General features: G+C 34.6%; 7 protein-coding genes across 14 annotated transcripts in view; 5 read left to right on the plus strand and 2 right to left on the minus strand.

Annotated features, from left to right (window-relative positions):
• Positions 1–1,908: 1,908 nt before the first annotated feature.
• On the plus strand, positions 1,909–2,898 carry LOC114378960. Its single transcript, XM_028337540.1, has one exon. The coding sequence runs from the start codon at positions 1,909–1,911 to the stop codon at positions 2,896–2,898; it is 990 nt and encodes a 329-aa protein (XP_028193341.1).
• Positions 2,899–7,955: 5,057 nt separating this feature from the next.
• On the plus strand, positions 7,956–14,503 carry LOC114380038 (shaggy-related protein kinase kappa). Of its 2 annotated transcripts, none has more exons than XM_028338941.1 (13): positions 7,956–8,114; positions 8,228–8,390; positions 8,594–8,686; positions 8,803–8,862; positions 8,956–9,228; positions 9,645–9,719; positions 10,953–11,009; positions 11,098–11,238; positions 11,341–11,391; positions 11,802–11,897; positions 13,497–13,580; positions 13,667–13,769; positions 14,040–14,503. In XM_028338941.1, the coding sequence occupies exons 2-13, from the start codon at positions 8,250–8,252 to the stop codon at positions 14,126–14,128; spliced, it is 1,263 nt and encodes a 420-aa protein (XP_028194742.1). In that variant the 5' UTR covers positions 7,956–8,114; positions 8,228–8,249; the 3' UTR covers positions 14,129–14,503. The 2 variants fall into 2 exon arrangements, with proteins under 2 accessions (XP_028194742.1, XP_028194743.1); XM_028338942.1 differs by having other exon boundaries at positions 7,958–8,114; positions 8,196–8,390.
• Positions 14,504–25,321: 10,818 nt separating this feature from the next.
• LOC114377985 (stromal 70 kDa heat shock-related protein, chloroplastic-like) lies at positions 25,322–28,463 on the plus strand. The gene is made up of 7 exons (XM_028336477.1): positions 25,322–25,926; positions 26,015–26,347; positions 26,441–26,583; positions 26,668–26,766; positions 26,859–27,048; positions 27,172–27,570; positions 27,776–28,463. Exons 1-7 carry the CDS (start codon positions 25,432–25,434, stop codon positions 28,178–28,180), a joined length of 2,064 nt encoding a protein of 687 aa, XP_028192278.1. The 5' UTR covers positions 25,322–25,431; the 3' UTR covers positions 28,181–28,463.
• Positions 28,464–29,309: 846 nt separating this feature from the next.
• Positions 29,310–30,708, minus strand: LOC114379555. 2 transcript variants are annotated; one of them, XM_028338232.1, is made up of 2 exons: positions 30,161–30,708; positions 29,310–30,031 (listed from the first exon to the last, which is right to left on the minus strand). In XM_028338232.1, exons 1-2 carry the CDS (start codon positions 30,171–30,173, stop codon positions 29,388–29,390), a joined length of 657 nt encoding a protein of 218 aa, XP_028194033.1. In that variant the 5' UTR covers positions 30,174–30,708; the 3' UTR covers positions 29,310–29,387. The 2 variants fall into 2 exon arrangements, with proteins under 2 accessions (XP_028194033.1, XP_028194032.1); XM_028338231.1 differs by having other exon boundaries at positions 30,105–30,705.
• Positions 30,709–33,822: 3,114 nt separating this feature from the next.
• LOC114378961 lies at positions 33,823–34,134 on the minus strand. The gene has a single exon (XM_028337541.1). It carries the CDS (start codon positions 34,132–34,134, stop codon positions 33,823–33,825), a length of 312 nt encoding a protein of 103 aa, XP_028193342.1.
• Positions 34,135–37,885: 3,751 nt separating this feature from the next.
• LOC114378962 lies at positions 37,886–39,388 on the plus strand. Its single transcript, XM_028337542.1, has 4 exons — positions 37,886–38,145; positions 38,284–38,553; positions 38,647–38,780; positions 39,123–39,388. The coding sequence occupies exons 1-4, from the start codon at positions 37,886–37,888 to the stop codon at positions 39,386–39,388; spliced, it is 930 nt and encodes a 309-aa protein (XP_028193343.1).
• Positions 39,389–58,591: 19,203 nt separating this feature from the next.
• The window catches only part of LOC114379952 (MACPF domain-containing protein At4g24290-like), a 12,202-nt gene continuing 8,783 nt past the window's right edge, over positions 58,592–62,010 (plus strand). Inside the window, exons 1-4 of one of the 6 annotated variants that reach the window (XM_028338801.1) lie at positions 58,592–58,734; positions 59,439–59,720; positions 60,596–60,834; positions 61,809–62,010. In XM_028338801.1, coding sequence (XP_028194602.1) covers positions 59,460–59,720; positions 60,596–60,834; positions 61,809–62,010 — 702 coding nt within the window. In that variant the 5' untranslated portion in view covers positions 58,592–58,734; positions 59,439–59,459. The other 5 variants (XM_028338798.1, XM_028338804.1, XM_028338802.1 and 2 more) reach the window with 5 other exon arrangements.

Raw genomic sequence — 62,010 nt, forward strand, 5'->3', positions numbered from 1 at the left:
GGGTCTTCTAGCAACTGGGGGGGACTAAGATTGGGGGACTTCGCAAGTATTACTTTATTTTCTTAAATGCTTCCTGACAATCATTATTCCACTTCGAAGGATGATTTTTGTGCAGCAATTTGAAGATAGATTCTCAAGTTGTCGTTAGTTGGGATATAAATTGGACAATATAATTCAACCTTCCTAAGAAACCTCGAATCTCCTTTTTCGTGTGAGGGGGCGGCATTTCCAAGATTGCACGAACTTTGTCAGGATCCACTTTAATTCCTCTTTGGTTGACGATGAAACCTAACAATTTGACAGATTTGACGCAAAAAGTGCATTTGGCTGGATTTAACGTCAGTTTGAACTTCTTTGTGGTCATACAAACAGAAAGTCATCACGGTCCGCGTGGTCAACCATAACTCTATGAGTGTGTCAGGAAACATATGATGCATGGTCCGTGTGGTTATGCAAACATAAAGTCACCATGCATGAAAAATGGAAAGTGTTCTAGATTTTTTTCAAAAAAAATGACAAGCTCAAACTGTTGTTGACCAAGATGGATATCCCGTTTATAGAAGGCGTAATGATGGAAAATATATTCAGAAAAATCTCATAGCCCTAGACAATAGATATATAGTACCATACAATCCAAACCTATTGTTGAAATATCAGGCTTACCTCAACATAGAATGATGCCATAAATCAACGTTCATTAAATATTTATTAAAATACATTAATAAAGGATATGATCGTATAATCGCAGCTTTTGTACCTGCGGAAAATGATGATGGAACACCATGATAGTGTGTTGATGAGGCTAAGCATTATCTCGATGGTAGGTATGCTTCTCCTTGTGAAGCTTACTGGAGAATATTTTCATTCCAAATTCACAAGAGATCACCTGTTGTTGAAAGATTGTACTTTCATTTAACTGTTAAGGAGTCCATGTTTACTTCTTGGCTACAAGCTAATAGCATTTTCCATGAAGGAAAACATCTAACGTATTCACAATTCATAACAAAGTTTACATGTGTGGCCAAGGATAGACGTTAGAAGCCATGTAAAGGAGGCTATACAATTGGAAGGATTAATTGGATGCCTCCAAGTACTGGAGAATTGTATTATCTTAGGATGATGTTGGTTGTGGATAAAGCACCAACCACTTATGAACAAATTTGTACAATGAATGGTCAACTGTATCTTTCATTCAAAGAAGCTTGTGTTGCTATGGGCTTCTTACTTGATGATAAGGAATACATTGGGGCTTTAAGAAAAGCATACCATTTGAGTTCTGGCCAATTCCTAAAAATGCTCATATCTAATAGCATTGATAGACCATATCATGTATAGTATGAAACATGGAAGTATCTAATTGATGGTATTCTACATCATTAGAGAAGGATTACAAACATACCAAGTAAAGTATACAAAATCTTTACTTCTTTTATAAGTTCCAACCACTGTTTAGAACTCAAATATTAAATTTATTCTTTCTGTTCAAAGATTTAGAGTTGGCAACAGAAGAATTACACAATTTGGCATTGCTTCAAATTGAAGAGATATTACAATCCAACAAAAAATCATTACAGGATTATTCAAGCATGCCTTTTCCAAGACATGTAGTGCGATAAAAATTTGGTAATAGATATATGTATGCTGAACAGAATTATGACAAGGCTCAATTAGAACATGATTTCCAAACATATTTTGCTTCTCTAACAGGTTAGAAAAAACGAGCCTTCTTCTTATTTTACTATGTAATATCACTACAATAGAAACCATTAAGATGCAGATAGTAGGTAATATCCTTTTTTGTGAGTTGCAAATACAAATGAGCAAACAAATATCTTTAATTCAATCATTAATGTTGTCAATAGACAAGTTGGTGGAATTTTTTTCTTGTATGGGTCTGGAGGTACTGGGATGACCTTTATGTGGAAGACATTAGCCTCTGTATTGCGTTCAAAAGGTGATATTGTTTTAACTGTTACCTCAAGTGGTATAGCCTCATTGTTATTACCCAACAACAGAATTGCACATTCCAAATTTGTCATTCCAGTGCCTACATTAGATAACTCTACATGTAATATCCATCGAGGTACTGAACTAGCTGAGCTGCTAAAGGCAATAAAGTTGATTATATGGTATGAGGCTCCTATGGCTCATAAGTATTATTTTGAAGCATTGGATAAAACACTGAAGGACATTATGTGTATGTCTCATGTGGACAATGTTCCATTTGGTGGAAAAGTAGTTGTATTTGGAGGCAATTTTTGGAAAATCTTACCTATGATACCTAGAGGAAGTAGATTAGACATAGTGCATGCTACAATAAATGCTTCCTATCTGTGGGACTACTGCATAGTTTTAAAGCTAACAAAAAAAATGTGTTTGCAGTCCAATTCAACAATGTCAAATGCAGAAGAAATAAAGAGCTTTTCTCAGTGGTTGATAGATGTTAGTGATGGGAAACTAGGAAAAGGTGATGATGGATTTTCTAAGATAGAAAATCCATCTGAATTTCTAATTACAAATTTCACTGATCCTATTGAATCAATTGTCACCCATACCTACCCAAATATCCAGCAGAATTATAAGGATGAGGACTTTCTAAAGTCCAGAGCTATACTAGCTTCAACCATTGACACTGTAGACCAAATTAATGACTATGTAGTCAACATTATCCCAAGTGATAAGAAAGAATATTTGAGTTGTGATTCCATTGATATGATAGATGTTGCAACAACTGAATGTTACCAAGCTATTACACCAGAGTTTCTACATTCATTAAAAATATTTGGAATACCTAATCATAAAATTAGGTTGAAAACAGACACATTTATTATGTTGATTCGAAATTTGGATCAAGCAAAAGGATTATGCAATGGTACAAGACTAATTGTGTCTAGATAGGTCAATCATGTTACTGAAGCACGACTATTTTTTGGTAAAAACATAGGTAGTTTGGTTTATATTCCACGGATGTCATTATCACCATCTCAATTTCCTTGGCCTTTCAAGATGGCTAGAAGACAATTCCCAATTATAGTGTCATATGCCATGACAATCAATAAATCTCAAGGACAATATCTTGAATATGTTCAATTATATCTTCCTAAACTAGTTTTCAGTCACGGCCAACTTTATGTGGCATTCTCAAGAGGTCAAAGTAAAAGTTGATTGAAAATTTTTATTCATGATAAAAAAATGAAAACCACAAAATATAACTACCAATGTGGTTTTCAAGGAAGTATTTCAAAATTTGTAGTATGTGCTAATCTTTTTTAGTCTTTATACAATTGATCAGGACATTAAATCCTATTGATAATAATAATGTATCTTCTAGTTGTAGACTTTTTAACAACAGTCTATTTTGTAACAACATGATCACACCAACTTTTTGCAGAGTTTACTACAACACAATATGTTGAAGACTTTTTTGAAGAGTTTACTACAACACAACAGACATGCTCTGCAAGGTAGACCCTGCCAATACATGTCGTTATGTTTCTTAGTTATCTGAAGATGAGACATTAATTGCTTTGTTCTTGTTAAGCTTCTAACATGTGATCTTCAGGTAAGGTTTAATTACTTGGTATCTATTTAAGATTCCATACATTAGTTACTAACTAGCTAGGATCTTATATTAATAAGGATCAAGGTGAACCATCTATATTGTCAGTGCATGAGAATAATGATGTTATTGACAGTGTAAGTTCTTTGGTGTTACTCATTGAATACAAATCAGGAATGTTCTTTGACTAATTGAATACAAATCATATTTTGTTGCATCAATGCTTCTCGGCCAATGCTGAGTATGATCCACCTTTATTGGTATCCATTACACAAGCTAAGCGTCATTTGGGCCTTTTTGATACTCAATTGGATGGCATACCATTTGAATATTTATCATTGATACAATTATATTGGGTGACCAAACATATCAAGACTGAGTAATGATGATGAAGTGTTGTTGAAGACTTTTTCAATTGTCGTGTCACAAAATTTTATATTTTTGCGTATTTGAATCAATGTATTAACTACTTTGGTTATCTTGAACATCTTATCAGACCTATGTTATGATAATACGCTAAAAACACAAACAAAACATTTGTGGATTGTCTTATATACTTCATGCAATGTTTAATATTTTTGTATTAAGCATATGTGGTATTAATTCAAGTTGGATTTCAATTTGTGTTAAATATTGTTGTGATTAAATGCTATCACATTTTAAAGGTGCAGATTTTTAATATATATCTTCTAATATCTAAAGTTGTAGTGTGTGTTATCACAGTTTATATTTGTATGATGAAGTGAATCATTTTTCTGTTTAGTCTCATCACAGTTTATTATGTTTCTGTCTTGTGTACAATGATGTCTTCTAATACTAGCTTCATATAAAAAACTAATAATTATTTCTAGGAATATAGATGTAAAGACAGAAATTGATTAGAATTTAGAGAATGAGTCTTATTGCAAACAAAAATGCTGCAGAGTATTGATAGCCAAAAAAATGCAACCTAATGTAATATGTTGATCATCCATCATCCCAACGCTTTTTTTTCAAACATGAGAGCCAATACCATTTATTTCATGAGTTGTAACACTATGTCATTGATCAACTATTATGGTTTTTTGTCTTCAAACAACACATGCAAAAAAACACTTAATGTAATATATAACTGGCATGAAAATGCTATTTTGGTCAATTTGATAAAGGAACAAAGTGAGACATAGTTGTCGTATCTTCATTCTCCAATCTCCTCAGACTTATTGTTAGCTTTTTGTCATTTTCATCCTATGGTACTTTATACAATAGTATCAATATTTATAAAAGTGTAACGTATAATTTGGTGGCCATGTTACAAATATTTTGTCTTCATTTTCCACTAATTATGACACTTCAATTATCTTATCTTGAAAAGGAGCCAAAAATTTGTGGTAATGATGCATAAGCATTTTGGTCGTTCTTTTATTATAGAGATATAGAAGTATACACATTCTATGTATCAACAGTTAAATCTATTTGGGTCTAATGATAACATGGAATTTAATTTGAAGAAATTAATTATATAGATTTTTGGTCCATGCTATTCCAAGATCACAATATGTATAAATGCTAACTACACATTTTCAACCATTAAGTTAATGATAGAACAAACTACAAATATCATGTTTAAGTTCCATAGTAAGATTGTCTTATAATACCTTGCAAGCAATTTTATACTTTCTTAATTGCCTACTCCTTTAAAACTCTACATATATATCCTAAAAAATATGAAATTTATTTATGAATATGATTTTAAGTAAATCATTTTCCAATGAGAAGCTATTAGTTTGAAATAGCTTTTTTTTATTTCTTGAAAATATTTCCAAAATATCTTTTGAAAATACCTCAACCTTCAATTAATCATTTTATTTATAGTAAAAAAATATTTTAACTACAAACTCTACAAAAATATCCGAGAGATGACCCCAATGATACTGAAACCTATTTCTACTCTGCATAATCTCATGTTTTTTTCATTTTAGGTCTAATGATACTATAATCTTAATTTTGGCTTTTTCTTCCTACACCAGCCAATAATAAGTAGCCCACCCAATGGGCCTTAATAAGTAGCTTGTGCATTTCATACACAATTATTATTCAGTTCAAACACATGACACCCTCAAACTTTTCAATTGCTTATTTCACAAGTGAATAGTGTATCCCATCACTTATCATTTGTCATAAGCTGTGACAATGTCCTAGAACACTTCTCTGCCTACTTCACTCACCATTTCTGATATCTGCTCGCTTTGTCAAAAACATGAAAACTGAGACAAGGTTGGTAGTCAAATGAGCTTTGTCTCACGTGCAACCACACAACATTTGTACAACACTGTCAGTCCATGCCATGACCAACCACAATAGAGTTATACGTCTAGACATTCCACTGGGTAAAAATCTTCATACTACTATAGTCTAGGTAAAAAATTTCGATCCTCTGTCACAACCCAACATGATGTTAGGGTTTTTAACATGAAACAAAATAATGTCATTCACGTTGTTTTGATAAAATAGGAATATCATTATTCGATAACAAAAATGGGTATATGCATTATGTCTTGCAACTCTGTGACATGTAGTATGAAGTAAAACTCAATCCTGTTTTGATAAATTTCTTGGTGGTATCATTACAAAAATTATATTCATCAGACAACCATTTCTATTTTGGGGTATTTGATCTCTCTCTCTCTCTCTCTCTCTCTCTATCTATATATATGTGTGTGTGTGTGTCATCAATAATATTTACTCAATAAACACATTTTACTACTGTTTGTGGCTGTTGTCAACACCCAACTGAACAACAAAAATATCATTACTGATATCAAATTCCTTTGTTTATGTATTCATTTGTTTTTGATTTATGTACCATGTACAATATTATGAATCCAATTTTTCCCATTCAAATTTCATATTTGTTCTACTACCCTTCGAAGGTGGGTTTTCAAAAAATAATTTGTGGTTTTATTAGATTTTAACATATGGTGTAAAGTTTTAGTCTTGAACACTGATTGGTTTTTCAAAAAACACCTTTTCATTGGATAATTATTTTAAAATCACGCATGTTTTTTAGAGAACAAATGTTTGGTTGTTATGTTCCAAATGATAATATGCCTAAAGTCATGCTGATTAAAGATTGAAAATAGGTCTGTCATGGACATGGTTATGTGTAGACTAAGAATGAAATGGGTTTCCTCGTGTCACAAGAATAGTATACTTCATGCATCTCTATTACTCTGTTTATATGTGTAAAACAAAATTTTGATACAATTGTATACTAAGCTTATTGAGATGTTATTCTTTTTATATGATTATTTATGCTTCACCATTTATTAATAGCAACTTTTATATTGTAAATGAAGTTTAGAAATTATGAATGAAGATCAAAAGAACTGGAATGAAATGACTAAGACAATGATGAAGATTAACAGAAAACTAGAGGAAATGTTCAACACTGTTCATGTTAAGAATCAAGTTAGCAATTTATTCTCATTCTCATTTTGATATAACATATCAATATTTCAATTCTTTTGAGAAATTGAACAAGGAATTATTCTCATTTTGATATTACACCTACTTTAAATGTAGTCGTATGGTGAAGTGAGTAGGACTTTTTCTAGAAGATGGAAGGATCAACTAGAGCATACTAAGTATTTGCTAGATAGTAATGACCACATGCACCCTGTTGTATACAACCAAGATTTGCTGAACCCAACTATAGTGGTTGGATGGACAGAACTCAGAGATTTCTATGGACTCATAGGACATCATCAAGTGACCTTGACCCATTTTTGATAGAGTGTTTTCCTCCTGAACATCTTCAAAAGCAGCTCTTAGCCAAAAGCTTATCCTAAATGACATTACTTGTATCATCAATTCCCAAACTTAGTCACTTTTAAAGTCCTACAGAATGAGTACCACCAAGTCACTTGCAGCAGCTTGCTAAGTAACTCAACATTGTATTTAATCAGTGCAAAAACATCTTTGTCTGTCAAATTTTAAAATTGTTCCATGTCTAACATAAACTTAATGTTAATTGCAGGATGTGCACCATGTACTATTTTATGAAGAAAGAAGGTTCACCTATCTGAATTTGGAAGAGATTGCGGAATGCATGATTGTTTATGATGATTGGAGGAACTCGGCAAAAATTAACTGTATATGGAGGACTTTTGCAAAATCACAAAATTTGTAAACTAGAATGTAAATTATATTTGAATTCTTAGATACAATATTTAATTATGTTTTGTTTAGGATTTATTTGTAGTTTAAGTACAATATACTATATTGTAAATTTTTATTTACAACTCTTGGTTTTGTGATTTGCGGGAAATGATGTTGGACAATGTTTTTATGTTTTATGAATAGATATTTAATTATTAAAAAAAGCAAATAAATAAAAAGAGAGAAAAGTAAAGAGAGATATAGATAGAGGGAGGAGGCACTGAGAGAGATGGTGTTGAATGGGTGGAATTGGAAATCGAAGTGAAAAGAACGGTTGAAAGTGAAAGAGTAAGATGCTATTGCAATTGCGCTGCTCTCATTCTCACCACAAACTGACACTTGCCTGCAGTTGAAGGTCACTCTCAACTCAACTCTCTTATTATCTTTCCTTTTTGTATTGGATAATAGTATGCATCTCTCATTCTTTGGTGATTAGATCTGATGAATTAATTGAGCATCTGAGTGCAGAAAGAATAGAGGATCGTGGTCGATGGCGTCTGCTAGCCTTGGAAGTGGTGGGGTCGGCAGTTCGAGGTCTGTTAATGGTGGCTTCAGGGGTTCTTCCAGTTCCGTCGATTGGCTTGGCAGAGAGATGCTTGAGATGAGGTTGAGAGACCACGAAGACGATAGAGTCAGTACTCTAATTAACCTACCTTTTCTTTAATTCACACTCTTTAATTCTTTTTGCCTCCTACTCAAAATCAAATCAAAGGCCTTCTTTTCTATTAGAAATTACTGAACAAACAAGCCCTAAGTTTACTGTCTTCTGAAATTCGAACATTTTTTCTCGTTTCTCTTCCTGTCAATTTGAATTGCCCGTTTTGTGTTTTGCAGGATAGTGAGCCTGACATCATTGATGGTGTGGGTGCTGAGACAGGTCACGTCATAAGAACCAGCATTGGTGGCCGAAATGGTCAGTCTAAGCAGGTAAAAAGAAAAGTATAAAATACTGGCTCATTTGGTATTAGAGAACTCTTGTGGTTACTTGAACTATTGACAACTAATAACTCCTCTGACATAATTTTTTTTTTTTGAGTTGACAGAATGTTAGTTATATTGCAGAGCATGTAGTGGGGACAGGCTCTTTTGGTGTTGTTTTTCAAGTGAGTTTGCTTTTCATATCTTTTCTAAACACCATGCTGTTGATGTATGACATACTGATGATACCTTCTTCATTTTATCAATGCTTTTATTAGGCAAAATGTAGAGAAACAGGAGAAATTGTGGCCATCAAGAAAGTTCTCCAGGACAAACGATACAAGAATAGAGAGTTACAAATTATGCAAATGCTGGATCATCCAAATATTGTTGCCCTAAGGCATTGTTTCTTTTCAACGACTGACAAAGAAGAAGTTTACTTGAATCTTGTACTTGAATATGTTCCTGAAACTGTGAATCGCATTGCGAGGAGCTATAGCAGGATTAACCAGCGAATGCCTTTAATATATGTAAAGCTTTATACCTACCAGGTATGTAATTGCTTGCTTCTCAGTTAGATCTGGAAATTCATAGCAAGAGGCAATCCCAGAGTATTTAAATAACCTACATTTATTACGGTGTCAATAATAATATATTAATTAGCCCGTGAAATTCTAACTCATCTCTTGTAATCCCTGCTTAATTGTTTTTCTTAAATTTTTGTATTAAGTTCCTCAGCTTTGACTTTATCTGATATGACGAATTTGAGTTTCTCACATATGGCATTCTTTTTCAAAAGAATTGTGAAAACAGTAAAAAAAAAACTCATAATAGATGTTGCTTTTGTATATGAGCAGTAGACTTTTAGAAGGAAAGTAAGGTATTGTGTGATTTACTCATTTTAAATCCCTATTAATTTCTTGTTCATTGATTATTTATTTCTTCTTTTCTCTGATTTTGGCTGCAGATTTGCAGGGCCCTTGCTTATATACATAACTGCATTGGTATATGTCATCGTGACATCAAACCTCAGAACCTACTTGTAAGATATTTCTGAGTTAATGATTTGTTTGCTATGTGGAACTTATTTGGTATAGTCAATGTCTCATAATGCACTCATTTATGATATTATTTTTATTTAGATGCTAATTATGATGTTGAAAGTTTGTAACCCTCTCATATCTAATATAAATCTACACATAAAAGAAAGTAGGAAACCTTACTGAAATGCAATTAATATTTTGTGATCAACAACAACCAAGCCTTTTCTCTTTAGGTAGGGTTGGCTACATGCACCAAATGATGTCATAATGTTCTATTGTAAATGTTATTTGTAGACAAACCATTGACCTCTAAATCCTTTTTAATGGTTTCATCTATATCTTTTCTCAATCTTCTTTGCATAGCAAATTAAGGATTGGGTTGCCTTTCATCTAATCTACTCTCCCAACTTGGGCTTCTACACGTCTTCTCCATACATGCTTACACATGCCTCTTGCAATTAGTGTGTTATGTTCTCAAACAAATAATGAATGGAAGATGGTTATCCGCAGTGCTTATTATGTTCAATTTTCATTTTATTTTTGTTGAAATTTATGTCTGACTGCTTGCTCCCACATCCTCCTATGTCTCTGCATGTTCAAATATGGGTGGCTTGCTCTTCGAAAGTCTTGTCAATTGTAGTTTGCTTGAATCAGCAGACGATGTCTTAAACTTCTCCATTAAGTTTGAATTGAAATGGATAATTTTATGAATGCTGGTTTTACTATATACTATAATTTTAATTGTCCATGTCAAAGACAAACTCTTTTAAAATCCTAAGTTTCAGGATGGAGGCCCAATAATGGCTTTATATTAATAATAACATGACATAACCACTTGGTCTAAGAAATTCAGGTAGCATGTCATGGACCAACTTCCTAAAAGCTTGAGCTATTAGGTAGAAGCACAAGCTGCACAACAACAATGGCTTTATTTTACTAACACCATATGTGTCAAACCTTTATGCATGCCGGCAGTCTTGTTTCACTGTTTTTAGGTTAAATTGTGGAGTACAGATTATTTGGATTGTCCAACTTTTACTTTTTGTTTTTTAAATTTTAATGTCTCACTCGCTTGGAATCTATTCTTATCCAATGTGAAAGATATGTGAAGGTTTTATAGCCTTCACAACGATGACTTAACCTAACTGAAAGATGATACAATATGTAGCAAATATACCTGTGATGCCATCTGTTACTATTTGTTGGGCTCAAATGTATGTTACTCATGTCAGGTGAACCCGCACACTCATCAGCTGAAACTATGTGATTTTGGGAGTGCAAAAGTGTTGGTAAGATATTGATCTAAGTGCTCTGTTAGTTGATGGAAGCTACTGTTTTTTGTCCTCAAGTTTCATCCATGTGCTTCTAATTCATTAGGTGAAAGGAGAACCTAATGTTTCTTACATCTGTTCAAGATACTACCGTGCTCCGGAACTTATATTTGGGGCCACCGAATATACAACTGCCATAGATATATGGTCAACTGGTTGTGTAATGGCTGAATTACTTCTTGGACAGGTATTTGGTTCTTTAAAAAAATGTGACAAATTTTTCTCATTTCATCATTTCTCTGTTTTCTGTCTTCTTTTGCATTTTCCTGAAGTTCAAGTTGATTTGCAGCCCTTGTTTCCTGGAGAGAGTGGAGTTGATCAGCTAGTTGAAATCATCAAGGTAAGGATTTACCATCCATTTTTTTCAATTAATCTGGATTTGGCTATCCTAGATTATGAAATGTTTCTTTTAGACATTATATGTACAATGAATTCAGTTGGGTCTACCACAAATGGTATATGTTCTGGGGATTTTTACATTTCCTCTGCATCCTGGCTGAGGAAAGGGATATATTTATTTTGTTTATTGCGATGATTTCCAGTTTTAAGTGTAGAAATGTTTTGCAATGCTTGATTAACTTGTCTTTGTTTGAGAGGGATAGAGCGAAGAAAAAGCAAATTTTCCTTTACTTGTACCGTTTTGTAATTTAGGTTTTCCAAGTTTTGTCATTGTTCTAATATAAAGTTTTGTAGTTCACTATTCTCCCAATGGAGTCATGAACAATTACAATCTAATGATTTTTATCTCAGGTTTTGGGAACTCCAACCAGGGAGGAGATAAAGTGCATGAACCCAAATTATACTGAATTTAAGTTTCCACAGATAAAACCTCATCCGTGGCACAAGGTTCATTCTCTTTTCTGCTTACTTACATTTTGTAACTTACTGTGAATGTTTGTAGTAATTCAGGATTTAGGTTAAATTTGCTTATGCTAATTCATTGCCTAGATGAGCTACCATTTTAATAATTGTTGAACCTGTACAGATACTATGCTTTTCTTATAAGTGATACTTGTGTCAATGTGGTCCATTTAATTGCATCTGCATGCTTTTCCTCTAGTGATTCTAAGTAATTGGCAAAGCTGAGTAATTCAGCCTGCTTGAATTTGATTTCTGGGATATGGTGAGTTCTGCATTATCATTCAGTATTTTGAATGTAGATTGTTCCTTATATAAGTGAGACATTTCACAGGGAAAAAAAGGTAACCAAGATGTTTCATATAATTGAGAAGTGGAATCTTTTCGACAATTGTATTTCCTTCCTATCCCAGCACCATTTTTTCAAAAGAATAATAATATGAATAATCCCTTATATTGTATTACATCTCAGAAGGAAAAAAAATCAAAATCCTATGCTATTGATGATTAGTCTTCTTTGTGCAAGGATTTTAATATGATATTATTTTAATGTGACAGATCTTTCTGTATTGTTTTCTCTTAGAAGCAGTAGAAACTTGTACTTATTTTTCTACACCTTTATCCCCACCATATTTTCTCTTTATTTGATCCATGTAAGTGTGTCACTTCCTAGTCGTAGTTTAATTGTACATATTGCAGGATGATGTAAATTACTCCCTCTGGTCCTTATTATAAGGCATAGTTTAGAAGGAATTGATGGTCCTTTTTATAATGCATTTAGAATTCCTATGAAGCAATTAATCTTTTTTCCATTAGTTGCCCTTATTAAATATTCTTTATTTGTGTATTTTATTGATAGTGGTGCATAATACTCTTAGGCTTCAATGTTTTTACGTCACCCATAACAAGTCAATGATTATTAATAAGGGCATGATTGGTACATTAGTAACATTTTTTTAAAATTCAATAAAATCAACTGAATTAATTACTTTTATTGGTCTTATGATTGATGTCCAAAGTGCTGTATAATAAGGACCAGAGGGAGTAGTACATGTTGCAGGATGGTATAAATTGTTGTTTTAAGTTATTGTGGCATTAGAAAGAGTTGAATATAGATCAAGGAGTCACAGCTTATTTCTTTGATTTTGATTTGTCTGCCACACTGCATGTGGCATGGGACTGGAGTAGTGCAGTAATACTAGATTAATCATTGATGTAGGTAGATAATTGTTGATACTTCCTAGTTCCATGTCCAGAGATACCAGGAGGGTAGAACAGTGCTTTGTCAAGTTAAAATTGTTATAGGCTGCATTTTTCAAACATGGTTTCTGTTTCCAAATGGTTGGCAAGGGTCCGGGGACGTGCTGAAACATTCTAAAATCAAGGATAGGCATTAATGTCTGGGTTGAATTGATGTTATACATTAGTCCCTCTATGTGTGCGTGTGTGTGTGTGTGTGTGTGAAGCTATTCAATTTGATCATATGCACATATTGGTAAAACTTGTGCGTGAATGTCTAACCTACATTATTTCAAAGGATTCTTGGTTGAATGTGAGATTTACTGTGTTATGATCCTAATTTGATAGGTCTTTCAGAAACGTTTACCCCCAGAAGCAGTGGACCTTGTCTGTAGGTTCTTTCAGTACTCCCCCAATTTGAGATGCACTGCAGTAAGTTGAATGTCTCCATTTTTTATTTACTTTTCTCACCTTGGATATTATAAAATTATTTTACTCATGATATTATGGCACTGCAGTTGGAAGCTTGCATTCATCCATTTTTTGATGAATTGAGGGACCCAAACACCCGCCTTCCTAATGGTCGACCACTTCCTCCACTGTTTAATTTTAAACCTCAGGGTGAGTTTAAGTACTTTCTCATAGATCAGCACAATTTATTAGTGAAGTTTATTTGGAATAGCTTTATATAAAGCCAACAATGGATTTATTTCACTACACACGTGATTTGTTGGTGTGAGTGTTAGTCCTATGACGTGGGCCTTGTGAGGTCAGGGTTATATAGCAAATTCTGTAACCAAAACACAATGATAGTGGCCATTTTAGCACATACAAGAGTGAATGACACCAGATTTATCTCTTTAATTTCCTGTTTGTTGTTCATTCATGCAGAACTTTCTGGTGTACCCCCTGATGTCATCAATCGGCTTATACCAGAGCATGCGCGTAAACAGAACTTATTTATGGCTTTGCACACCTAGCAATGCCCCCCATCCCCACCCCCCCAAGTTGTCGTCACTTACTAGCAGGTTGTAAATTATCCGGTTTATCCGAGAAAAACTCCACAGAAAGAGTTCCTAGGATTATATTATTATATAATATGAAAAGTTTCTTTTTCCTTTCTTTATTGTCAAAGGAGTTGTTTTCTATTTTTGTTCAGGAGACAACGTTTTCATGTATATTTATGTCAGACATGTGCCTCTGGTTATTCTAGGGCCTCTCTGTTATAACTTATAAGACATGATAGTGTTAGGTTATAGTATAGTATAGTATAGTTTATACGCTGTATTGTTTGGTTTGGTGTGTCATGTATGTTGGAATAATTTTATCCATTATAGTATTTTGTTGTCCGATCATATTAAACGCTGATAGGATAAACAGTCCCAAACCTACCAAATCCGTCGAGAAAGAAAAGTCTCACAAACAGTGGAAGATGGAAAGCTCGCATGAGGCGTAGTAACATGCTTGAATGTTACAAGAGGAATAGGTAATAACATGTTTACAAGCTCGCCTCGCATAGCATCGTGAAGCCAAAGGAAAATTTTGCTTCCAAGTTCACCTGAACAACACTGTAAGCCGGAGGAGTCTTGTCACTTGTGTTCGGGCCAACAATCATATCCACTATTAGCTTAATAGTTAATACAATAATATCCACTATTAGGTTAATAGTTAATACATACATAGCTTTGGAGAGGAACTGAAGACTGACTCTTCGATACGGCCTTATTCAACTTTCTACCTTTTCATCTCACTAAAGTCATTTCATTTTTCTTGACCCTCCCTTTTAACAAGGGGAGGCACAAATATTACCCGAGATTAGAAGTGTACTAGACAAAACTTTCTTCTAGTCACAGTTGTAGAAGCCACCAATCTTGACGGGTCCTTTACCTTAAATCCAGAAGCCCCACAAAAAGAAGGGTCTGGAGTATTTTAGTAATTTGTTTTATACAAAAATAAACACATTTAATATTATTATAGTTATATAAAAGCTCAGATGAGATGGTTTGAAAAAAAAAAAACAAGTGGCACCAATATTCCGATCTCAATAACAAATCCGTGATAGATTCATTTAGCATCAAAACAAACAATATTTCGGAATTTTGCTGGACTGCACACGTTCTCTCTCTATAATACCCAAGCTACATATCTTTGAAATATAAATCCCAAATTACACCAGTTTTTTAAGGCACTGAGAAGTCGGGAGCTCGCAACCCGACTTCTCAATGGTCAATTTCTTTTTTCAAATTATTTTTTTAAAAAAAAAATTAAAATTTTTTAGTTAACATTTTAATTATTTCTTTAAAAAATTTATTCACTGGTTTTTTTAATATTATTTTTGCATTAATAAAAAATTAAATATTTTAATAGTATCATTTTATTAAATATAAATTTTTAAAATAATATTTAATTTTAAAGAAAATGATGTTGTTATTAAATATTTTTTTGTTATACTATTTAATTTTTAAAAGTTGATTATATTTTTGGATTGATAATAATTAATTTATACAAGACTTTTGTACTTTTGATTTTTTTAAAAATATGTATTATAAAGAAAATAATGAATATATAGTTATCGCATCTCAATGATATTCTATAAAGAAATTAAAATTATCAAATAACGAAAAATATTATTAATAATAATTGAAAATAGTAAAATGAAATTGAAACATAATACAAGGAACATGATAAAACGAAAATAACAGAATGTCCTAACAATAACAATTCAAACGTGAAAATGATAAAATTAATCATAGTTTGGAAGGTGTTCCGCAACAGAAATGTCTTCTTCCAATAGTTGGATTATTGGTTTGTTAAAAATAACTAAAATTTATATTGGACAAAAACGCTTCCAGTAGTTGGATTCTATTAACACCTTTAACACGTCTTAATTGGTTTTTAACTCTATTATTTGATACTCGATTAATTTTTCTAAATATTTTGTATGGTCTGATTGTCGAAAGAACAATTGTTTAACCATTTGTGATTCGTGAATTTCATAAGGGGAAACCCCTATAGGCGTAACTTGTTTAATGACATCCTTGAGTTTTTCGAATCGAAGCTACATCCCGAAGGAATTTGAAATCTTATTGGGTTTGTTCGAGTGAAGGAGTAACCCAAAAAATCACCTTGTCTTGGTATCTTTCACTTGTCGTTGTAATACAACATTGCATCATGAGTAGGAGTGATGGTGGACCGAAGTAGGTTGAGTATACCATTGGGTGTTCTGTTAATGATACATAATAATTCTATAGGATCGACGCATGAGTATTGTTCATTGCACATTAACATTGTACAAACATCATCATCATTTTTCAATTGTAGAGAATAAAAAAAAAGATTGTTGACATGCATCTATGGATGATTGACGATAGTAGATTTCATCCACAAATTGGTCATTGGTTAGGCAAAGGGTATTGTAAATTCTACTCTTCAGTGTCTCAAAAGAACACTTTTCAAGAACTCGCATCAATATTGAAGTAGGACATTGAAAATAAACACTAGTTTGATTGTGAATGATTGATCCATTTGAGAAAATGAATGCTAATATCGAGTTAGAAATGGTCTGAGTGTTTGTTTCTCCCAATAATGTCATAGTATTGAGATTGAATATGATTTGTGAAGATATGTTGTGCAGAAGTGTGTGACTATATTGAGGGTGTTTGGTATTATTTATAGTTGTATGAAGCTCCACCTTGTTGATGTTTATTGACAGATGTTATTATTGTAATTTTGTTTTTATCGATATAGTGTATAGTGTTGTGAATTTTTTTACTATGATTTTACTGTTAGATTGTTGGCAAGTGCACCAAATTATCACAAGTAGTAAAGTTAAAACGGAAGACCGAGTGTCGAATTCATAAAAACTTTATTTGTACTTAGGTAGATGAATATTTAATTAAGAAAAAGATTTGAAAAAATTTGTAGAAAAATAGTAAATTAAATTAAAGCAAACAAGAAAAGAAATTAAAAATTAATTTAAATTAATTAGTTAAAAATAGAAAAGATGAGAAAAACCAATATTATTATAGAAGTTAAATTCAGAAGATGAGAATGTAGGCAACTTAGCCTACCAAAGTTACTCTTAATATAATATTAATGATTTTTCTTTATTTATAATTATTCTAATTTACACATGCATCTACTAATATACTCTAGTCAAGATCTCTCGAGTGAAAGAACCTACTTTATTTATCTTTTCTACCAAATCCCTTTGCAGAGAGCAAATAGTTAAATTGGATTAAGAATAGAGATGTATAACATGCTAAACAAAATCAACCTATCTCTCGTGATGACTTTATTTAGATACTATTTTCCAGTTTTATTAGAAAACAATGTTTTCCAATGCTACTCCTAAAACTTACCATGCAAATGGGTGATTAAGCCACAAGCAATAATATTAAGCACAAGAAAGGATAATGCAAAAGTAATAATATTAAATAGATAGGAAGAGAAATTACATAAAAATAGTTGGTTGCCAAGTTCCCAACAAAAGGGATTTAGCCTCTCATTGCCATAGGAGACTTTACAATTGCAAGAGGGGAATATTTAGTAAAAGTGCAATAAGTAAGAAATGGAACGGAGGGAAGGAATGACTCCTATTGATTGTTTCTCCTTTTTCTAGTATTTGTCTTCTTCTATAAGAAATTGTATTCTCTTGAATTTTCTGTGTTTTTTTTCTTCTTCTCTCCTTTTATAGGTGCAGATCAGCTTAATCTTCACACAACCTTAGTGCGACTCTTTCTTGAATTAGTCTACTTTCCTCGATTAGCCTTCACTTTCCAGAATTATCTTCTTGGCGCTAAGCGTGTTGTTCTTGCTAAGCCTGCATCGCGCACTGAGCGCTTGAGACGCGCTAAGCGCGCTTCTTCAGAGTTCCAATTTGCTATTTTGGGCTTTACTTTACTAACTAAGCATCATAAATTCATCAACCTTTAATATTTTTTGAACAAAAACTTAAATGATGTTAAAATAACAATTATTTGCACAAAAAGGAACAAATATGAGAGAAAAATGACCAATTCTTTTACAATTTAATCCCAAAATATACATATAAATAGCAGTTATCATTTACCCTGTTATCTAGTGCATCAAATGTCCATTATTAGTTTCAGACTTGAATTTAAATTGTGAGTTATCAATTCAATGTCAGTTTTGTTGGTGAAACATCTATTGTTTTTTCAGAGACGTGGGTAAATTGCAAAATGTTATCAATTTCGACTTTGATTTTATCCTACTACCTGGTGAATCAGATGTTCATTATTATTACTTTCATACTTAAATTTAAATTGTGAGTTGACAATTCAATGTCAGTTGTGCTAGTGAAGCATATATTATTTTTTCAAAGACGTGGATAAACTGCAAACTGTTGTCAATTTCGATTGTGATTTTATCCTGTTGCATGATTTTACTCCTCCTTTTCCTTGGTGCACCAATGGGGTCCTGATCCAAGGAAAAAAGGAGTACAAAGAGTCGTCCGATTTCAACTTACATTCCTATTGAGATGGACAAACAAGAAAATGAATGGGAAACTAGAAAAAAAATGTGAAATCTGTCGACAACAAGGACATAACAAAAACAGTTGTCCTAACGTATCTTCATTTTTAGTTTCCCTTTAGACAAATATTATTTTTTATGTATTTTATTTATGATATAATATTCTTCTATAAATAAATTATTAAACAAAAAATATTATCATTTTTTAAAAAAATTAAATGAAATTATTAAAAAATTATATTTAATAAAATAATACTATTAAAATATTTAATTTTTTTATTAATGCAAAAGTAATACTAAAAATCAATTAAAATGTTAACTAAAAAAATTTAATTTTTTTTAAAAAAACTTTAATTTAAAAAAGATTTACTGTTGAGAAGTCGAGTTGCCAGCTCCCGACTTCTTAGGGCCTTAAAAAACTGGTGTACTTTGGGATTTATATTTCAAAGATGTGTAGTTTAGATATTACCAAGAGAGAACGTGTGCAACACATGATAAATTTCCAATATTTCAATGCAATGACCCTAGTGATGTAAACAAATTTGAGCTGAATCTAACTTCATTAGATGATTCTATTTGTTGTGACCTTATCATCATGGTGAGAAATCATTTCATATGCAAACAAGTTATCTTGAACATGATCATCCCTCCATCCCTTATTTAGTTTGAGTTTTCAACATGAGAAATGACAAATCCATACTCAGGTGGATATTTGTTCTAACTTAGCATCAATATATAGTGAGTTGTTAACTATCACACGATCAACACAGTCATCTTCGATGCTCAACTCAAACAATGGTCCATTAAATCACTTATGCAATGATGGCATTTTTGGGGGTATAAACCAAGAAAGAAGAAGAGGAAGTGTGAAGAAAAAAATGAACCATAAGGTTATGTTTCATTGAAGAAATTAATTGTTCATTGGTGGGAGACTCTTGAGAACTTGTTTCAAATGAAAACTTAATAATAAGATTAAAAAAGAATTATTGAAGATAAAACTTCAATTAAGTAAAAAGTATTCTTAAATTAAATACGATAAAAATAATTAAAATTTATTTATATTTAAAATCAACACGTATAAGTTTTTTTTAATTATATTATTAGATATTAAAAAGAATATATATATATATATATATATATATATATATATATATATATATATATGATAGATGATAGAAGACTAAAGTAAGACGGATTTTTTCATAGCTATATAAAATTGTTGGGAAGTGTTAAAGAATGTTGTGCCTGAGAGTGTGTAGTCTTGAATAGATGTGCTTAAGAGATAGTAAAATAAATTTAATATATCTAATGTAAAGGAGTAGTATTTGAAAATGTCCAAAATGAACATCCTTAATTGTTGACATGTGTCACTTTTTTGGTTTTTTTTTTATCTTTTCCTACTTACCCTTCTTCTACTCACCCTTCTGTACCAACGTCACCCAGCCACTACAACCTCCCTTAAAAGCCACCGCACAACCATAACCACAAACTCTCCACCGTGACTAACCTCCGACCACCAATGAACGGCAGTGTCACACCACTACTGCTGAGCCACATCATCTCTGACCAAAACCATCTCCCTCTCTCTCTCTCTCTCACTTTCTCTTCTAAGCTTCCTTCTCGCTCTCTCCCTCGAGTGACTCAACGCTCTCTCGGTTCTCTTCTCATCTTCATCCTTTTTTTTTTATTTTGGTTAGGGTTTTAGGTTGGGTTTTAGTGTTTAACATATCTTTTCATCTTTGTGTCGATTTTTTTTCGTCATTCTAATTTTTTCCCTCAATTTTGGTTACAACTTAAGGGTTTAAATGGGAAATCAGAGGTCATCTTTCTAGAAGCACAATCAGAGGATTCTGGAACTTTAGTAAGTCTCATTTATTTAACTCATTTTTTACATGTTAGGGTTTAAAAGATGAAACTGTTTGGCTGCTATTGTTATTGCTATAAGTTTAAACTTTGTTGCTTGAAACTACAACTTTGTCAACTTTGCATATGAGATTGTAACTCAATATTGACAATAATTGTTGCTTCTTTGTATGCTGGAGAAGGTGTTTGAATAGATAATGACTAGAATGAGTTTGGACGCTAATCTAGGAATTAGGATTTTGCTCTTCTTTATCAAATTGATAAGTTAACTTCAGGTTAGGAATTGTACGGCTGATTCTTTGTTGTTTAACATACACACACATTCATATCATATATGGTTACAACATTATGCAGGTGCTGAGTAAGTGACTTGAATAACTTCATTTTACCTCTCCTTTATGCTAATCCTAAATTTTATATTATGCATTCATTGTGGTCTTGACTCTTCACTTAAAAGATTTCAACAAAGTCAAGGTTGATTTGGTAATTTTCTTATTACTTTTAATTTTAAATTCGTTCGAACTGAGAACGAGTCAGGAAAATAGCAAGAACAAACCCAAAACACGTCATTCATAATGACAAGAACAAAATATATTACCCAAAACTGGAATGAGAATATTCTCAAGTTTTTTTTTTCAAGCATTGGAAGAAGGGGAATCCCATAAATAATCAAATATCTATGTCCTTCCTTTCTAATTCTTATTATTATTATTATTATTATCATTATGCAACAAAAGATATCTATCACATAGGCATAATTGTTGTGCACAATGGTGAGTACAGACCATGATAGTGATTTGTTCGACTGTCCTAAATTTTCTTTGATAAAGATAAATCTCATAGAATGATGACTGAACATTTCAGATGTGGAAATGATGTGAGAGAACATTTCAAAAGGTTGCTTGCAATTGATTTCCATAATCTGAAATAACCACATGAATAGATGATGTTGTTCTTCCTTCTTCCCATCAATGTCTAGCTAAAATGAAAGATCTGCAATTGTAGGCTCTGGTCAATATCCTCGGATGCAAAACGACATGGAAACAAAAATCCATAACATTAAGCAAAATGCATACACCTCTATCCAGCGGGCTTTTAAAGCTCAATCTGATGCAATCACTTGGGTACTTTTGCCTCAATTGTTTTGTTTATCTTTCTATTATGTATGTTGCATAGGATTGACAATGAGTTTTTCAGTTCCTATGTACTTTAGGAAAAAGAACGTTTAATTACAGAGCGTAGGAAGGAGCTAAGAGTATTAGATAAAGTAGAAAGAAAACTTCTATCAAGAGTCAATGTTGATGACATCAACCACAAGAAAAAGATCATATTATATTTTATCATATTCTACTGAGCAATTCTTGTATAGCATTGGGCAAACTGTGGTTTGTTCTTTATTTTAATGTAGGGTGTAACCAATTGTGCTGTTAGGGAGTGGAGAAAGGGAAATGTGCTCCATAGGTATTTATCTATCTATCTATTTCTATTTAACTATTTTGGATAGTTTGGATAATAAGGCCTATTATTATTACTCATCCATTGTCATCTTTAAAACCGTATATTTAATTGTATAAAATTTATGAAGCCATTTTGGTTTTTAGCAACTAACAAATATTATTTTATTCATAGCTTCATTAGTTTCTTATAGGTGAATGAAATACTAGAATGTAAGTCTGTGTTTTCTTCTCGAAGCATCTTTTTTCTCTAATGACCTAGGCTTCTTTCCTCTTTTTCTTCCTTTTCTCTCTTTTCTGTCTTTGGATAGCTTCGGTTGAAACTTCTTTTCATTTTCTTTATAGTGGATTTTAGTTAACCATTCATGAACATGGTCAAATTTTGTAGTGGGTTTTGAAGGTGATATTAATATACATCTCTATGTCATTTTCTTGCAGAATTTACGGTGGTGGGACTACAAGTTAATCTGTTATTAATATATGTCTCTAAGCACAACGTTGCCACTGAACAGTGAATTCCTTCACCACTGCATCGATATCATTGGTAAGTTTGTTTTCTTATCCTTTTTGTCATTTACACCTTTCTTATTATTACAAGTATTTCATATTTGTTTTTAATTTCCCTCAATTTTGTTTAATGGATTTCTTGATGTTTTTCATATGAGAAATCAAATGGGTTTCATCCAAAAACTAGAAGCTGTGGGTATGTGGTGATTCTCATCCATATTTTTTTTTCTTTTCATTTTCACTTTTGTGATTCTAATGACAAAGTTTCTTGATGTTTTTTTTTTATAGGAATTTTCTCACTTTCTTTCTTTTCTCATTCTGCAACTTCTGAAGGACTACACGTTTGGTTGGGCTTCTTTAGCTTAACTCCTTTTTTTTTTAAATTATTCTAATTTTTTTGGTAACTTTTGGTTGTTTTTCCCCCTAACTTTTGAAGGACTTGATGTTTGGTGGAGCTTATTTAGCTCAAATATTCTTTTTTGTTTTTTTTATGCTTTCTTGGGATTTTTGGGTTTTTGTGAATGTATGGTTGGATTTTTGGTATCTTTGTCTTTGAAACAATTTTTGGTGGGGTTTGTTTGGGAGAAAGTGTGACTAAGTAATTTTTTTTGGTATTTTTGGGTTTTTGTGAATGTATGGTTAGATTTTTGGTATCTTTGTCTTTGAAAGAGTTTATGGTACTGTTTGTCTGGGAGAAAGTGTTTTTTTGTGGTTTTTAGTGGTTATGTTTTTCTCTGAAACAAAGCTTAGTTTTTTCTCTAGATCTGTTACAACATGTTGTTTTCTTGAGGTTTGTTGTCTATGCAGCTAAACGACCAAAAACATTTGTTGTTTGTCTCTTTTTCTTTCTTGGTTTTAACTTCAAATTAAGATGTATGAATTATGAATAGTTATTTTTACATGAAAAGGGATACAATATATATTGAAGATTTTTTATTTTTTGTTAAGAAGCAAAGTATGAATTGAATATTCAACAGGGTGGGGGAGAAGATGAAATGAATAGGTACTACTACCACCTTCCTCAACCTGCCACACTTCCCACTACAACTACTACTAGGTTCTATTAGTTTTTGTGATTTTCTTTATTCATTTCACATTTTAGTTAGACATTTTCACTTTGTTCAAATATTTTGTTGTTATAATCGTGACCAAAGGGGTATCATTTATGCCACGGTCATATCATTTTAATTACAAATTTACAACAAAATTATTTGCAAAAATGTAAAGTTTTAGAGATGTGGTTAACTTCCACTTCAATTTTGATTTTTTTTCTTTCAATGCATTGGTTTTTCTTTTTCTTATTTTAAACAAATTTCAATGCCTTCTTTATTGGTTTTCACTTTTTATTACTCTCTTTTACCAAGGCCACAAGCTGTTCCCTTTATATATTGTTTGTTCTATGTCATATTTTGTTCTGTTATGAAACTATTCTATGTTTTGTGAATTTAAGTAGTGCTTCAATTCCTTGACTAATTAAAGTCATTGGAATAATGTCTCAATGTCTTATAAGCGGTGCTGGGAATCTTGAGACTAAGTGTTTTTAAATGATTTTTAGTTTTTTATTTTATTTTTAAGATACTTATTTAATAATTTCAGGAAGGAAACTACAATGGTATAATTCTTAAATTATTCTCGATGAAGGGAAATGGTTTTCTTTTCAACCTTTCATGTGTTTGCAGTCTTTTAATTTGTTTGTGTTGTTAATTGAAATTAAACTTTATACAGTTGAATAACATTTACTTGTGTCATCATTGATGCAATTGAGTGCCCATCTAACTGCATTAGCTAATTAGTCTTCAAATAGGATTAATACTATTATGGTTTAATTAACAAATATATGTTGCCTGCTATTGGATATTAGCATAGTGCACATAGACCAAACTTTTATATTTCATAGTAACCAATTACTATATATTGGCTAGAATATATAGTGAGAAAAGTCTTATTTCTTATCATCAAATCCTTCTAGCATCGATCCTGGATGAAAATATTGTACTTGATGACAAGGAAATAGTTGTGTAAGCAATTTCTGTGGCAAGGTTACAAAAGGTGGAATTACTAGAGCAAAAGAACAATTGATAGCAAACTCGGGGAATGTTGCTCCCAAAGAAGTTAGAGAAGAACTATGGAGATGTTTGAAGGATAAGAAGAAACAAGAAAGGAAAACATTTCATAAGATGCGTCAACATCTTCTTGAAGACTATGGTGATAGTGATGAAGAAAGAACTAAAAAGGTCATGTGTTCTCACTTTCTCTTCATGGATTCAATTTTTAATACTTTTATCATGAGACACCCCTTTTTAGATTATCAAATTCATCAAATTGGGATAATTTTTTTAAAAAATTGTGCATTATTTTTTAGTTTCTAAGTAGGTCATTAAATTTTTTAAAAAATTAATCATATAAATCTATATCTATCTATATAAATAGGCTGGTCAAAAACCCAAAATAAAAATCTTATATTGTTTACACGTCCCTTAAAATAAAGATAAAATGAGAATTTTTAAAAAATAATACTATTAGGTGTAAAGACTGGATAGAAGAAAAGAGAACAACAAAAGAAATAGATAAGACGGAGAAAAAATCCAAGTCTTTTTATTAACAAAAAGTAGTTTTTTTAAAAAATTATTTTTTTATACTTTTTGGCAAATTTTTCTTTTTAATTTAAGTATAATTTCAAAATTGAAAAGAAAAAAATATACAATGACCCGTGCTGTATGTACGGATAAAAGAAAATAAGAAGTTTGAAATGGAAATGTGTAGATAGGATCGAATGGCTGGAAATGGGGGTCTCTGAATCGAACGGGAAAGGAGGAGATGGTTCTAGAATATATACACGTGGAAGAACTCGCAACATAACATAACCCTCATCCTCTTCCAAAACCCTTCTTCTCTTCTCTTGGTTTCGTTCTGTGCATCTGCCAAATTAGGATTAGGATTAGGGCTACCAATACCAATTCTATTCTATGGCTTGCTCAAGCGCCCAAATACACGGTCTCGGAACCCCTTCCTCCCGAACCCTATTTTTAGGTCAGAGGCTAAATACCAAGGCCGCCTTTATCAAGCTCAAGTCCACACCTAGAAGACTCCGCCCTCTCAGAGTGGTTAATGAGAAAGTCGTCGGTATCGATTTGGGAACCACCAACTCCGCCGTGGCTGCCATGGAAGGCGGCAAGCCCACTATCATCACCAACGCCGAGGGCCAGAGAACCACGCCCTCCGTCGTGGCCTACACCAAGAATGGCGACAGGCTCGTTGGCCAAATCGCCAAGCGTCAGGCCGTCGTCAACCCCGAGAACACTTTCTTCTCCGTCAAGAGGTTCATCGGCCGCAAGATGTCTGAGGTCGACGAAGAGTCCAAGCAGGTCTCTTACAGAGTCATCAGAGACGACAACGGCAACGTCAAACTCGACTGCCCCGCCATTGGCAAACAGTTCGCTGCTGAGGAAATTTCTGCCCAGGTCTCTCTGTCGTCTCCGTCAATACTTGTTATTATTGTTGATTATTGATAATACCTTTACGACTGGTACTGAATTGTATGTTATATAGGTTCTGAGGAAGCTTGTTGATGATGCTTCCAAGTTTTTGAACGATAAGGTTACCAAGGCCGTTGTCACGGTGCCTGCTTACTTCAATGACTCCCAAAGGACTGCCACCAAGGATGCCGGTCGGATTGCTGGTCTAGAGGTTCTTCGTATTATCAATGAACCAACCGCTGCATCCTTAGCCTATGGCTTTGAAAAGAAAAACAACGAAACTATCCTTGTTTTTGACCTTGGAGGCGGTACCTTTGATGTCTCCGTGCTCGAGGTTGGCGATGGAGTCTTTGAGGTCCTCTCTACTTCAGGTGATACCCACTTGGGTGGTGATGACTTTGATAAGGTACGTTCCCCCCCCCCCCCCCCCCCCCCCCCCTCCTTCTCTTCTCGTCTTTAGTATTATTCATATTTTCTCACTAGCTTTATCCTATTGTAGAGAATTGTTGATTGGCTGGCTTCTAACTTCAAGAGGGATGAAGGCATAGACCTTTTGAAAGATAAACAAGCTCTTCAGCGTCTCACTGAGACAGCCGAGAAAGCAAAGATGGAGCTCTCAACATTGACTCAAACTAACATCAGGTATTTACTTTTCTCCTCAATCCTGTGCCTTTTTCATTGCCCTCTTGTTACCAAACCACTGACATTAATGCCATATGTTTTCAGTTTGCCATTCATAACTGCCACGGCAGATGGACCCAAACATATTGAGACCACCATCACAAGGGCTAAATTTGAGGAATTGTGTTCAGATCTTCTTGACAGGTACTGAATTTGAATTTGAATGTCAATGGATGTCAAACAAGATTTTTCTGCTGAACAAACTACTCAGCTACAGTGTAATACTTGTGTTTCAGGCTCAGGACACCAGTTGAAAATTCATTGAGGGATGCGAAACTCTCGTTTAAGGATCTTGACGAAGTCATCCTTGTTGGTGGATCAACACGTATCCCAGCTGTTCAGGAGCTTGTAAAGAAGTTGACTGGCAAGGACCCAAATGTCACTGTCAATCCAGATGAAGTGGTTGCCCTTGGAGCTGCAGTTCAGGTGGGATTTAGCTTTTATCATTGATGAATTGGTTAATTTTAAAGGGGTCGAATATCTTTTTCTTCTCTGGATAGTATATTATTTTTGTTGATTAATGCTTCTTATTGTAATTTATGTTTTTAGGCTGGTGTCTTGGCTGGAGATGTCAGTGATATTGTGCTGTTGGATGTCACTCCATTATCTTTGGGTCTGGAAACTCTAGGTGGTGTGATGACAAAAATTATTCCAAGAAACACTACTCTTCCCACCTCAAAGTCCGAGGTTTTCTCAACCGCTGCTGATGGACAGACCAGTGTAGAGATCAATGTCCTTCAGGGGGAGAGAGAATTTGTTAGGGACAACAAATCACTTGGTAGCTTCCGCTTGGATGGTATCCCTCCTGCGCCTCGTGGTGTTCCCCAGATTGAGGTGAAATTTGACATTGATGCCAATGGCATTCTATCCGTCACTGCTATCGACAAAGGCACAGGGAAGAAACAAGATATTACCATCACTGGTGCTAGCACCTTGCCTTCAGATGAGGTATCCACTATCGCTGACTATATTACTTGTATAATAGCCTGTGTATGTTGTGTTTCTTTTTATTATTATTATTATTGTTATTATTATTATTATTGTCTGTTGCTTGCTTCTTTTATGATGAAAGAAATAAATGGCAATGCGGATGGGACATTTGATGTAGGAAATTTTTTATGATGCTTATAACTATCTCTGGAATGAAATACAGGTGGAGAGAATGGTAAACGAAGCTGAGAAATTTTCGAAGGAAGACAAAGAGAAGAGGGATGCTATTGACACAAAGAACCAGGCAGACTCTGTGGTATACCAGACAGAAAAGCAATTGAAAGAGCTTGGAGACAAGGTTCCTGGCCCTGTGAAAGAGAAGGTTGAAGCAAAACTAGGAGAGCTTAAAGACGCCATTTCTGGGGGTTCAACCCAAGCTATCAAGGATGCCATGGCTGCACTAAATCAGGAAGTCATGCAGCTTGGTCAGTCCCTTTACAACCAACCAGGAGCTGCAGGCGCAGGAGGGCCAACACCACCACCCGGTGCCGACTCTGGCCCCTCAGAATCCTCAGGCAAGGGACCCGACGGTGATGTCATTGATGCAGATTTCACTGACTCTAAATGAGCAGGCAACTAGTTATTACCAATAGAGAGTATATGTTAGTATTTTTTCCCCCATTATATGTTTTCTTCTGTTCCAAATTCTTAATAATTTTTGTCAATGGAGAGTGGGTGCGTGTTTCCTTCAAATATTAGACACGGATTTCATAGGTTCGAATTGATGCTCGCTTTGTACCCTGGAATTTTGTCTCAGTAACAACACTGGTATTATTATGCGTGGCAAATTATTATAGGCTAAAAACGTTTCAGTAAGCTTATGAAACGTGATGACAGATTCTCAGGGAAAACGATCGATTCTTCCTACCTTTATAATACATTGCAAAAACACAAGCATAACAGAAATTGTTAATCGTTAACCAATGGTTTTTTTTAATGGTTTATGCTTTGCAAACCACTCTATTCCGAGGTGATTACGTAAGAAAGTAACAAGTAAGAAAATCATTTAAAATTACGGTAGGCTATTTTACTTTTGTTAAAGGTACTGGTTAGTATTTGTTTTATGTTTTATTTATTTTTCTCAATTTAACGGCGGACAATTGTTTTGGCTCGATTGCAATATCCCTCGAGTTATCTTTCGTAAATTAAAGTGTTATTTGGTTTATCATTTAAGTCGATCATTGTAATCTGGTAAACGATTATTGGTAGGATATGGTGTTAACTGATTATTTTAAATCAAGCAGTTATTTACGTAAAATACGTCGTCCTTTTAAAATGTTAGTATTTATTAGCAGGGAAGATAGTTTATTGTTTAAAATCGCGGTTTGTAACAGAAATTGTGGTAAAAACATGAAGAATATTCAAATTATTGTATGCGTCAAAGCTGTTGCTATTTAAAAGTTGAGTTTATGTTGTAGCAACAAGCTACAACTGAGCGAGAAAGTTGAAGGTGTCTGGACAGTTACTTTTAACATAACAATGCTGGTTTCAGTTGGAACCAAGCATTTCAGGTTGTTGCTTATTGAAGCACCCAAAGGCTTATTAAAGCTGCCTCTTATGTTTTATAATATTGCTTTTGACTTGAAATGTATCTAGATTTTGTGAAATGCGCCGCTGGATGTAGTTAATTTTAAGCTTGAGACTGGAATAGAAGGTTAGCTTAGGTGAAATTGTAATAATAAAAATGAATGGCAGGGTTTGCTAGAAGGGAAGAAAAGAAAGCAGAGTTTAGAATGGTATATGAATAAGAGAGAGCATTTACATTTACATTCTATTCATTCCCAAATAGATTTTGTTCTAGGACTCCTGGACACAGTATGAATTCTATTATCATGGGCATAGGAGGCTGCTGCAGAGTCATCATAGTAGGCATAAGCTCTGTAGGGTGGTTGCCTGGAGTAATGATGGTTAAAAGCGGGAGTGGGAGCCCTTCCTCCACCAAGCCTCATTCCCATTTGAGGATCTTGCGGCGGTTTGGACAAATGAAAATTAGGGTTTTGATGATGATGATGATGTTGATGATGATGATCGAGGCCACTGAGGTTCGGAGAGCTTTGCACTCTGGAAATCGAAAAGCGAGGAGAGTGCTGATCCGTGGCATCGGGGGAGTTTGATTTTGGGGAAGAACAGGCAGAGCCCTTCCTGGAACTTGTTCGGATGATCCCATTAATGGCGTCTATGTAACGCTGCTCCAACAGATACGTTTCGCACGCCATCAGACCTATGTGCTTGCAAGGGGGGAACAAGAACGCACGGAGCAAGCCTCCAGTGTGGTGCCGATCGTGCTCCTCCATCATGTGCTTCACGTCTTCCTCTGTTCTCACCGACACCAATGCGTCCAGATCTTCCGGAACCAGTTGGTATTTTAGGACCATCTCTCCGCCTCCCTCCACCATGCTACTCACCTTCTTCATTAGCTCTGTCAACACAACACATTCAACATCATAACATAACATAACATACATTTCTCTCTCTCTCATTAGGACACATACCGGGAAATGTGATGTCACGAGGCACAGAAACCACACGAGTCTCGCCGCCGACATACCTGAGGAGGCCATCGGAGGGTCGTGGAAGGACCTTCCCGCCGTAGCTGCAGAGGAACTTCACTTTATTTCTGGGCGACTCATCCCCCATTCTTATTTATTATTGCACGCAGAGACAGAGACAGAGACAGAGACAGAGACAGAGACAGATTCTATTCGTTGAGGATATATCAGAGGTTGAATTTGCTGTTTCCTATTTCTGCCAGGTATGTCAAACACACACCAACCACTATTCCCGCTCCCTTCTCTCTCATTTCTACCTTATTCATCGCCAATTTTTATTCCACTCTAATCAGATGACAAATTAAAAACCGATACATGAAGAGATTACATATCATCTTTTTGGTTTCACGTAGATTGTATTCAATTTACTTTAAAAAATCACCAAGACCATAATTACTTAATACTAGGATATAACAAAAAGAAAAAATGTTTTATTTATGCACCTTTTGTTTATATTTGTCAATATATCTTTTTATTTTCAAGTGTTTCGTGAAAAAAGTTTCTCCTCCATTATACACATACTTCCTCGGTCTTTGAATATAAGATACTTTTGTTTTTCTTTCTTTTTTATAAAACTCTTTTTTAATTATCTCTTGCATAAATTATTTTCTATCAAAATTAAAACTTCATTATTATTATTTTTTCTATGCATTAATTATTTAGGTGGAAAATAATTAAGTAAAAAAAAAACTGATATAGTTAACTTACGCCCAACAATTCATTTCAATTAGTTTTTAGTTTTTTTATTAGTAAAAAATTTTGTTTAATTGTTTGATAAATAAATTTTTATTAGTAGCTTTTAATGTTTTTTAAAATGTTATCTTTAGCTTTTTATATTTTATATTTTATTTTTATTTTTATTATCTTTTTTAAATAAAATATGATTTTATTATTTTAATTATTGTACTATTGCTTTCATATTTTTTTATATTACATTATTTATTTTAACCATTGAACTATTTATAATATTTAATTTATTATTTTAACATTATATTTCACAAAATTGACAATAATAAATGTTAGATGATTTTATTTGTTATTTCAAAAAAATATTTAATAATTTAATTTTGACTATTACGTTAATTAACATAACAAAATTAAAATATCTATTTAAGTGTATTCAATTATTTTATTTTAAATTTGATTAAAAAATAGTGTGAGATTAATATTAATAGAATACTTTAATATGAAAAATATAATAATTATAACTAAAATCATGATATTGATATGAAATAGTTCCAACATAAGATAAGATGAGTATTATCTTTTCAACACAATTTATTTCATGTCCAATGATCAATCAACATTTGAGAATCAAGTTAAGGAACACAAATTGTTATTACTGGTGTCAACTGTTGTTGATAGAGGATTTATATCTTTGCTTAACCAATTATATTTAGGATCTTTTGAGATAAACTTCTTTATAAGTATTTTTAGAAAAAAGAGAACATGAAGTTAAAATGAATCAACTAATTTTCTCTATTAAATGTGTGTAACTTAGTTAACAACACTTTTTAGTTTGTGAGAAAGAACCTCTTCGATCTTTGCAAAATACGCTCTCTAGGAGAAATGAGAAACCTTCAGTGTGAACAAGCTCCGAACCGAATAATTATTGTTGTTGTTAATAAAAAAAATCAATCAAGTTTTTCTCATGAATTAAAATTAATTTATGTATTTCAATTTTTTAAGAAAGGAAAAATAAAACAATAAGTACACACTTTATGATCTATTTGATCCTTATCTTATTTTTTGGTTCAGATTAATTCTTTATCTTTTAAAAAATTTATTTTGATCACTTTTTTTTATATTTAGTTTAGTCTTTCGATTTATCTAAGATTGATGTTATTAGTTATTTAAGAATATTTTTTTTTGTTAAAAATGAAGTGGAGGGGAAGGGGAGAAAACTAAACCAAGAAATGATAAAAGAAAAAAAAAACTAAACCAAGAAAACTCATTTTTAAATAATTAACGATGTCAATTTCAAATGGAATGAATGATCAAATTAAACAAAATAAATAAGTTAAAGAATTAAATTGAAACAAAAAAAAATAAGATAAAGGATTAAATAATTTTTTTTAAAAAAAATAAAAGATTAAAATGTAAAAAAATAAAAGACGAAATTAAAATTTTTAAAAGATAAAAGGTTCAAAATTAACTAAAAAGTAAAATGAGGTCCACTGTAATCTACGGAAACAACTATTTTGTTTTTAATATTTTTATGAATATTTATATAAAAATTTATTCAAAAGTAACCATACTTAGCTAGAGCAACTGTAATTATACCCCTTTCTCTTGAGTGTGTTATACAACCCCTCAAGGATTTTTGCTTTTTTAGGTTAAATATATTATAGGTCGTAATAAGTTTTTAAACTTTACTCGGGATTTTTAATAATTTTGTTGTTGTTGCGTTGGATATCTAATATATTAAAAAAATTGTTTTTGATCTCTCTCATCTGTTGAAAATTTTTAAATGCTATTTCTAGCAACTTAAAAATAGTTGTTATTTATTTCAAATTTTAAATTATAATTTTTGAAAATAAAAGACCAACAGAATCAATTAAAAAAGAAAACGGATTTGTGCTCCCTCACCAGGAATCCTCTTATCTTTCTACCATCGTACCGTGAATTAGACCACTCCACATCCACATCCATCAGAACACATCAGAAATTAATACTAACTAACAAACTAAAAAAACACGGTCTGTACCCTGATCGAATAAATTAACAATAGAAATCTGAAGCTGAGATTCAAATACAAAGCAAAGCAATGAAACATTTAGCCTTAATTATATTTTTAAGTCCCTCCAATTTAGAAGTTTATCTATTTTAATCTCTAAAATAAAAAATTTCATTTTTTTTCAAGTTAAAAATATTCAAGGAAGCAAAAGTCATTACTCATCAGTGATTCCACCACTAACCAACCAGAGAGTACAGTACATGTACATCGCTACCGGTAATGATTGTTATGGTGATTCCATCTGAGTCGTGAGACACCTTCAATTTGACGGATCTTACTTTTTCTAATTAGGAACAGTGGTAAAAAAGAAAAGAAGAGACATCCTAATACTATTTAAATTATGCGTCAATGATTAACATATCATTGATTTCAAGAAAACTGAACTTGAATTCTTTCAAGTAAAATATGGATTGAATAGAAAACAAATGTCACTAGTAGAGATAGTCACTTAAGTTTCTTGATAAAAAAATCATTAACAAAATTTGTGATACTCTGCATTGACTTAACTAGTTCCTAAGCACTAAAAAGTATCTCTAACAAGGATTAGCACCAAACACCAAAAGTGGCGTTGATAGGATTCAGATTCACAAAGAGAAGGTAGAAAGTTTACTCGATGAAATCCTTAGCAATTTGTTGTGTTGGGATTTTCTTTCTTTCTTTAAGATGACATAGGCTATATTTGAATGCATATTCCATAATTAATTCCAAATCATAAATGAAAAAGAAAAAAAAAATACTTATGATCGAACTTGTCTAAACATGCATGCATATAGTTATCGTTTTGTTGCGTGTATATAGCAAGTGAACGACAAGCAGCGCATGTTGTTCCGAAATAAAAAGTAGGCATCAATGTAGTTTTGAAAGCAGTAAAGTAGTACAATGATATTTGGGCGGGTCTGAAAGAAAAGTGTAAAGCAGAGAGAGCTAGAGTCGAAGGAGGCGCTTACAGGCTTTGAGGATCTTATTGGGTCCTCCTCCTCTCTGCTTCTTCTTAGATCCAATAGGCGGTGGCGTGTACTGGTCGTGGATCCTGCAGTATCTTTCTGAAACTGATGAAGATCTTCTCATTGAGAATGCCCTCTGAAACTGAAACTGAGATGAAGAAGAAGAAGAAGAAGCACTCCTACCCAGCATCACTCCGAATTTCTCTCCTTCATTGCTTTCTGAAAATTCATCCATGGATCTTGCAGATTGCTGGCTGCTGGACTCATCGCTAATCCTGGAATACCCACTCATCATGGATCCAGTCGAGAAAGAAAGAAACGAGGGTGGGGGCAGCTCGAACCTCGAGAGAGATAGATAGATATTTGACTAAAATGTCCCAGTCCGCAATCCACATGTTCTTGATGTGACTTTACATAAATATAATAGAGCTAGATTTCCATTCATTCATTTTGAGTTGAGGTAAATTAAACATAAATCCATCATGCGGAGGAATTTTATTTTATTTTCTACACTCTCAAATTAGTAAAAAAGGGCTATGTATTGTAACAAATATATTACTATGGGGTAATTGTTGTTGTAATGTTTAGGGTCCACAGAATACACGTGTCAAACTACGAGGTTCTCCGATACACATGTCAGTCTTGACATAAGAGTCAGGACGTCATGTCCTTAACAGAAGGACTCTCAAATTGACATGTTTTCTCTAACCACTTTACCATTTGAATATGTTGTAATCTCCTTATCTCGTGACAGATTGTTAGGAATGCAGGGATAACCCCTTAGAATTCGAGGACTAAGGGAGGCCTCCAATGAAGAAAGATGAGAAGAAGAAAGTATGATAATTTTCCTGTTGCCTTTCATACAAGACAAAGGTTCAATATATATCTAACATAGGTACTAAACGACACCAACTGACAAGGTGCAGACATGGAATAATAGACTCGCAATACTAACAAAATTATTCTAATACTAACGAAATTATTCTAACAAACATGCATAAGACATATTCTGTTAATCCAATCCTATGCTGCCAACTATTCCTTCCAATAACCGATTTTAGAACCTCTTCACATATAATCTTTCAAGTGCTTGGATGGTTGGATTTTCCTTTTAGGCCTTTCATTGCTACTATTGGGACCTTGTACCTCCATAGTTCCTGGCTTATCATCCCTTGCCCCTTCAGGAAACACCTTGTCCTCAAGGTAGTAAGTTTCTTTCAACTTGGCCCACTCGGTGTAACAGCCGTAACTTTCAATAAGTAATTAAGAAATTAATAAATTACTAAATAAATAAATAAGTAAAAAAAAAATTATTAGGTCATAAATTCCCACTATATAAGCCAAATGTTAACCTAGAGCAGCTTTTTGAAAAACACATTCTGTTTCTTTCTTCTTTTCTGACGCACAAGAACCCTAACAGAGCAACCAGAGGAGGAGCTCTAGAGAGCACCAGAGATGCCACCATTGCTAACATAGAACATTTAAGCGACTACATCGAGGTAAGGGATAAGTTACTCACGCTTGGGGATTAGAATGAACATGTGTAGGGATCCCTAGAGGATCAATTTTTGGGTTATTTTGGGGTGTTTATGAATTTAATTATGTTTTCATGTTTAATCGCGGATTGAGTGTGTTTGATGAACCAATTGGTGTTCTGTTGCGAGTTTGTTGTAGAATTGATGGGTTCCTGTGTTAGGTGTGTACCTTATGAATTAGAATTCTTTATAATTAGCATAAAAATCATGTGGTGGTGATTTTGTTTATATCAGATATGTTGGCCTTTCAATCTTGTTCTTTTTATTTTTTTTCACACCGCAATGTATACGTGTACATATATATTGATACTGTTTTTTTTACAAACTTTACATTTTATTTCACGTGGGTGATTTCTCGTCATGAAATTCGTATGTGTAGGGATTGTTGGATAATTGAATTGACTGAAATCATTTAAAGAAATTAACTTAAGTTGTATTCACATTGTAATTAGGCATTTTCTTGATGTTGGTAACTTAATTGAAATATATTTAGAATATAGGTATACATGTTGTTCATAGAAATCAATATGAGTATATATTTTATTGTTATATATAATTTGTATATACTTAATGATATATTTAATATTATTGTGATTATTTTATATTAATGTATATTTAATACTTTTTATGTTATATATATATATATATATATAATATGTACGTTTACGTTAATATATATTTTGTTATATATATATATATATATATATATATTTTAATATAATATACTTATATATATATTTTACGTGTATTTTATAGTTATTTGTTTATAAGCCTTGAAGTTAAATATTGTATGTTATTATTATTATGATACATTGTTATTTAATTGTTGAGTATATTTTGTAATTAGTTAAAGTGTGAAATGTTAAACTCTAGACATATGGTTGTGAATGAGTGTGTGATTGATATTTGTAGTGATATTACTTGTCATGTGAGTTATGAGTTATACAGTAACCCGACCAGTGTTTACCTTGAGAGAACTTTTATGCGCAGTGTTAAAGGAAATTGTAGGATTCCTAGTTAGGATCCTGAAAGGTTAAACTATAGCGCAATTTGTTAAATATGTTTGAAATATAAGAGTGAGGTCGTGGGTATTATATAACTCATAAACAGTGTCTGCGTGAAAAAAAAAAATATTTTAGGGGTTGGACCTGAATCAGGAAGGTGAGGCCCAAACGGATTCTTGGGATTCTAGGCCTTGGGGGTAAAGATACTCGGTTTGAGTGCTCCTTTAAGCCCATGTTGATCCCATGTGGTTGGGGCATTCTCGCAAAACAGAGTAACCCTGACTGGTCACCTTATGATGTTACTTAGTGAGAGTGACCGAGTATACCCATTGTGTGGTGTGCTTTGTCATGTACTCCTAAGCGCCCCAGTGTTGTTTTTCACTGACATGGTACCACATTGCATATATGCTTGAGTCTTAGTATAATTGTTGCATAACGCTTGTGTTTGAATTTCATTGAGTTAACAATTGTGGTTGATGTTATTTTATGGAGTGTGTAAACTTGAATGGGTGTGAATAATGCGTGCGATTTTGTGCAGTAATGTTATTTATATAAATTCAGCTTTAAGTATTATATGTTTCACATGCTCTAATGTTTTACTATATACGAATGTGATAACTCACTCCCGGTGTGTGTTTGTGTTTGGGCTGATTGCCACTTTGTTTTAGGTGAGCCTTCATATGATGAGTCACATGCTAGAGATGGAGAGAATTAGTCTGTGATAGGGATATGCTCTGATAAGTGTGACATTGGGGCATAGGATTTTACTTCGCATATTATGATTTTCACATGTTATGATTTACTGAATGATACAATTGTGTTATACTTTTCTACTTTAGTTTCTTTTTATTATTTATTTAGAGTGGACGACCTTGTTTTGAGCCGGGATAATCTTACCTTTTATTTATATAAAAAAAATTCTATTATGTTTTCACTAAGCGGATGTGGACCTTTATCCTTTTGAATTGATTTAAATTAAATATGTTTTAAAATAAAAAAATTATTAATTAATTTTGCATGTTTTTTTTTTCCTTCTTTTGTTATCATGTGTTTATAATCTTTTAAATAAATTTTGTATAATTTATTTAATTAGTTAGTTATAATTGTAAGGGTAGAGGGTGTCACATTTAGTGGTATCAGAGCAGGTCGAACCTTTCGGCCATGTGTGTTATGAGCTTTCTGTGTTTCCTTGTATACTCTGATGTGTTGTATTTGTTTTGTTTCATTAGAGGTGTACTCTATTGTGTTGGTATTTTTTTTTCAAAGTTTTGTTTCTTGCGTGACATAGGAAGTAATGGCTGCGAGAAATGAGCGAGAACGACTTCTTACCGAGGCCTTGAACAACTTGGCGCAAGTTATGGCCAATCAGGGAGGCGGTGGAGGAGCAACTATGTACCATGGGTTAGATCGCTTTCAGAGGAACAACTCACCTACTTTCAAAGGGGGTTATGATCCTGAGGGTGCTGAGGCTTGACTGAGGGAGATTGAGAAGATCTTCCGGGTGATGGAGTGTCAGGACCATCAGAAGGTGTTGTTTGCTACTCACATGCTAGCAGATGAGGCGGAGTACTGGTGGGAGAACACTCACCCACGTTTAGAGGGAGCAGGTGGTGTTGTTGTCCAATGGGAGACTTTCAGACAAACTTTTATGGAGAAATATTTTCCAGAAGATGTGAAGAATAGGAAGGAGATGGAGTCTCTCGAGCTGAAACAGAAAAGTATGACGGTGGCAGAGTATGCGGCGAGGTTTGAGAACCTTGTAAGGTATTTTCCTCATTATTAGGGGGAAGCAGGGGAGAGGTCCAAATGCGTGAAATTTGTCAATGGCCTTCGACCAGAAGTAAAGATGATGGTAAATTATCACGGTATTCACAACTTTGCACAGTTTACCAATATGTGTAGAATCTTTGATGAAGATCAGTGGGAGAAGGCTGCTTTTTCCAGGAATGTCAATGCTAGTCATGGGAAAGAGAAGAAGCTTGTGACTCACAGTCGTGCTAAGCCATATTCTGCCCCTCCCGGGAAATATGGAAACCATTCTGGAGGACTGAGGACCAGTGGAGGACTTCAACTAGTTGGTGGGAGTTCTCAGCCAATTAACAGGGTGTCTCAGTCTGCGGGTAGAGGTAATGGTGGTAGTGGTGCTCCTGCTATTGTTACTACACCACTCAGGTGTGGGAAGTGTGGTCGGCTTGGGCATATTGCTCGTTAGTGCACAGATAGAGAGGTGACTTGCTTTAACTGCCAAGGTAAGGGCCACCTCAGTACCAGTTGCCCATATCCGAGGAGGGAGAAGAGGAGTGGAAGTCTGAATAATCAGAGTGGACGACCAAGGACCACAGGGAGAGTGTTTGCTCTTAGTGGTGCTGATGCCGCACAGTTTGATGAACTCATCCAAGGTATGTGTTTCATAAGTCAAGTTCCCTTGGTTGTATTGTATGATTCAGGTGCGACCCATTCATTTATTTCTCGTGTTTGTGTTGAAAAACTTGCCTTGCCTGTGTCTTCCTTGAAATTTGACTTGATTGTGAATACACCTACTAGTGGGTCTGTTTTAACTTCTGATGTGTGCTTGCAATGTCCTGTCTTAATTTTTGATAGACAGTTTCAAATTGATTTTGTTGTTTTACCTTTGAGTCAGATTGATGTTATTCTTGGTATGGACTGGTTATCTTCCAATCATGTCTTATTAAATTGTTTTGAGAAATCTGTTGTCTTTTCTGAGTCTGGTGTAAGTGAAGGTGATATGTTTTTGTCTGCTAACCAAGTTGAGGCATCTTTGAGGGAGGATGCACGGATATACATGATCTTAGCTAGTATGAGTGTCGAGACTACAAACCCTGTGAGTGATATACCATTGGTGAGAGAGTTTCCAGAGGTGTTTGAGGAGGTGTCAGGATTACCACCAGAGAGAGAGGTTGAGTTCTCTATAGACCTAGTGCCCGGTACTGGACCCATATCCATAGCACCTTATAGGATGTCCCCTATGGAGTTGAGTGAGCTTTAGAAACAATTAGAGGAACTTTTAGAGAAACAATTTGTGAGGCCTAGTGTGTCACCCTGGGGAGCACCGGTGTTGTTAGTTAAGAAGAAGGATGGGACTATGAGGCTATGTGTAGATTATTGTCAGTTAAATAAGGTAACGATTAAGAATAGGTACCCTTTTCCTAAGATAGATGACCTGATGGACCAATTAGTAGGGCCTTGTGTGTTCAGTAAGATAGATCTTAGGTCAGGTTACCACCAGATTAGAGTAAAGCCTGAAGATGTTCCGAAGACTGCCTTTAGGACCCGTTACGGTCATTATGAGTACTTGGTTATGCCTTTTGGTGTGACCAACGCCCCTGGTGTGTTCATGGATTATATGAATAGGATCTTTCACCCCTACCTAGATAGTTTTGTAGTGGTCTTCATAGATGATATCTTAGTGTATTCTAAGACTAGAGAGGAACATGAGGAGCATCTGAGAGTTGTGTTGCAAACCCTCAAAGACAATAGACTGTATGCTAAGTTGTCCAAGTGTGATTTTTGGCTAGAGGAGGTGAGCTTCTTAGGGCACGTTATATCTAAGGGAGGGATAGCAGTAGATCCTTCCAAGGTAGAGGTAGTGATGAGTTGGGAGAGTCCTAAGTCAATGTTTGAGATTAGGAGCTTTCTTGGCTTAGCAGGATACTACCGTAGATTCATAGAGGGTTTTTCTAAGCTAGCCTTTCCTTTGACTAAGCTTACTCGTAAGGGTCAAGCTTTTGTGTGGGATGCCCAATGTGAGAGTAGTTTCTGTACCCTTAAGAAAAGGTTGACCACTGCACCAGTTTTAGTGTTACCTAACCCGAGTGAATCTTTTGTGGTGTATTGTGATGCGTCCAAGATGGGTTTGGGTGGAGTGCTTATGCAACGGGGACAGGCAATGGCCTATGCTTCTCGACAGCTTAAGATACATGAAAGGAATTATCCCACACACGATCTTGAGTTAGCAGCCGTAGTTTTTGCTCTTAAGCTTTGGAGGCATTACCTTTATGGATCTAAATTTGAAGTGTTTAGTGACCATAAGAGCCTTAGATATTTGTTTGATCAAAAAGAGCTTAACATGAGGCAGAGGAGATGGTTAGAGTTCCTTAAGGATTACGATTTTGAGCTTAGCTATCACCCAGGTAAAGCCAATGTAGTAGCGGATGCCTTAAGTAGGAAATCCCTTCAAATTTTTGCTTTGATGGTTAAAGAGTTGGACCTCTTAAAGCAGTTTAGAGACATGAGTTTGGCATGTGAGATCATCTCTAGTAGCATTAAGTTGGGTATGTTGAGAGTCACCAGCGAACTCTTGAGCGAGATCTGTGAGGGTCAGAAGTCTGACCCATTCTTGTCAGCCCAGTTAGAGTCCATAGTCGCAGGGAGAGAGAGTTGTTTTAGAGTGGGAACTGATGGAGTCTTGAGGTTTCAAGATAGGGTGTGTGTTCCTAGTGTACCCAAACTTAGAAGAACGATTTTGGAAGAGGGCCATAGAAGTAGTCTGAGTATCCACCCGGGAGCGACTAAGATGTACCAGGACCTTAGGCAGATGTTTTGGTGGCTGGGTCTGAAGAAAGAAGTTAATGAGTTTGTCCTTGCATGCCTAGTGTGTCAGAAAACTAAGATAGAACACCAGAAGCCTTCAGGGAAGTTGCAACCTTTAGAGATACCTGAGTGGAAGTGGGATAGCATCTCCATGGATTTCATGGTGGGGTTACCTAGGACCCCCAAAGGTTTAGATTCCATTTGGGTTATTGTAGACAGGTTGACCAAATCTGCTCACTTCATTCCAATTAACATCAGATATTCTTTAGAGAGGTTGACTAGCTTGTACGTCAGTGAGATAGTTAGACTACACGGTGTTCCTTCTAGCATAGTCTCTAATAGAGATCCCAGATTTACCTCTAGATTTTGGGAGAGTCTTCATAAAGCCTTGGGGACCAAGCTTAGGTTGAGTTCTGCTTACCACCAACAAACTGACGGTCAAATCGAGCGCACCATCCAATCCTTAGAGGACCTCTTGAAAGCCTGTGTGTTAGAGCAGAGGGGTAGTTGGGATAGTTTCTTACCCTTGATAGAGTTTACATACAACAATAATTTTCACTCTAGCATAGGTATGACGCCTTACGAGGAATTGTATGGTAGAAGATGTAGGACACCTTTATGTTGGATAGATTCCAGTGAGAGCATTGCCTTAGGACCTGAGGTAGTTCAGCAGACCATTGAAAAGGTTAAGTTGATCCAAGAAAGGATGAGAGCAGCCCAAAGTAGGCAGAAGAGCTATTATGATAAGAGAAGAAAGGATCTTGAATTTGCTATAGGTGATCATGTATTTCTGAGAGTCACTCTGTGGACTGGGGTTGGTAGGTCGTTGAAGTCCTGTAAGCTCACACCTAGATTCATTGGTCCCTTTGAAATCCTAAAGCGTGTCGGCCCAGTTGCGTATCAGGTGGCTTTGCCACCATCTCTCTCAAATCTCCACAGTGTCTTCCATATCTCTCAGCTCAGCAAATATGTCCATGATCCGTCGCACATGATCGAATTGGACAATGTCCAAGTGAAAGAGAACTTGACATATGAAACACAACCACTGAGGATCGACGATCGTATGGTTAAGCAGCTAAGGGGGAAAGAGATTCCCTTGGTCAAAGTAGTATGGGGAAGTGCTTCGGGCGAGGATGCCACCTGGGAACTAGAGGGTCAGATGCGTGATGCATATCCTACCTTATTTGATACCGGTAAGTTTCGGGGGCGAAACTTTTTTTTAATGGGGTGGAATTGTAACAGCCGTAACTTTCAATAAGTAATTAATAAATTAATAAATAAATAAATAAGTAAAAAAAATAAATAAATAATTATTAGGTCATAAATTCTCACTATATAAGCCAAATGTTAACCTAGAGCAGCTTTTTAGAAAACACATTTTGTTCCTTTCTTCTTTTCTGACGCACAAGAACCCTAACAGAGCAACCAGAGGAAGAGCTCTAGAGAGCACCAGAGACGCCACCATTACTAACAGAGAACATTTAAGCGACTACATCGAGGTAAGGGATGAGTTACTCACGCTTGGGGATTAGAATGAACATGTGTAGGGATCCCTAGAGAATCAATTTTTGGGTTATTTTGGGGTGTTTATGAATTTAATTATGTTTTCATGTTTAATCGCGGATTGAGTGTGTTTGATGAACCAATTGGTGTTCTGTTGCGAGTTTGTTGTAGAATTGATGTGTTCCTGTGTTAGGTGTGTACCTTAGGAATTAGAATTCTTTATAATTAGCATAAAAATTGTGTGGTGGTGATTTTGTTTATACTAGATATGTTGGTCTTTCAATCTTGTTTTTTTTTTATTTTTTTTTATTTTTTTTCACACCGCAATGTATACGTGTACATATATATTGATATTGTTTTTTTTTTCCAAACTTTATATTTTATTTCACGTGGATGATTTCTCGTCATGAAATTCGTATGTGTAGGGATTGTTGGACAATTGAATTGGCTAAAATCATTTAAAGAAATTAACTTAAGTTGTATTCACATTGTAATTAGGCATTTTCTTGATGTTGGTAACTTAGTTGAAATATATTTAGAATATAGGTATACATGTTGTTCATAGAAATCAATATGAGTATATATTTTATTGTTATATATAATTTGTATATACTTAATTATATATTTAATATTATTGTGATTATTTTATATTAATATATATTTAATACTTTTTATATGTTATATATATATATATATATATATATTTTAATATAATATACTTATATATATATATTTTACGTGTATTTTATAGTTATTTGTTTATAAGCCTTGAAGTTAAATATTGTATGTTATTATTATTATGATACATTGTTATTTAATTGTTGAGTATATTTTGTAATTAGTTAAAGTGTGAAATGTTAAACTCTAGACATGAAATATGGTTGTGAATGAGTGTGTGATTGATATTTGTAGTGATATTACTTGTCATGTGAGTTATGAGTTATACAGTAACCCGACCAGTGTTTACCTTGAGAGAACTTTTATGCGCAGTGTTAAAGGAAATTGTAGGATTCCTAGTTAGGATCCTGAAAGGTTAAACTATAGCGCAATTTGTTAAATATGTTTGAAATATAAGAGTGAGGTCGTGGGTATTATATAACTCATAAACAGTGTCTGCGTGAAAAAAAAATATTTTAGGGGTTGGACCTGAATCAGGAAGGTGAGGCCCAAACGGATTCTTGGGATTCTAGGCCTTGGGGGTAAAGATACTCGGTTTGAGTGCTCCTTTAAGCCCATGTTGATCCCATGTGGTTGGGGCATTCTCGCAAAACAGAGTAACCCTGACTGGTCACCTTATGATGTTACTTAGTGAGAGTGACCGAGTATACCCATTGTGTGGTGTGCTTTGTCATGTACTCCTAAGCGCCCCAGTGTTGTTTTTCACTGACATGGTACCACATTGCATATATGCTTGAGTCTTAGTATAATTGTTGCATAACGCTTGTGTTTGAATTTCATTGAGTTAACAATTGTGGTTGATGTTATTTTATGGAGTGTGTAAACTTGAATGGGTGTGAATAATGCGTGCGATTTTGTGCAGTAATGTTATTTATATAAATTCAGCTTTAAGTATTATATGTTTCACATGCTCTAATGTTTTACTATATACGAATGTGATAACTCACTCCCGGTGTGTGTTTGTGTTTGGGCTGATTGCCACTTTGTTTTAGGTGAGCCTTCATATGATGAGTCACATGCTAGAGATGGAGAGAATTAGTCTGTGATAGGGATATGCTCTGATAAGTGTGACATTGGGGCATAGGATTTTACTTCGCATATTATGATTTTCACATGTTATGATTTACTGAATGATACAATTGCGTTATACTTTTCTACTTTAGTTTCTTTTTATTATTTATTTAGAGTGGACGACCTTGTTTTGAGCCGGGATAATCTTACCTTTTATTTATATAAAAAAAATTCTATTATGTTTTCACTAAGCGGATGTGGACCTTTATCCTTTTGAATTGATTTAAATTAAATGTGTTTTAAAATAAAAAAATTATTAATTAATTTTGCATGTTTTTTTTCCTTCTTTTATTATCATGTGTTTATAATCTTTTAAATAAATTTTGTATGATTTATTTAATTAGTTAGTTATAATTGTAAGGGTAGAGGGTGTCACATTTAGTGGTATCAGAGCAGGTCGAACCTTTCGGCCATTTTAAAATTGTGTAATCGTTTACACAATACTTGTAATTGATTACCAGAGTTCTAAACATTTTGATTTTCAAAATTTAAACATGGAGAGTCACATCTGTTGATGTGTAATCGATGACACCTTAATGGTAATCGATTACCAGTGACTGATTTTGAAAAATAAATTTCCAAAAGTCACAAATCTTCAAGTGACTTGTTTCTGAAGATTTTTTCAAAAGTCACAACTTTTTAAGTGACTAGTTTTGAAAAGAGTCACAATTTTTAAAAGGTGACTAGTTTTAAAGAAATTGCCAAGAGTCACAAACTTTTAACTTGAGTCATCAAGAGATTATAAATATATGACCATGGCATGAATTTCAGATCATCCTTCAACAATCTTTCAACGCTTTTCTACAGAACTTTCTAACTCATTTCTCTTCATCTTTCTAAAAAGTTTTTGTTCAATCCTTTCTTTTTCAAGAAAAGTTCTTTGATCAAAACTTGTGCTATTCCTTTTCATTCTCTTGTCTCTTTGCCAAAAGAATAGAAGGACTAACTGTCTGAATTCTTTTGTGTCTCTCTTCTCCCTTTGCGAAAAGAATAAAAGGACTAACCGCCTGAATTCTTTTGTGTCTCTCTTCTCTCATCCAAGAGAATTCAAAGGACTAACTGCCTGAGAATTCTTTTGATTCTTCCCTTCCCCTTAAACAAAAGATCTCAAAGGACTAACCGCCTGAGAAATCTTTTGTTTCCCCTTACAAAGATTCAAAGGACTAACCGCCTGAGAATTCTTTGTTCCAACACATTGGAGGGTACATCCTTTGTGGTACAAGTAGAGTACATTTACTTGGGGATTGTTATACTGAGAACAAGAGAGGGTACATATCTTGTGGATCAGTTCAAGTGGAGGGTACATCCACTTGGTTTTTCAAAGAGAACAAGGGAGGGTACATCCCTTGTGGATCTTTGGCTTGTAAAGGATTTTACAAGGTTGAAAGAAATCTCATTAACCGGTTGGTTGCTTGGGGACTGGACGTAGGCACAGGTTGTGGCCGAACCAGTATAAATCTTGTGTTTGTTCTCTTCTTCGCTACACTCTTTAATTTCCGTTGTGTACTTTTAATTGCCTCTTTTACTTTTGGTTAAGTTTCTATTTTTGTTCTTTACTTTCTTAACTTAGTAGTAAAAGCCTAGTTGAATCTAGTAACGTTAAGAAGGGTAATTTTCAATTAGTCAAGTCACATTAATAATTAATTCAACCTCCCTTCTTAATTATTCTGAGGCCACTTGATCCAACATTGGCTGTTTCCAGGTTATTCATTTTCTGGATAAGGTCGTTGAGTTTAATGGCCATGAAGGTTTGGGTTGTTGCGAGATTAAGTTTGGTGGAGGTGAGTTTGGCAATGGTGTCCTCAATGTGGTCCAAGTTGGATTTGGAGCTCGTAGAATTAGCCATGGAGCTCAATGAAAGCACCAAGATGTTAGGAATGCAGGAATAACCCCTTAGAATTCGAGGACTAAGGGAGGCCTCCAATGAAGAAAAATAAGAAGAAGAAAGTCTGATGATTTTCTTGCTGTCTTTCATACAAGGCAGAGGTTCAATATATAGCTAACATAAGTACTAAACGACACCAACCAACAAGGTGCAAACATGGAATAACAGATGCACAATACTAACCTGATTATACTAATACTAACAAAATTATTCTAACAAACAAGCATATGCCATATTCTCTTAATCCAATCCTATGTTGCCAACAATTCCTTCTAATAATCGAATTCAGAACCTTTTAACATATAATCTTTCAAGTGCTTGGATGGTTGGATTTTCCTTTTGGGTCGTTCATTGCTACTATCGGGACCTTGTAGCTCCATAGTTCCTGGCCTATCACAGGTATTTAATTATCTATAAGTTACAATAATTATCCACTAGCTATTATCTACAAGCTAGTAATTATTTGTAAGGGTTTTTACATCTCGTAATAGTCCCTACAAACAAGGACCTGCAGCTTCCACTCCACTCTATAAATACCAAGTTCTATCTCACTCTTTTCACTCACTCATTCTCACCTAACTCTCATACTTACTTTAGCATCAGAGTCCTTTGTTTTGAAGGTTTCATCTCTTATCCTCTTAACAAAGGTTACTCTCAATCCGACGTGCGAGATCATGGAACTTAGCTTGGCCATGTCCATCTTAACGTGAGACAACTTCAAATTTTAGTAAGTACAATTGCCTTGTAACCAAAACTCACATGCACATCATGTGCTAGAACTCAACACAACATGTGATTCATTTCATGTCATATGACCACACCACCGTCAATATTCATTGGTAAAAATTACTAATTCATACACATCCATAAGTACTGTTCACCTTGGTCATGGACTGCTATATTTGCTTCATCGGTACAAGTCGTTTTCTAATTTAGTTCAAATGAAGAATTTTCAGGGGCCATTTGCAGCTTTCATACGGAACTACATTTGGAAACGACATTAGTAAAAGAAAACACAAATTAATTAATGAGATGGGATGGATCAAACTGTTAGTGTCAAGAACATATGAGTTCCTTGACGCACTCACTTGCACGAATAGAGAAAAATGTATGAAATTGGAGAGAGAGAGTTTTTGATCACAATCTATCCTTTTCTGCAAATGTATAAACTCATTCAACAATCTTATTGAATGATCAATTGTATTTATACATCATTGTTAAAGACTGAAATGATAAAATTGAAAATTACAACTCAACACCTTACTTTCTGTTTTTTAGCAACAAACTACTAACTAATTAATTAACTTTCTAACAAATGAAAGCTAACTGACTTATCCACAAATGGATTAGGATTACTACAACACCCTCCTTTAATTCTGATCCTCAATCAGCTTTAATCATCAGTTTACTTCTTAGTTCTTTAAACTTGGCTTTCTTCAATGGTTTTGTTAGTAAATCAACAAGGTTATCTTCTAATTTGTAGTAGATGAGCTTGATCTTTCCTTTGTTAACTTTGTCCCTGATAAAATGATACCTAGTATCAATGTGCTTGTTGTTCCCATGATCTACTGGGTTCTTAGAAAGACTGATTGCTGACTTATTATCAATCAGCAAGAAAACTCTTTCCTTCTTTTGAATCTTCATTTCTTTTAGCATTTTTCTCAACCACAGACCTTGACATGCTCCAAGGGAAGCTGTTATATACTCAACTTCACAAGTAGATAATGCTACTGGATCTTATTTCTTCGAGCTCCAAGATATTAGAGCTCCACCATACATGAACACATAGGTCGCAATGCTCTTCCTGTCATCCTTGTCCCTCCTCCAATCTGAGTTAGTATAACCAAGCAGATTTTGATTTGATTTATTTTGTCCAAAAGGTAGCAACACTCGATAATCAGTTATGCCCTTCACATACCTTAAGATCCTCTTTGCAGCCATCATGTGAGAAATCTTAGGTGCCTTCATAAACCTACTTATAGTGCCAACACTATAAGCTATGTCAGGTCTTGTATTACACAAATACCTGAGTGAGGCAACTATTTGTCTGTACAAGGTAGCATCTACTAGTTCTCCTTCATCATTCAAGCTCATAAATAGTCCAGTTTCAGCTGGAGTTGCAGCTGGATTGCAATTGCTCTTCTGAAACTTCACAAGCAAGTCGATTGCGTATTTACTTTGATGCATCACCACACCTGCTTCAGTTTCCTTGAATTCAATGCCAAGGAAATATGATAGTTGACCCAGGTCAGTCATTTCAAATTGCTTCATCAACAATTGCTTAACTTTGTTGATTTCTGACATGTTACTCCCAGTGATCAATAGATCATCCACATAGAGGCACAATAGGATTAAATCTGCAGTAGTCTCTCCTTTAATATAGACACCATGTTCAGAAATACATTTCTCAAACCCAATCTGGTTGAGAACACCGTCAATCTTCTTGTTCTAAGCTCTTGGAGCTTGTTTTAAGCCATACATGGCCTTTTTTAATTTGTACACTTTGTCTTCCTGACCATCAACTTGAAAACCTAGAGGCTGATCAACAAACACATCTTCTTTAAGAGGGCCATTTAGAAAAGCAGACTTGGCATCCAATTGATGCATTCACCACCTTCTCAGACTTGCAATTTCAACTACAAGCCTTATTGTCTCAATCCTTGCTACTGGAGCAAAAATTTCACCATAGTCCACACCTTCTCTTTGCAGGAAACCCTTTGCTACTAATCTTGCCTTGTGCTTAACCACCTCTCCTTTGGGATTCTTCTTCACTTTAAAGACCCATTTAACTTCAATAGGTCTTTTCCCTTTTGGGAGATTCACAAGATCCTAGGTGTGGTTCTTCTTAATTGAGCTCAATTCCTCCTTCATTGCTTGAATCCATTGAGGTTCTTGCAATGCTTCCTCTACATTTATTGGCTGAACACCAACATATAAAGCCAAATGCACTAGATCACCACCTTCAGTGATTTGATAATCTTTATAAACTTCATAATCTCTCAAATTTTGGGGAACTTTTTCACTCTTGTTGACTTTCTTAGATTACCTTGGTCAGATGTGGCAGTTGTTACTACAACATTATTGCCACTATAATCTGCTTCAATAAGGAATCTTGCATTCCTGCTTGTAGGCTCGGGTTCCAGCCTCCAGTTTTTAAACTCATCAAATTCCACATCCCTACTAATTGCAATTTGCTTGGTCCTTGGATCAAACAACCTGTACCCTCCTGTCTCATGGTATCCATGAAATACCATCAATTCACCTTTGTCATCCAGTTTCTGTCTCAACTGGTCAGGAATGTGTTTGTAGCAGATAGCACCCAAAATTCTCAAATGCTTTACATTGGGTTTGATGCTTGACCAAGCTTCTTCTGGAGTCACACCATTTAGTCTTTTTGTAGGACTTCTATTCAACACATACACAAACAGTGGAAGCAACTTCACTCCACAAGTTTTGTGGTAGATCCTTGCATTTGAGCTTGCTCCTAACCATGTTCATAATTGTTCTATTCTTCCTTTCTGTTGCCCCATTATGTTGTGGAGTGTAGGGTGGTGTGAACTCATGTACAATTCCTGATTCATCACAAAATTCTAGGAATTCTTTTGAGGTGTATTCACCACCTCCATTAGTTCTCAAAACTTTAATCTTCCTAGAGCTTTGATTTTCAATATAAACTTTGCCCTTCTTAAAGATATTAAACACATCACTCTTTATTTTGATCATATAAATCCAAGTCTTTCTAGTGAAATAATCTATAAAGGTTACAAAGTACTTGTTTCCTCCAAGGGACTCTACTTGTATAGGGCCACAAACATCTGAATAGATGATTTCAAGCTTCTAAGTTGATTTTATTGGGATAAACTTCTTGAATGGCTTCTTTGTCTGCTTGCATTCCAAATAATCCTTGCATTTCTCCTGTGGTTGCTGTAGGTGAGGAATTCCTTGTGCAAACTTGTGCATTTGAGTAAGATCTCTGAAATTCAGGTGTCCAAGCCTATAGTGCCAAAGCCATTCTTCTTTATTACTTACAACACTAAGACATTCATGCTCAAGTGCTTGCGTTCCAACCTTGAAAGTTCTATTTTCGGTCAATGGTGTTTTTATGATTAGATTTCTGGTTTTGTCATATACCAGCATCATCATGTCCTTCATAGTTATCTTAAAGCCTTTCTGAAGTAACTGACCAAGGCTTAGAAGATTGCTGCTTATGCTTGGAACATAAAGTACATCCTCTATGCAAGTTTCTCTACCATCTTTCCTCTGAATCAGGACATTTCCAATTCCTTCAGCAAGCATAGTGCTGTCATTTACAAATCTCACTTTGCTTTTCATTCTTTCATCTAGACACACGAACCAGTCTTTGTGACCAGTCATGTGTGTAGAGCATCCTGTGTCTAAGTACCATTGACCCTTGTGCAGAAGCAAGCTTCATGATGAATCAAGATTGATTCAAAGAGTTTTGATGATAACAAAGATGATGACAAAAAGCTCAAAAGTCAAGAACACTTCATGATAACAAAGATGATGATCAAAGAATGAGTTCAAGATTGAATCAAGAACACTTCAAGGTTCAAAAGGAAATTTGATTTCAAGAATCAAGAATCAAGTTTCAAGATTCAAGTTCCAAGAATCAAGATCAAGATTCAAGGCTAAAGATTCTAGAATCAAGAGAAGACTCAATCAAGATAAGTATTAAAAAAGTTTTTTCAAAAACTGAGTAGCACATGAACTTTTCTTAAAAACCTTTTACCAAAAATTTTTTACTCTCTGGTAATCGATTACCAAATTGTTGTAATCGATTACCAGTAGCAAAATGGTTTTCAAAAAAGCCTTCAACTGAATTTACAACGCTCCAATTGATTTCAAAATGTTGTAATCGATTACAATGATTTGGTAATCGATTACTAGTGTGTTATTCAAATTTAATTGTGAAGAGTCACATCCTTTCACAAAAAAGCTTTGTGTAATCGATTACCAGTGGTAATTTCTGAACTAAATCAAAAGATGTAACTCTTCCAATAGTTTTCGACTTTTTCAAATGGTTTTTTAAGTTTTTCTAAAGGTTATAACTCTTCTAATGGTTCTCTTGACCAGACATGAAGAGTCTATAAAAGCAAGACTTTGATTTGCATTTGAATGTACTTTTTCAATACATTCTTTAGACAACAAACTTTTGCCAATTGATTTCTGAGTCTTTTTGAACTTCTTCTTCTTTTTCCTTTTGCCAAAAGCTTTCCAAAGTTTTCTGGTTTTCAAACCTTGAAAACTTGTGTTATTCATCTTTTTCATTCCCTTCTCCATTTGCCAAAAAAGAATTCGCCAAGGACTAACCGTCTGAATTCTTTTTGTGTCTCTTTTCTCCCTTTTCCAAAAAAAACAAAGGACTAACCGCCTGAATTCTTTTGTGTCTCCCTTCTCCCTTGTCAAAGAATTCAAAACGACACAGTCTGATAATTCTTTTGATTCTTCCCTTTCCCATATACAAAAGATTTCAAAGGACTAACCGCCTAAGAATTCTTTTGTATCCCCATTCACAAAGTTTCAAAGGTTGAACCGCCTGAGAACTTTGTCTTAACAAGAGAGGGTACATCCTTTGTGGTACAAGTAGAGGGTACATCAACTTGGGTTGTTGACTAAGAACAAGAGAGGGTACATCTCTTGTGGATCAGTTCTAGTGGAGGGTACATCCACTAGGTTGTTCAAAGAGTACAAGGGAGGGTACATCCCTTGTAGATCTTTTCTTGTAAAAGGATTTTTACAAGGTTGAAAAGAAATCTCAAGGACCGCAGGTCGCTTGGGGACTGGATGTAGGCACGGGTTGTTGCCGAACCAGTATAAAAACTCTTGTGTGTTTGTCTCATTCTTCCCTACTCTTTTAATTTCCGCTGTGCACTTTAATTCCCGCTTTTACTTTTGGTTAAGTTTCTTTTCTATTCTTCATTTACTTAACAACATAGTAAAAGCCTTAGAAAAGTAAATTTTTAATTAGTAAAGGTTTAGGAATAATTAATTCAACCCCCCCTTCTTAATTATTTTGAGGCCACTTGATCCAACACCTTGTCATTAGACGTTGTCTTGTTTGTTGCCATCAACAGGACAAGTTTAGAAACTGAATCTGCTCCTTCTCTAAGTTGAGCCTCATTAGCAGGATTTTTATCCTTGTACCAATAATCAACAACATAGTGTCCTTTCTTTCCAAAGTTGTAACAATTTACATTCTTCTTGTCCAGGTCTTTTTTCCCTCTCTCCCTCGATTTCCAATATGTCCTCCTTTATTGGAACTTTGGTTGCCATTGTTTTTCTGATCTGAGCGCTCTATTGATCCATGGTTTCCTCTTCCTCTTAAGTTCTTGAATCTGCCTCTCTTTCCTCTGGATGATTCATTTCCAGAGCTCTTCAGGTTTTGTTGAGCCTGAAGAGCTGTTTCAGCCAGTTTTGTACTACAATTATTCCTTTCTTGCAATCTTTGCTCATGGGCTTCGAGGGAACCTTGTAATTCATCAATGCTCATGGATTCCAAATCCTTTGATTCCTCAATAGCAACCACAATGTGGTCGAATTTTGGATTCAAGGATCTTAATACTTTTTGTTAGTCGTCTTATACGACTAACTTTTGTATAGAAAACATTTTCCAAAAATTGTATAGTTCCCCAATTTATGGTTATTTCGTAGTAATTTGTAAATAAATCTTGTTTTATTATTAAAGATGTCTCTAGAATATTTCCATTGGATTTAATGATGAAATCTGTGCAATTTCAGGTGAAAAAGAGGCTAAGTCATGAAGTTCTAAAAGTGACAGTTGAGCTTAGCTCATCAGTTGGGCCAAACGCGCATCCACCGCTTAGTGCAGCTTCAGCGGGCTTAGCGCGACAAAAGAATCTGGCAGAGCATCAATATCAAGGCTGCGCGCTAAGCGCGAGATCAGTGCGCTAAGCACAACAGTTGTCTTCAACCAGGCTCAACGCACGACTGACGCTGAGCTCAAATCCACTTACTCGTGCTAAGCGCGAGGGTGGCGCTAAGCGCAACATTGCAGGTTCAGAGCCTATTTAAAGTTGTTTTGTGCAAAATTAGGGCAACAATCCAGAGAGTCACCATCATACATAGAAGTCAGAGCACACCATAGTGCCTATTTCGGGAAAAGAGCTCTGGAGGCAGCAAGAGGAGCAGTTTTTGCAGAGATACCTAGGTTTTGTAATTAGAGAGAGATTAGTGAGTTGCAGAGTGATTGTGAAATGCTGAGAAGAGGAGGAGGGATCCCCCTTCTTGTGTAAGGAGTAGTTATTCTCTACTCTTAATCTTATTATTGTTAGGGTTTTTTTTTGTAATGGCTGGCTAAACAACCTTGTTGGGGATTTCTAAAGAACAACTGATGTAATTACTTTAATATCTAATTGATTGTGTTTCTTGTGTTCAATGCTTCTTTCAGTGTTGAAATTCTGTATACTCTTGGTCTGATCAACCATTTGTGTGCATGGTTAGGTGACTTTAGCATTGGGAAATGTACTGTTGCCTTAGAACTTGAATGAAGCAGGATTGAAACTTAGTCTTAAATGAGGGATCTACGAATTAAGTTTTGGTTTTAAATATGTTGTTACAGTAATGTTGTTTGGTCTAAGTCTAGTCCAACAAGAGGGATCTGAGGATAAAGCTTTGGCTAAATTAGTCTAAACTTTCGTAAGCTATTTAAGCTGAGTCTAGTCCAACAAGAGGGATCTAAGGATGAAACTTAGTTTAAGTTAGTCTAAACCTAGGAAGGCTGTCTAAATTAAGCCTATTCCAACAAGAGGGATCTGAAGACGAAGCTTGGATTGATTCAGTCTAACTAGGGATCGAGGTTTAGTAATTTAGGCTACAACATAGAACACAAAAGCATGATTGATTAGAGAAACATCTTTATATACATCAGCTGGTTTGTTAGAAAGACCCAACACCTTTACGTACTGCTGTCAATCTTACTTACTTGCATTTTTACTATTTTTAGCCTAGACTTAGTTTAATTCTATTCTAAATCATCAATTATCAATGTTTCTTTCAACAATGCCTTATTTCTGAATTTAACCCTATCTAATACTAGTTCCCTGAGTTTGATACTTGGATTCATCCGTTTTAATTTTAAATACTTGACGACTCGGTGCGCTTTTCAGCAAACCAGATTTCCCTTCAACATATTTGTATAAAAAAAAATTGGACCAAAAAGTAACTGCAGGGGAAATCCAACAAAGTATTTATGGCGCCGTTGCTGGGGAACTAGATTCATTAGAAGAGTTTAGTTCAGTTTTACGGCATTGCTTTATATTTTTCTCTTTGATTCATTGATTCTTTTGTTCATATTTTAGTTACTGTACATTCATTGTTCTTTTGAACTTGATAATTGTTGTTCTTTTTTCTTGTATGCAAAGATGATCTACTGCAAGTGATTTGATCCCCATTGATTTGGAGATTAATACCACTTGTAGAAGGCGTAATTAAGAGAGAATCATAAATTTTTTTGCAGGATTTAGAAGCAGCAGCAATTCTAGAAGAAGAACCTTGATCTTCCGAGGCATCTTCTAGTTTTCCTATTGCAGGGCATTCTCATATAGAACCTATTGAAGACCCAATCATGGATGAAGAGGCAAGAAGAGTAACCCTGGAGGATTATTCAAATTCTACTGTGCCACAATTTTTCACCAGTATTGCACAGCCAGAAGTTCAAGCTCAAATAATTAAATATCCTCCTTCTTTGATACAGCTGATTCAAAATAATCTATTTCATGGTCTACCTAATGAAGACCCTTATGCTCACTTGGCCACCTATATAGAGATATGCAATACTATCAGGCTGGCGGGTGTGCCTGCGGATGCAATCAGGTTGAGTCTGTTCTCATTTTCTTTAGCTGGAGAAGCTAAGAGATAGCTTCATTTTTTTAAAGGAAACAGTCTAAAGTCATGGGATGAAGTGGTAGAAAAGTTCTTAAAGAAGTACTTCCCTGAATCGAAGACTGCAGAAGGCAAAGCTGCCATCTCTTCCTTCCACTAGTTTCTAGATAAATTGTTAAGTGAGGCACTTGAAAGATTCAGAGGTTTATTGAGGAAGACTCCTACTCACGGTTTTTCTGGACCAATACAACTCAACATATTTATAGACGGGTTGAGACCACAATCTAAGCAGCTCTTGGATGCTTTAGCTGGGGGTAAGATCAAAATGAAAACCCCCGACGAAGCAATGGACTTAATTGAAAGCATGACTGCTAGTGACATTGCCATTCTGAGAGACCGAGCCCACATTCCTACCAAGAAGAGCTTATTGGAGCTAACCTCACAGGACGCTCCGTTAGCACAAAACAAGTTGCTATCCAAGCAACTAGAGACATTAACAGAAACACTCAGTAAGTTGCCAACTCAACTTCATTCTGCACAAACTTCACATTCTTCTATTTTGCAGGTTGCAGGATGTACAATTGTGGTGGAGCTCATGAATCTGGATGTTGTATCCCAAATGAAGAGCAAATTGCACATGAAGTTAATTATATGGGGAATTAGCCCAGAGGCAACTTCAATACAAGCAGATTTCCAGGATTTCAGAACAACCAGCAATATCAACAACAGAGACAGTGGCGAAATCATCCTGGTAACCAATTCAACAGAGACTAGGGTGGTTCATCTACAAGGCCACAACAACAAATGCCAAGTCTCTATGACCGAACCACGAAGTTGGAAGAGACTCTAGCTCAATTCATGCAAATGTCAATGTTTAACCAAAAGAGCACCAAGTCTGCAATTAAGAATCTGGAAGTCCAGGTGGGCCAGCTTGCAAAGCAGTTAGCTGAAAGACCATCCAACAGCTTTACAGCAAACACAGAGAAAAATCCTAAAGAAGAGTGCAAAGCTGTGATGACTAGAAGCAGAATGGCGATTCAAACAGAGGAAAATAGAGCTGATAAGAAGGTGGAGGGATTTAAACAACAGCTGGCTGATGAACTGGCGCTGGAACCGGTTGATGATTTAGTTGAACTTGAAGAAATAGTTGAGAAAGTAGAAGGTGATGAAGAAGAAGAGACGCCAATAAGAGACTGTCAAGAAAAAATAAATAAGAAGGAAGAAAAAGAAAAAGAAATAAAAGAAGAAGAAGAAAAAGAAAAAAAGTTGAAAAATGAAAAACAAAAAGAGAAGGTTGTTGAGACTGAGAAGAAGAAGGGCAAGAGTGCGGCTAACATAGAAAAGAAGAAAAAGGCTACTCCTATTGAATGCAAGGAGGTACCTTATCCGTTGGTACCCTCCCGGAAGGATAAAAAGCGACATTTGGCTAGATTTCTTGATATCTTCAAGAAACTGGAAATTACCTTGCCATTTGGAGAAGCACTTCAGCAAATGCCCCTCTATGCCAAATTTTTGAAGGATATGTTAACCAAGAAGAACCGGTACATCCATAGTGACATAATTGTTGTGGAAGGTAACTGTAGTGCTGTTATTCAACGCATTCTTCCACCCAAGCACAAAGATCCAGGAGTTGTCACGATACCGTGTTCTATTGGTGAGATTGTTGTAGGCAAAGCTCTCATAGACTTGGGAGCTAGTATCAATTTAATGCCTTTTTCCATGTGCCGACGACTTGGAGAGATAGAGATAATGCCCACACGTATGACCCTCCAGTTAGCTGACCGCTCCATCACAAGGCCATATGGAGTGATTGAAGATGTGTTAATTCAGGTCAAGCAACTTATTTTTCCTGCAGATTTTGTGATTATGGATATCAAGGAGGATCCTAACATTTCCATAATATTGGGCCGCCCTTTTATGTCCACGACCAACTGCATAGTAGATATGGGGAAAGGCAAGCTAGAATTGGGTGTAGAGGATCAGAAAGTCTTGTTCGACTTATTTGAAGCAATGAATCATCCAAATGATATGAAAACTCGCTTTGATCTGGACAAGGTAGAACAAGAAATACAAATAGCAGCTACATCCATGGCACTACATTCTCCTTTGGGAAAAGCACTGATTAATCATGTAGAATTTCTTACTAAAAAGGAGGAACATGAAGTGCAAATTTGTATTAAAGAATTGGATGGTACAGGAGAAAATTCTGAGGGACATTCTGCATTTGAGGAATTGAAGAACGATGGGCAAATAGAAAAACCAAAAGTAGAATTGAAGACCTTACCTGCACATTTGAAGTATGTGCTTTTGGAGGACAATGACTCAAAACCAGTGATTATTAGTAGCTTGTTGAAGAAAATAGAAGAAGATCAGCTGGTGCAGATTTTGAAGAGACACAAAGCTGCCATTGGATGGCACATATCTGACTTGAAAGGAATTAGTCCATCTTATTGCATGCACAAAATCAATATGGAAGCTGATTACAAACTAGTGAGACAACCTCAAAGAAGACTTAACCCAATCATGAAAGAAGAGGTATGTAAGGAGGTGCTTAAGTTGCTGGAAGAATGCCTTATTTACCCCATTTCGGATAATACATGGGTTAGCCTTGTGCAAGTTGTCCCCAAGAAAGGAGGTATGATAGTCATTAAGAATGACAAAGATGAGTTAATATCCATAAGGACTGTCACCGGGTGGAGAATGTGCATCGACTATCGGAAGCTGAATGATGCCACCCGGAAGACCCCATGATTGTGGAACTTATGAAATAATAAAAAAGACTATATTTTTATGAAACAATAAAAAAGACTTATAAGAAAACTTATGAAATATTTTTTCTTTAATAACTAGCCTAGAACCTCATTAGAGTCTTTGACTTCCAAATGAAAATCTAAAGTATTCTCATAAATATTGATTTTTTAATAGATTATAAGACTAATTTTTAATTCAAAATTTAATCTTATTTAAAATTGTTTAACCTTTTTTAGAGTGTATTTATTAGGAATAAACTCAACTTCTTTTGTACAAACTCAATTTATGTTTTCAATTAATAATTGATTTCATCCTAACTCAACTTAGGGGGATTCATATCCTCTCCAATTGAAAATAATTGGAGAGTCTCCAATTAATAAATGTTTAATCATTAGATTAAATTAGAGGTTGAGATTTGGTTGTGTTCAATTTAATATATTTTTTAAAACAACAATAATGTTCCTATATAGTTTTTTCCAATCCAAAATATCTCTAATTTAATGTTTTGGTATAGCTTTTTCCAATCCAAATCGTCTCTGATTCTTGACTTTTCTCATGCAATCATTCTTCGTAAACGTGTTTTATTGGAGAACAATCGCACACGACGACAAAAAACCTTCAAGAACCACTGAAATTTAATTTTTCATGATGAAGTGGCTCCAAACACTACCTCCACCCTCTCCGATGAAAAGAATTATTGGAGTTCTTCCAGTGTTGTCATGGATAGAATCAAAAAACGACTGTACTATTTTAAAAAACAAAAAAAAGTAAGTTAGAAATGTGATCAAATCTAACCCTCCAATTTAATCTAATGATTGAAAATTTATTAATCAGAGAATTCGGATCCCAACTTATGTCTACAACTGTCTGGATAAAATTTATAAAAGAATCTATCATTACTCTTCAAAATGTTTCACTATGGCTTAAATTAAAGATCATAATTTGCAAATGATACCAAAAGTGCAAGTATGATTTTGTACTGAGTCAGAAAGTACAGTCAATGTTTTGGGATAATGGTGGCCGTAAAGTTTGAGAATCCCATATTCCAAACTGTAATCTTCAATGCTATTATTGCTCTCATTTGTCGCTCAATAGTTAAAAATTACTCCTAAATGTATGTTAGTCCACTACTCTTCCAGTTCCCATTCAACTCTCTCCTCTCTCTTCGTCTAATTTCCCCCCGAAAAATCCAATTTTTACTTTAGGGTTTTGAAATCCCAGCTACTGCTTTCGCCTGATCTGCGATTAGCGATTGGGTGGCGGCCTCTATTTCCGAGGCTGTGATAAGCTTATCTTGCACCGTAATTATTATTATTATTATTATGATGTATGCTTATTAGAAATTTTGGCTAAGAATGCAGTTGTTTGTTTTGAAGTACACTACATACTGAGCTCTGGCTCTGGGGTGGGGTGGGGCATGAAATGCCTGAATTGCAGCCGAGCTTTTTCATTAGTGGGGCAGTATGCAGAGTTGAATCATTGCAGGATTTATTATTACTTTTTTTTTTGGCTGGGCATAAAGGAGTGAATGCTTTACTAGTCTGTCTTGAAAATTTCTCCATTGTCGGTTTTGAGATAAATCTGTCAGTTACCTTCCGAGCAATCATTTATAGTTTGCGATTGTATACATGAATTGTGTGTTTTAGATGGTGAATTGATTTATATGTGTGTAAACTAAGTTCCTAATATTCTAAGTTAAATTGACACGAATAGCTGCTTAAGAATGCTGAATTGTGGGGTTTGGTTTTCATTTCAGTGAAGAGTGATGTGCTGAGACATGGCACTTAAAGTTTCTGCTGGTAAGGCTGCCGAGATTGCAATTGGGTCCATTGGTCGTGGCTATGATATATCTACTGATATAAGGCTCAAGTATTGTAAAGGGGATTCCATAAATTCACGTTTAATTGAGATAGATGAAACTGATGTAAGAGAGGTGGTACTACCTGGTGGAGTTTCAATACCAAATGTTTCCAAATCAATAAAATGTGATAAAGGGGAACGCATACGGTTCAGGTCCGATGTTCTGTCTTTTCAACAGGTAAACTTTCCTGATTTTCTTCAGGAGCTGAATTCTGGAATCATGTATTTTGCTTGAATGAAAATTTTGGCTGTTAATTGGAAATTAATTATGAAGATTGTTGTGCATCATTTTACCCGTTTCCTTTCTTCTTAAGTGTTTTGATTTTGATCTCCTTATTGGAATGCACCTTTCATCTTTAGTATATAAATAGATGGATTGGATAGATGCATAATGCATTAACAACCTAATCACCTATCATGGAAATTCAGTTTTGAATTTACCGAAATGTGGGAAGGTCATTACTCTAGCCATATATTTCCAAAGTGGCTTTGTCATCACTGTCAAAACTTTACTGTATGGGTTCAAAACCATGATATATGATAAAGGAAAACGGCTCAGTCCATAAAGAATCCCCCCCTTCTCATTTCTTGTGTTTTGTTTGTAACCCACTCCTTCTGGTCATTTGTTGCTGAAGTTTGTTTTCAGTATGATGTGTCCTGGTTGCTTTGCTATAATAATACCTGCTGCCCAAAGTCAATGAAGGGTTGGGTCAACTGGTAGGATCAGGCTGTTTGATTTCTGTTGATAATCCTTCATTGGTAGGTAATCTGTAGATAGCCACTACAAGCTGCAAAAGCATGTGGCATGCCATAACCACTTAGTGTCATACATGTATCACTAAGTAGCCAAATCATCTTAGAATTATAAATCTGTTCGTAGGTTTCTAAAGGCTTTTTGAATGCTTTTTAAGGGACAGAACTAAATATTTCTTTTGTTTATTATTTGCTATTTCAGTGGTAATGAATTTTCTTTTTGTCAACTGTTTTAAGTATTAAGTAATGCATGCATCGTCTCCCTTTCATTCACTGTTTGCTCCTTTTAAATGTTTTCAGATGTCAGAGCAATTCAATCAGGAGTTATCTTTGACTGGCAAGATTCCCTCAGGTCTTTTCAATACAATGTTTGAATTTTCTGGGAGTTGGCAAAGAGATGCAGCCCATACAAAGTCCCTTGCTTTTGATGGGGTCTTAATTACACTTTACACTGTTGCATTAGAGAAGTCTCAGATGGTCCTCTGTGACCACGTTAAAAAAGCTGTACCATCATCATGGGACCCTCCTGCATTAGCAAGGTGAATTGAGCTTTATTAATGTAATCTTGACCAAATGGTGATACTATTTCCAATTTCCTTGTCAAATGAAATATTGTCACTCTCCTAATTCTAGTTTCGACATCTTGGTCAGTTCTTGGAAATATGGGTACCTTCTGATGTTCAGCTTCTTAATGATTGAGGTTCTATAGCTGATTCATTGTATCAAAAATTTACAAATGACCTTTAATGATAATTGAGTAGATATAAATCCTTCTTAATGATTGAGGAATAGGTGGAGGCTCTCCAATTTATTACTGTTGTTTTATCCCCAGGATTATATTTGAGATTTCTATCTTCACCACTATATGACATTCACGTGGTAGAAAATTTGTGAGAATGACTGTATGAATGAGGTTAATGATTTGAGTTTCATCTGTATCCAGGGAAATAATTGTAAAAACACATTTATGTCATTATGTGGTTACATATCTGAATATTCTTTCAATGAGATTCAATTTCATTAGGTTGACATAATTACATAATTTTAATTGAACTTTTCTTTGCTGATCAATGTCCTTTTTATTTAAAAATCTGATGTGGGCTTATAAATAACAACAACAGCAACAACAACAAAAGGGAGTTCATTGTTGATCTATGCCAATTATAAGCAACTATTATGTGATAAAAACTTATTTTGGCATGTTTGTTCTCTGATTTTGGTTGTTTATTTGTATTTAAATTTAGAATATAAAACTTCACAAATGGTATTATGGTTATAAGCTCAAACTTCTAATCAAATCAGGACTGATTTGGATCTATAATCTTTCTTCATATAGTTTTTGTATTTTCAAATTTTGTTTGTATTGGTTGAATGCACCAATCATGTTTAGATGCGACTTAAATTGACTGTCTTAAAAATTATTTAATTGTATTAGGATTAACTCTACTCATTTATCTTTTACTGTATTTTTGGTTTGAGACTCTGGCCAACTGTTCCTGTTCACAATTCTCAGGTTTATTGATACCTTTGGTACCCATATAATTGTTGGTATGAAAATGGGTGGAAAAGATGTAATATATTTGAAGCAGCAGCACTCATCAACTCTCCAACCTGCTGATGTTCAGAAAAAATTGAAAGAGATGGCCGATAGGAGGTTTCTAGATGCCAATGGCCACTATAGCATTGCTTCTGATCAAGTTTTCCCAAATGACAAG

The sequence above is a fragment of the Glycine soja genome, chromosome 12 (assembly GCF_004193775.1).
Source record: "Glycine soja cultivar W05 chromosome 12, ASM419377v2, whole genome shotgun sequence".
Taxonomy (NCBI): Eukaryota; Viridiplantae; Streptophyta; class Magnoliopsida; order Fabales; family Fabaceae; genus Glycine; species Glycine soja.

What these genes read in the sequence shown, in the direction of transcription:
- LOC114380038 (XM_028338941.1), top strand. Translation starts at nt 8,250, where the DNA reads ATGGCGTCTGCTAGCCTTGGAAGTGGTGGGGTCGGCAGTTCGAGGTCT. An exon ending in TAAAGCTTTATACCTACCAG is followed by an intron (nt 9,229 to 9,644) that starts GTATGTAATTGC and finishes TTTTGGCTGCAG; the next exon opens with ATTTGCAGGGCCCTTGCTTA. An exon ending in AACCTCATCCGTGGCACAAG is followed by an intron (nt 11,898 to 13,496) that starts GTTCATTCTCTT and finishes CTAATTTGATAG; the next exon opens with GTCTTTCAGAAACGTTTACC.
- LOC114378960 (XM_028337540.1), top strand. Translation starts at nt 1,909, where the DNA reads ATGACCTTTATGTGGAAGACATTAGCCTCTGTATTGCGTTCAAAAGGT.
- LOC114378962 (XM_028337542.1), top strand. Translation starts at nt 37,886, where the DNA reads ATGGAGTGTCAGGACCATCAGAAGGTGTTGTTTGCTACTCACATGCTA. An exon ending in AGGTTTGAGAACCTTGTAAG is followed by an intron (nt 38,146 to 38,283) that starts GTATTTTCCTCA and finishes CAATATGTGTAG; the next exon opens with AATCTTTGATGAAGATCAGT. An exon ending in GTTTGATGAACTCATCCAAG is followed by an intron (nt 38,781 to 39,122) that starts GTATGTGTTTCA and finishes GTGTAAGTGAAG; the next exon opens with GTGATATGTTTTTGTCTGCT.
- LOC114378961 (XM_028337541.1), bottom strand. Translation starts at nt 34,134, where the DNA reads ATGAGTGGGTATTCCAGGATTAGCGATGAGTCCAGCAGCCAGCAATCT.
- LOC114379555 (XM_028338231.1), bottom strand. Translation starts at nt 30,249, where the DNA reads ATGGGGGATGAGTCGCCCAGAAATAAAGTGAAGTTCCTCTGCAGCTAC. An exon ending in TCGTGACATCACATTTCCCG is followed by an intron (nt 30,032 to 30,104) that starts GTATGTGTCCTA and finishes TTGTGTTGACAG; the next exon opens with AGCTAATGAAGAAGGTGAGT.
- LOC114377985 (XM_028336477.1), top strand. Translation starts at nt 25,432, where the DNA reads ATGGCTTGCTCAAGCGCCCAAATACACGGTCTCGGAACCCCTTCCTCC. An exon ending in GTGGTGATGACTTTGATAAG is followed by an intron (nt 26,348 to 26,440) that starts GTACGTTCCCCC and finishes ATCCTATTGTAG; the next exon opens with AGAATTGTTGATTGGCTGGC. An exon ending in CCCTTGGAGCTGCAGTTCAG is followed by an intron (nt 27,049 to 27,171) that starts GTGGGATTTAGC and finishes TTATGTTTTTAG; the next exon opens with GCTGGTGTCTTGGCTGGAGA.